The sequence below is a fragment of the Mastigoproctus giganteus genome, chromosome 8, assembly GCF_048544385.1.
Source record: "Mastigoproctus giganteus isolate SK-2022 chromosome 8, ASM4854438v1, whole genome shotgun sequence".
Classification (NCBI taxonomy): Eukaryota; Metazoa; Arthropoda; class Arachnida; order Uropygi; family Thelyphonidae; genus Mastigoproctus; species Mastigoproctus giganteus.
The window spans coordinates 187,857,945-187,930,033 of record NC_143582.1 but is presented as its reverse complement, the minus strand read 5'-3'; the positions used below and the strand labels follow the sequence as shown (position 1 = coordinate 187,930,033).

At 38.7% G+C, this 72,089-nt stretch overlaps 1 protein-coding gene across 1 annotated transcript; it reads left to right on the top strand.

The window, feature by feature from the left end:
- The first annotated feature begins 31,580 nt into the window (after nucleotides 1-31,580).
- On the top strand, nucleotides 31,581-42,023 carry LOC150082076 (putative glutamate receptor). Its single transcript, XM_090380422.1, has 9 exons — nucleotides 31,581-31,594; nucleotides 35,871-35,927; nucleotides 36,208-36,298; nucleotides 36,384-36,542; nucleotides 37,735-37,882; nucleotides 38,735-38,952; nucleotides 39,501-39,790; nucleotides 41,267-41,485; nucleotides 41,918-42,023. Exons 1-9 carry the CDS (start codon nucleotides 31,581-31,583, stop codon nucleotides 42,021-42,023), a joined length of 1,302 nt encoding a protein of 433 aa, XP_090236548.1.
- Nucleotides 42,024-72,089: the final 30,066 nt, after the last annotated feature.

The following is a 72,089-nucleotide window of genomic DNA, read 5'->3' as shown; positions in this document are numbered from 1 at the left end:
TGTTCAGCGCCCCCCGACGCTGAACAATTTCCTTTGTGAGCGTCTCTCGACGCTCACAAAAGAAATTCTCTTACGAACCCACCAACCCAAAAGGACTTTTCTACATTAGACACAAGAGCTCCAAGCAATTCTTTAGTTTCAAGAATCTCTGTGCCTCCACGCATCCTCTAACTTCAGAATATGACCCAAATCTCCTGCCCAGCGAGGGACACTGCTCATTGCCTTGAAGTTCCCATAGACCAAAGAAGATTTAATTGCTGACGCTGGACCCTTGCCCAGGGTGGGATCCACACACTTGCTGGCACCTCTTCTCTTCGAGGTATGAGACAATACCTGCTTTACCTCTTAGAGTAGGAACTCACATAAATACTCCTCCGGGAGTGGGACTGGCATTTGGCTTGTCAAATGCAGGGTCATGCCATTAGGCAACCTGACTTTGTAGTACACCTGACCTCACAATCTTTTCTCCTTTTCCTGAGGTAGGTGGAAGCCCACCCTACCTCGCACTCTTTCTTCTGCTTTCTTTCTTTCTTGTCTGCGCGGATAGCACAGTGGTATCGTCACAGTCCTCCCCACACTGGGTGGAAAAGGCCCGGGTTCGAATCCCGTCGATGACGCGAGGAATTTTAATGGGCTTTTTTCACTCCTTGGCTGAGTTAGTCGGTCTCAGGCGTAGATAACAAGGTTTTCTCTCCCCAGAAACTGGGGTTTTTTGTCCAGCAAAACAGGCAAATCGACCATAGAACACATGCAATTTACAGACACAAATACGTGTTAATGTATTCAATTACGGGCAGCCCTAAAATAATAATTTGTATATCTGTATTTGTACTTTCTTTCTTCTCTTCAGTCTCTCACCCCTTCTCCTATTTCAAAAAAAATTTTTTTTTTTTTTTTGGGCTGTTCCTGGGAAGCTCAGGCTTACCCTGGGGTTAGCTAGCCAGAGTTCTCCTCCTACTTACCTGGTCCGGCTCCCACTTGCAGTGACGGTAACTAGTGGTAACAAGAGATCCAAATGTGGAGTTGTGCGAAAGCACCGGTGCCGCTTGTCAAAAAACACTATGTCACTACAGGAAAATCCATATAAAGCTACTGCAAACTATACTCAGAAAGTTTTTGAAATAAGAAGAAACCTGCAAAGGCAAGCTCTACAGCCTCCCCCACAGCCAAACAATAACCACTAGTTAAAGCTGCTCATGTTTCTCTCCATGCCCAGATGATGACAATTTAATCTGACAGTTTGCATGGAATTGACTCCAGGACTTGACTATTTAGTGGACTGGTGACTGGGAATCCCTCCCGGGCTGCCCTGCCATGGTGCAGACCCTGGGGGTACTGGGGTTGCCCATAACTAAATAATCAGATTATAGGAGCTGGAATAGTACAGGCAGCTGGGGCTGCACCTCAGCTGACAAACAATAGTAAGTTCAAGTTCCTGGGTGTGTGATGCTTGAGAAAAAGAATTGAATGTGTGAACTGGATGTTAGAAATTGAGAGAATGACTGGGTGGCAGTTGAATGAATCAGTATGATTGGACTGTGTGATGAATGAATGTGGCAGGGTGTAAACCCTGTGGGTAACAGTAGTTTTGGTCAAAGAGAATGACAGAGTTATGGTGAATAAGATTGACTGAGAGTTGTGGTGAAAATGAGCAACTCAAGGTATGGAAAATAAAAATGGCTAATGTATGACTGAATGTGGATATCTCTTTGGATGGTATGAAAGAATACGCACTTAGTATTAACATATTTAATATTATATAAATAAGTTATATATGCTTAATTTAATATGTTCTCATGCTTCTCCGATTAGTCTTACTTTTAGCATTATATTATATATACTAACATACAATTGTATACCACCCGGTGTGTGAGAAATTCAGCCAGGGCTGTACCTCAGCTGAAAAATAACAGTAAGCTGAAGTGCCTGGAGGGTGTTCAATATTTTGAGAAAGAAATAAATGTGCGAACCGAAGGGGAAGTGAATGACTGAAGCTGAAGTGAATGTGAGTTCCGTCTGTAACGTGCATATAAATACACATTTTTATGTTTATAATAATACTTATATTTTGAGTTTTAATCTTTAGGTTAAATTTTATTTAATCAAGCTTAAATTAAGTTAATTAACTTACCTTATTTTATTTTACAGTTCATAACCATTGCTGTCCCTTATGATGTGTGAAAGATGATGGATAAATGAGACAAAAAAATCTATATAAAAAATTTAAACAGAAAATGCAAGAAAAAAATCAAAAAACTTAATGAAAGCAGAGTGAATGAGTGTTTTATAAATTGCATGTCTCTCCCAGCCCCTCACTGGGCAAATTGATGGACATGGGGGCCTTTAAGGCCCCCAGTTCATCTAAGCAAACACCAAGCTGTAACTCTCCTCAGCCGGCATGGTGTGGGATGCTGACACTGGCCATTTGATTTAGGTCCCTGGCCAGAATGGGCTGGCCAGGGACCTAACACAAGCGCTCCAACTTAGGGACCCTTCGCTATGTCTCATCATTCCTACCAACTGGGGTGGTTGTTCTCCTCTCCCAATCCCCCCCATTCGCCTGGTGTTTCATCCCCCTAACTTTCAACTCCCACCCCTGGATCAGGATGGGCATCTCGATCTAGGGGCCCACTCTATCCTCCCTTTCAACCAGGTGAGCGCCTTCACTACTGCCCCCCCCTCTATCTTTCTACCACTTTATCTCCCCACTACTCTTTCCCAAATTGAATGTTTTTTTTTTTTTGGATCCTCCCTGCCTGCAGCCTTGACTACCTCAGGGTGTACCCTGCCAGAGCTTACACTCCCTACTGCGCGGTCCGCCTCCTCGTGGCGCTGGACAGCAAACTAGAGGTTTTTGTGTCAAAACACAGGCCCCTAGGCTGAGGCCGAATGAACAACATAGCCCTCATTAACACTACACGAAATACCATTGCTGCAGATAGCCGGGCCCAGCTAGAGGAAAAGGCCAATCAGGCAATGCTGATATTGCAAAACTGGACCAGAACCCACTGCCTGACGATATCAACAACAAAGACGTCCTCCGTCCTGCTAAAAGGCAAGCTTGATATACGTAGACCGCCAAAAATAAAGGTGGGACCTACCACAATAAAATTAGTGACCCAGTTAAAATATTTAGGAGTTATACTGGATGGTAATCTTACCTTTAAACACCATCTAACTTATATCAGAGCCAAAATCAAAAGATACTCTGGATTGGTGGCTAGGATCGTCAGGCGGGACTGGGGGTTAAACCAACGCACCCTGTCATTGTTTTATAAAACAACCTTCCTACCGATCATCACTTACGCCTCAGCAATATGGTTTTCCAAAACAGGAACTGTAGTAAACCGACGCATCCTTGATGCAACGCAAAGAACAATCCTACTGACAGTTACACGTGCTTGTAGGACAACCAGTACCCACGCGCTGCAGGTCTTGGCCGGAGCTCTTCCCCTTGACTTAGAGATCATGCGTAGGGGAATAAACTACCACATAGAGAAAGGAATACCTTGTACATACCATGGCTATACTGTGTACGTTAATGCACCACAAAAAAATGAAAAGACAAGGCTGCAAAAACACCTGATGCAAGTTTGGCAGGAGCGTTGGGCCAACTCAAATAAGGGAAATATCACCAGGAAATTCATTCCGAACATCGACAGTATGTACCCCAGTCCCCCAACTTGGTTTCAACCTGGCTTATATACCACCTATTTGTTGACTGGTCACGGGGCCTTTAAAGCCAAGCTGGCAGCGCTGGGGATTGAGGTGGATCCGAGATGTGCCTGTGGGGAGCTTGAGTGCTGGGAGCACATTATGTATGATTGCACCCATTATGAGGACCTCAGGTGCAGACTGATCACTGCAATACACTACCTCCCCAAGAACTTGGAATCACATCTATTGGACTCACTTGAGGAATACAGGGAGCTAAAGGAATATGCCCAAAAACTATTTGGTAGGCGTAAAACACTGATAGCCATCTACAGAAGAAGATAAAAAAAAAAAAAAAAGAGACACAGAACACGCGTGGAGAGGACTCAAGGAGAACCTCGCTCAGGAACCTGCTTACTACTAATCATCTAAAACCAGCGATCGCAAGATTAACCCCATGGAGCTGCGGATCTTCCCATGATGAAGAGAACCACAGCCATAGCTAACAGACCAACAATGGACCTGACCAGTGTTCATAGCTGAGGAAAAATATGGCTATCAATGACAGAGAAGACCAACGAAGATAAAGAAACTCCAAGTTGCTGCCTCAACGGAGCCATATTGGCTCTATGCTCTGCACTCTCTTGTGCAGTGCAATTCTTTTACTCCCACTCCCGGCAGGGGAGAGAGGTGACGGCTTGCTGTCGCCTCTCTTCCCTGCCACACCATTTCTTCCCTCTGGTGGGGCATGGGCATGCCTCACTGAAAAATTGGGGGTCACCTACCCTATCGACCCTCTTCTTCCTATTTCACCACCCAGCCTTCACTCTCCCCTCCCAGCACTTTTTCTTGCACAGCGTATAGCCCTACACGTCCAAATTTAAAATACACCAAAAAATTTCGCCCAACCTTTTAGGCACTTTAGAAACAGGCTTTCAGCGTCAAACCCCATATTAGTGCTTTAATGTAAGTGATTTAAAATCAACCGCGGTCGTTCCAATTTTATTTTAGGTCCTAGCCACTAAAATCCCAGGAAAGTAAGTGGCAGGACCTGCCAGAGTACAATTGACTCAATGGTAACACCCGGCTAGCCTCCACGTGGCGAGGTATGGGCAACGTCTGGTCCCATTAGGGGCCTGGTGGCCAATAAGCCGGATAAACAATGGGCACAACATATAACACTACTCATGACCCACACACTTCTAAATCTCTGGCTTTGACAGGGTACTGTCACCGATACATAGAACATTCGCGGAGATGGGAGAAATCCCAGGAGCCGCTAGACCCTCAATACCTCATACCTCATACACGAAACACATAAATCTGACCTTTACAGTGTATATATTCATCACAGAGTTAAACGCGGAGTTGGGGGAACCCCACAGCCGTATTACAAATAACACTGTACACTGTGTCCATACACCGCACCCCCCCCTTCCAAAATATCTCAGAAGTGTTCAATCGGATTGAGGTCGGGTGATTTTGGAGGCCAATCGAGATGGGTGATATCCTCATTGTGTTCCTCGAACCACTCATGAACAGTGCGGGCCCGATGAGACTGCTGATTATCGTCTTGGAAGTTTCTTTTTCTGTCAGGGAATAAAATGCAATATGGCATGGTGCACATGGTCTTCAAAGAGCTTCCCGTTTACCTCACCAGTCACCAGGAAGGGGATCACTTGGATGCTGGGCAGGCTCTTTAGGTGATCGCCTTCCTGGTGGTAAAATAGCCAGAAACAACTAAACACAACAACATACACTTCGCAAACATAACACTACAGACATTTCTCGACTTTTACAAAGATCTGTAATCATCATAGTGTACCAATGTGGAGTTCAACCGACGTTCATGTGCCGTCATACATAAGATATTATACATGTCTACACGTCTCGTGATAGATATACTTGTGCAAAACTTGATGCAAAACATGCTCTTTCAGAGGACACTCAGGGATTTCTATGTAGTGTTAGGTTGCTCATGAATTAGTTTAAACATAATGGTATCAAAATTCGCTTTATTTACTTCTATGGTTCGTATACACAAAAATTTTCATTGGGCTGATCTTAAAAAACATCAGTATGACCTCTTTTCTTTTTTATTAAATAAGGCAGTCCCAGTCAGCCTTCCTGATGACCCAACCGTCTATCGCAATAGAGTACTGGTATTTTCTAGCATAGCATACACTACACTAGTTGATTATCATTCCTGGCACATGGAGAAGGCCAGGGATCATCTACCCAGCGTATAGATTATACAAAAACAGCATAAATCGTTGCCATCGTTCTGATAACATAATACACAGCATCAATACAATAACTCCAATTTGAAGGGTATGTCAGTTCATTAGTTCATATATCAATGAAACAGCTATTTCACACTAAAGCTGATTATGAGTCTTCTGGTCTTGATTAGAGGATAAGTCTTTCTCATGAGCAAATATTTAACTTCTTCACCTCAGCACAGAAAGTCGACTTTGACTTCACTACATACAGCAATGGTGAAGCTGTAATCAAGAAGAGCACTGCTCAGAAAATGGAACGCAATCCATATACAAGTCCATGCAGTAATGGAATAAAAAAAAATAAGAAAACTTTTTAAACTATTATATTAGAGTCACCTGGAAAGCTACTTTTAACTACCAATGCGTATTGTGTCTGTAAATTTCGTGTGTTCTCTGGTCGATTTGCCTGCTTTGCTGGATGGAAAATGTTTCTTCCAGGATAAAAACCTTGCTATCTACGCCTGAGACCGACTAACTCACCCACGGAGTGAAAAAAGTCCATAAAAGTTCTTCGCGCAGACATGTAATAATGGAATATAAAAATTTAACCATAGACTGATCTTATGGTATCCATATCTTCTGTTCCTTCCTCTCTTTCCTGTTTTTTTTTTTTTTCATAACCAGAACCATGGTGTTTTTTTTTTCTCTTCCTCTGAAATGGGTCCCCCCAGCAGATCCTGGTCCACCTTCTGGAAACAACAGGTGGATCAGAGTCTCTTTTGAGACAGTACGTGGTCTACTGGGACTGCCCCACCTACCAACGGTGTGGACGAGTACCCAGCATCATCTCTCCAGGTGACTGATACCTCTAGGTAGCCAAGTGGCTAGAACACAACAGAACATGCACACTATTCACACAAACTTACACCACTCGCACTTCTGGCCATTTTACAGTGATTCTGTTCTTCACATAGACACGAGGTGGATTTCAACAGACGTTCCAGATGCCGCCCTTTGCATATACACATATCCATACCAACAGACCCCCACCAGTGCAACTTTGGTACATACCAGGGGAGCGTATAGACCAAATGAGCCCTCGTGGATAGGACAATTGGTAGAATCGCCGTCCTTCCCCATACCGAGTGGAAAAGACTTGAGTTCCGTCGATGACGGAAGGAATTTTTATGGGTGTTTTTTTTTTTTTTACAACATGGCTGAGTTAGTTGGTCTAAGGGAGAGTAGCCTGGTTTTTTTCCCGGAAATTCGAGTTTTTCGTCCAGCAAAACAAAAAATCTACCTCAGAACAAATCCAATTTATAAACAGTATACACGGAGCAACATGGCCTAAGTAGCCGATACTCCTAAAATCCAATTACAACAAAAACAACAACGTACCAGGGGTACTAGTTCTTGCCAACAAAACATGCCCCATATTAAGCAAACACTGCCACGTGCCAGGATAGGTACCATGCACGATGGGTCCATCTACTCGTGTTGCTTCGCCACACACGAAGGCCTCCGTCGGCGTATTTCACCAGATATTTGGACTCATCCGACCAGCACACTCTTTTCCAATCCTCCAGCATGTTGTTGACATCTCGGCGGCGAGGAGAGGGTGTCTCTTGGGTCGTCTGTTGTGTAACCCCATATGACTAAGTGTGTGGAGCATTGTCATTTGTGATATTGTTCTTTCGTTCCTCATATTAAATTGCGATGTCAACTGTTGCACAGTGACCTGCCGTTGAGCCATTACAACGCGCTGCACCCTTAGCTTACCACGAACATCTATCTCGTATAATCCTCTACAGTTCGGTCAGCGGGAGGTAGTTTGTCCCGTTAGGCATCACTCTTTATGCACCTTAACCACAGGGGGCCGTGAGCAACCTTAAAGACATGCCGTTTCAGATATGGGTCCATCTAGTAATAAATCCCCGACGCGCAAGCTCCCACAGTTATGCTCTTTTGAAACTACATGATATATTTACTACGTTGCATAACTTTTGCTTTATCATTTTGACTTGCACGAGACGTAAATTCTACAGCTCTAGCGAGCTTATGAAACCTTCCAATCATAATCGTGAAAATCAATTTTTTTCTTTTCTGTTTTTCTCAATGGAGAAAAAAAAAAAAACAAGAAAAAAATAGAAATTCATTGACAAATTGTGACACTGTTCGAAGCCAATGAGGAAAAACAATTTAATCTTTCAAAGTTAAAATCTGATAGGCCTGCTTTAATTAATGCGATACGTTGGGAAAAGCTTTCTACAACCTAATTTCCTATGATCAGAAATACAGGGTTATCCATTTATCGAGCAAATCACTACTCAGGGGTGTGTTCCGAGGTAACTATGGAGCTTAATGGTGTCAACGGATATGGTGTGAGATATTTTTAAACAAATATAGAATGAAGGTTCATTGTGACACCAATAACCCGATATGATCTTGCTGTACCAGGAGTTCGACGATGATCTCAAATTTTGTTTTTTATTTTTTTAATTATGATCAGATTAGAGTACCATCAGTTTTTCTTAGAACAACGTGTGTTTTTTAGAACATTACCTTGCCTTCAAATTCTCCATTATTCTAGGTGAACCGAAGCTAATCATCGCGAACTACACTTGCCCCGCTGCTTTCATCTAAGATATCGCATCAATCACTCTAAAAATTCATATCTACCAGCAAATGAGCATGTCCAGCACACTGTTCAAAAAAAGAAAGAAAATATTGCAGAAGAAAAGAATAAAGCAACCAAGAATTGATATCACTGTAGAATAGGATTACTAACCAAAGAATTTTAATGCATCTGGAACAAGAAGGATAATGACCCGTTATCAATATTCAACAGTTGAGACTTTGAAAGGGGGAAAGAGACTTTACCATACTTATAATGGCTGTCACTCACTACTCGATTTGAAAAGCTCGAATTCCAATCCTGTTAGACCGAAATTTATAAACACTTCAAAAAGCAATTCGAATGTCACGAAAGACAAGTTCTTCGGAGATTGCAGAGATATGGAACAATGTGCCATGTTACCTGTGTGTCATATCTTTTCTAAGTTTTGCATATAAAAAAAAACCTCTTAGAAAGTTTGGCAGGAAACTGCCAAGAAAATAAGATTTTTTGTGAGTGCTTTGTATAAAAAATTGGCAACTTTGTAACAATGGATAAGGAGAAAAGAGTAAGATGCTATAGGAATTCGTTACCTCCAGTAAAACGGACAATAGTCCTGGAATAATTTCTCGTCTATATTTTACCTTCTTCGAATATGACAATGGATCTTACAGCCAGACACACGGAATTGAGTAGTATCAAAGGACTGTGTACTTCTGTGTTTACTAGATAATAATCTTGTCAACCAAGTTTATTTATTGATTGTCACTTGAGAGAGGGGATGGTCTCGATGTGAATGTCGGAAATACAATAATTTTTGGAGTATCGACCTTTATTATGGAGATGTCATTTATCACAATAAAACTTCGGTGGTTTGTACATCTAAGATATTGAAGAAGGATCAGGTGACTTAAATAATATAGTATGACTATATTGTTTCCCCAATAGTACTTTGTGTATCGAATATAAAATTTAAAAAGAAAGCGAATCGCAATATTATATGCTGGAACTCTGAAGCTATTCATCATCTACTCAAAAATCAATCAATATTTAAAATATTGAATGATTCTAAGTAGTTTTCACATAAGTACAGGTATGTAACGTAAGTTGGTATAACAATTGGGAAACAAAACTTCAAGATGGGGAATTGAGCTCTCAAATGGACGGAAAATGGACAGTTTAACAACAATAATTCTCGAAAACTAGCAGATGTTGAAAAGAGCCCTTTTTGATATAAGTAACTTTTACTGTTCCAATGGCCTTTTATTAAAACAAGAGTTTTAAAAGTCTTTTAAGTTATTGGAAAACTGCTTTAAAAATCAGTAAGTTGTTTACAAGGCCACATAATTGACACTAAGTGACTAAAGGCTATGAAGCATCAGGGTAATTTTGTCTCAAAATTGCGTACGTTCTTTGAGCGGTTTTTCTGGATGAAAAACCGCTCAAAGAACAGTCTCCCGAAACTGATTAACTCGCCTCTCTGCGTTTTCTACACAGTGTGAAAGGACATCGTTCGTGTACAACGAAACCTAAAAAATGTTGATCCCAATTTAAAAACGTTTCGAACATGACAGAGTTGCGATCCAGCTAAGTTTTTTGTGCAGAAAATTATTCCTTAGCGTGAATGTTAAGCTTTCATAAATCACCAGCTGACGTGTATAAATGAATACCTCGATATATATATATATATGTATATGTACGTCAATAAGGAAGGGAATGAACACCTCAATAAGGAAGAGTAGCGAGTGTGGGCAGGAAAATAAGATGATTTTTGAATGGAGGCAAAAAATAATGAATGGTTGCAGTAAAAAGAAACAGATGGAAGGAAAGAACTATTAATGGATATGAAGGAGGAAGATAGATTAGCTGGAGAGAAAGAAAGAGTGAGAGAAGGTCACTTGTCCATGTATTTACCATAAGTAACTGAATATAATACGAGTAATGTTAACTATTTTTCAATTGTGCCCGAATTTCTTAGTACAAGAGTGTGACATGTCATGTATCGCAGACACATCCTTATAAGTGTGTAAAAACCATAATTTTAATTTAAATGCATCATTAAGTCAATCAATCATTGTATAAGACTTGCTGTTAAGTGCAGGTTTATGATTGATAATAATAGCTTTTATTTTGCTTGGCGTACACTTTATCTCGATTTTGATGGTTTCGATGTTCTAACTGAAAATTATAAAATCTTAATTTTTTTCATCTACGCCATCTCATCCTGACACTGTTTTGTGCCTGCGCGAGTAGCACAGTGGTATCGTCACCGTCCTCCTCACAGCAGGTGGAAAAAAGCCAGGGTTCGAATCCCGTCGATCGATGATGCGAAGAACTTTTATGGGCTTTTTTTCACTCTGTGGCTGAGCTATTCGGTTTCAGTCGTAGACAGCAAGGTTTTCCCCCAGAAAATAGGTTTTTCGTCCAGCAAAACAGGCAAATCGACCAGAGAACACATGCAATTTGCAGACACAATACACATGGGTTTATGAATTAACTGTCCTTAATGTTATAGTTTGGGTTTGGTTTTGACACTGTGCATATGCTCAACTGTAGAGTTGTTTGTATGTCTGCGTGTGCGAATACGTGTTATGATCAAAACCTGTCAAACACTAGCGTGTTTTGTTCGTGGTTTATATTTTAGACAGACCAGCTGTTTTGATAATATATGAAACGTTTGTTAATCTGCATATGGACGTTTTTTTCATTTGGAAGAAACTGAGGAACTTTCTCGCCTCGAAAACGTTCATGTATTTTATGTGATTAAACTTTGGTTGCCAATGCTTTTAACTATTTTATAAATCAGCTTCTTAAATGCACTCTAATGATCCACATAGTAACCCGAGCGTTGTAGTAAACAATGTCGAAAGAGATACCATGATTTCCGTGTTGGGTGGTCGCTGATACCATTTTCTTGATGGTAAGATGATGCTCGCTTCCTGCAAAGAATTTTGCTCCAGGCAATTTCCATAATAGCTTTTATAACATGACTTGTCCTTGTCGTACTTGAATCTTTACAGTACACGTGAAAACTCATCCCTGTTCCACTCGTGACTCAACCCCATAGGTAACAAGTGGTCTGATTAGGGAACTGTGCACGTATATTAATGTGATGATATTCCTTCTAGAAGGATATTTTCTATTTACGCAATTACTCGATTGTTTTATTTAAAAATTATTTATTGGGCTTGCTCGTTTATAATTTTGCTTCTTTCTAATACGCTCTTCTTTCAAAAAAAATAAATAATAATAACAATCCAAGAAACATGGAGTAGAGAAATTTCGTATTACATCCTATTCATGTTTACGTTTTGTAAAGTTTGTTTTTAAATCTTGTTCATGGAACTTAACGTATTGTATTAATTCATTTTAATGATTTCCTTTTTTCTGGGGCTAAGGAATCCTTTTGCAAACTAAAATTTTCCATAGAATTTCAATATCATTAAAAACAATAATACATATGTGAAGAAGTTAAATTAAAAATACGTCGAAGATTTGCAAAATCTCTGATATTGCAAATAATAATAATTTTAGGGTTCCGCAGTACACTTAAAAATCACTGGTATACATTACAGTTGACATTCCCAACCGGTGTGCTACAAAACCTTTACTCATTCACTCCCATAGGGGGTCTGAATTTGTTTCCTTTTTTTTTTTTTTTTTTTTTTGCTTTGTAATATTGGTTTCACAGAATAAATTTAGCGTCATCAGCGAGCCTCCTCGTGTTGCAGTAGAAGAATTATGAAATTGTGCCAACAGCAGCGCAGAAATGATATCCTTTTTGATTTTGTTTTCCAGCTGGATTTGCAATGGACAAGTTTGTGGTAAAGCAGGAAATTAGATGAATAGAACGCTAATAGAAGTCCAGAATCTGAAGGAGTTTGTTATTACGCTGCAGGGCTTTAATTTAGTTTCCGTCTAATTTTAAGGAGTACGAGAAAGTGGTTGGTTACACTCTAAGGTTCTTTCACAGATCGCTTCAACAATGGATCAAATCGTAGTCCTGTGAAAATGGAAACTTATCTCGGGATATCCCACGTTATCTTGAGACACAACATTAAAAATGAAATTTCTTGATTTTTTTAATGTGTTTTGGCTATCTGTGGAAAAAGAATATCCTGCAATATCTGAAAGAGCTCTGGATACTTCGCTGTCCTTCTCAACTTCCAACCAATGCGAGACCGTTTTCATTCAAAAAATTGAAACCAAAAAGTCATGCAAAATTGGAAGTTATGGAAGGAGATCTCCTTGTCTGTCACTACTGTCAGGTCCAGGATTTAATGCTGGACTGAGGTAGTCTGAGGGCCTTGTAGAACACTTGCTCCAGGCTCCGTGACCTTGAGTCCTGAAGCGATATGCCGCTACATTCCAGTAAATTCAGCTTTGCGAGGATTGAATGATTCTGTGATGCACTTCAGTAACAAGTCCCATTAAAATTGTTTAATATTTGCATCATATTCTTGTAAAATTAAATTAAATAAAAACGACCAAATAAGATTATTTTATATTTATGGAGATACTGCTTAACTTAATTCAAAAATTTCGACAGATACGGGGAGGCAGGATTAGATTGCTGACCTGAGAGCTGCTCAAAGTAACTTTCAAAGGATCAAAACAAAATGTTCTTCAGGGCTTGAGCACATCATTTATATATAAATGATGCTCAAGCCCACATTTATATGCATCATTTATATACAAATGATGCATATAAATGTTTTTCTCCTAAATAAATTTTACCTATAATATATACTTTTAAAATCCAGTCATGCAAAATTCAACGAAGGTTTGTTTGTAATACACAAAGTGATAATTAATAGTGATATGTTACGGAAAATATTTCCATAGCAAAGTTTTAAACAACAAACTTTGATGAACAGTAAATGAAGAACAAAAAAGGAAAAGATAAACGCTCATTTTCAACTCTTCCATATCAGAAGTAATTATAAGTATATGTAGAGGCTTTGCACACTTTTATTCTGTTTGTAGGTCTTCTTGAACTAAAGGAATTGTTTCTAGAAATTATTATATTAGCTAAACTAACTTTAAATTAAACTTAAAGATGCAAAAGTTTAGTTTCGCATCTTTTCGGTAATTTTGTGTTAAATGTTGATTTTATTTTATTTTAATCATGTTTCATTAGTTCGTGGATAACGAATACAAAGATAGATAGATTTAGAAATGGATCTTTTACATTATCTTGACCCGAATCTCGCCTTTGCGTATCACATTTTAGCATTTCAGCATCTGTTAAATAGGGTTAAGCCTAAATGAAGTCACGACATTCTAACAGTTACCATGGCAGCCTTTCAGCAAGCAAACAAATTGCAGAGTGTAGCAGATATCCAGTTAGATCGTCTTCTAGTAGCTACGTCACTAGCAGTGGCTACCACAAACTGTTTCGTTAAGGGTTTTCGATGTTTTAGAGATGCAGGTTGGTATCACGAACTTGAACAGGTATTACTGAAGTCAGAAAATAATACCCCGAGATCAATTTGCTTTTTACTGCTGGTAAGGCGATAAAATGAAACAACAGATGATGTTGGCCAACGTTGGAACTCACAAATTAAGCGAGAATTTCTTTATTTTGATTTTAATTGGTGCATTCTATCCCTGGAATTTTTCAGAAACTGCAAAAAGTAAGTATTGTTTTTATTAGAGTGTTTACAATTTAATGAAAGAAAGAAAGAATTGAGGATTTGTTAGATAAGGTGCATGGCAGACATTGTTTCCACATTAGACCTCCTCGATATTCAATTTCTATTTCACTACACATTTTAAAAAAATGAATTTAAATTCATTATTCAGAGGAACCGAGATTTAGCATCATCAAAATATGTATTATTTCTATAAGTACTATTTCTTAAGTGAGCAAAATTTTAAAGTAAGATGAAGAGTTCCAGCTTTGTGTTCGACAAAGTGGAAATGGTCACAGTTGTGTTCGTGTATAGTGATGGTATGCACCCTCTTCAGGGGTAGGCAGTTAACGCAGGTTAAGGCGTTTTGTTATATGCTGCACTGTATGGTGTAAGCGGGTGCAGTAACGGCAAGTTTGGGAGTGTAAGGGTACTGAGTTAGTAGAATAGAGTGCTATTTAACCAGTATGTTTCATCATGACGGACGCTAATGATGCCCTCTTGGGTATCATAGTGGATATAATCTCCATTCTCCACACATCAAGTAGAAAAGGGCCTGGGTTCGAATCCCATCAAAGACGCGAAGAATTTTACGGTTTTTTGTGAAAGTGTCTGAATTTTCTAGAGATGCTTTCGTCCCGCATCGAATTAAAAATTGCTGATGATAATGATTAGTATTAGCCATAAAGTAGATAAGAAAACACAAATTATGCATTCTCTCCTCACGTAACTACCCAGTTGACTTTTGAATTTCTTCAAACTGTCACCCTCAACTACCCGCGGAAGTAACTAGTTCCAGTATCACTTCCAAAAGTAGCTTCGGGACCTCCCAAAGTTTTTGTTACAAGATTTCATCCCGAGACGGAGTCTAGTGTCATCCAAACTAAAATTCGGAACAACTTCCTTGGAATTTCTGTAAATGTCCGAAAACTCAAAACGAGGCATCCAACATACTCCTCTTTCATAATATTATGCGCCCAATCTGATACGCAAGCCCTATTTTCTCTTCATATTTGGCAGAAGGCTCAAAAGTGAAAGAATATTGGAAGTACACCTTTCGTGAGAAAAGCGTTGACTTCAAATAGCCGTCACTGACTTGTCACTCAAGCATGCATACACTCATGCAAAATTGTTTCTTCCAAAACGTGTCAAGCTTAAGTAATAAGCTGCGCCAGTTACAATCCTTCAAGATCTTCACTATATATGGTTAGAACATTTCTAACTGCAGGAACTCCATGAGAGGTAGTGGCGTCATGATCTTTTATCTCTCCGACAACCGGCAATATTATCTACAGCTGAACTGATAGCTTTGAAGCATTATGTGCCACGTTCACGCAAATTGATTCCTCTGTCCAGATTTGCATTGTATGCCTTCCTCCTGGTCATAGAGAATATCAGAAAACAGTACCCCAAACTTGGTTTTGTCTTCACCTGAGGCATTCCATTCCCACATTTGTTTCTTGCGATTTTAACAAGCCCCAACCAAAAGATCATGGAGCGAAATCTATCATTATGCAACACTACTATTCCCCCCAAAAAGGGAACCAACGCCACCTACCGGAAGGCAACAGATATTTGACCTCCTATACCACAACTGTTCCAACCTCCAATTCCACAAACAACTAAATTCTCCTCTGACCACAGCCTTCTCAGTTGTGAATTCCATATTCCCTCTACAAACCATATTTTCAAAAATAAAGAAACCAATTTTGTTTTCTCAACTAAATTTATAGATAGAGATCTGATTCTTCAGCAACTCACAATAGTTGACTGGTACATTGTTTTCACTCAGTATTGAGCAAGTTATTTCTGCAATTACAAATGAGTAATTACAAATGAATTTTTTGCAGTGCCTTCAACAGCAATTCAAAAATTGCTGTTGAAGGCACTGCAAAAAAATTCGACTCTCATAAAAGACAAATTATTGCTTCAACCAAGAAGTGAAATTTGCTTTCGTCCAGACGCATAAATCATTCCGGAGATGACAAAAATCCTAAACACTCTCAGACTCCACTACCTTCAAAAAAAGACAGCGCTATCTTCCTCAAGAAGAAAAGAAGAGCATATTGTGCATCTATCGCTGATAGCCTCAGACAAGGCAAAATGGTTCAACATCATCAGTGGCATAGTTTTAGTATGGACGAACATATATTATTTCTTACATGGGCTTAAACAACTTTTAACCAATCATCTGAAGTCCAAAGTGCTTACGAATTTCCTGGAGCCTCCACACACATGGCCAGCACTGACTTCCATTGAAATCACTAGAGAGAAACTGATCACTGTAATTAATAAAATGCCCTCCAAGTCGGTTGTTGGGCCTGACCAATTTCCCTCCTTCATCATAAAAATCTGCAGTCCCTTTATAATTGATCTGTTGCTTCATATTTACAAAGAAATCCTCAGCACCAGCATGCTTCCAACAATGTGAAAGCAATACAATGCAAAGCCAGTTCAGAAGAAGGAGAACCCTACTCTATCAAAGACAGAGTTACTGTCCGGCTATTCTTAATATTCTGCAGAACTATTTCAAGATCCAGGGAAAACTTCTAATCTTGGCAGCCATCTTTCAGAAAAGGTACCTTTCAGTTGCCCATCATCAGTTTTTCCGTGAACACACCGCTGCAAGAGGAGTTCCACAAGGTGGGTTCTCTCCATCCTGTTGTTTGCTGTCGCACTTCAGCCTTTCCTTTCTAGTCATCCTGATATGCTATCGTATTCGGATAGGATGACCACGGCTCTTTATCTCTTTTGATGACCCAAATGAAGCCCACGTGAAAATTAGACAGGCAACTCAATTATTAGTCGTCTTACAAATCTATTTAAACTGAATTGGCCTGCAGATTAACCACAGAAAATCATCTGGAATGACATTTACGAAGGGAAAACTGAAGAATGATATAACTATTCACATCAATAACATTAAAATTCAAAAGGTTAAATCCTATAAACACCTTGGCCTTGTTTGGGATGAGAATCTCACATTTCTCCAGCACTTTATAAAGCCAAAATACTAGAAGCACTATGGAATATCAAATAGGTACTTACCTAATTAACAACGAAAAAATTATCATACGATTATTCAACGGTGCATTAACCAACTTTTCATATATGCATCCATAATCTGGTCAACTGCTCCATCTAGTCATCTGTCGAAGTTCCTCAACATTGAATATTGGATTCGGAGATAGCCAAATAGAGTTACTCGGAACCCATCAACTATTTCGAAGTCAGTGATGATTGCTAACCTGTAAGGCACATCCCTTGGAAACAACTTTTTGCTGCTAGAATCATCACTACCTTGTTACAGCTCATAACGAGGGGGATTGACACCCCTGACATCTCCAGAGCTCTGACAAACCCTCAAGCAGAAGGAAGGAAACACTGCACCCGTAACACCCAGTGGCACTTTAAGCTCAATAATCTCAACTGCCTCGAACATTTCTTCTCAGCCAATGCAGTTCCTTTGTGCAACGTGCTCTGCTTGGATGTCAACGAGTTATGCAACTCTAAGAAATACAGAACTGAAGTCTTGTTACTAATATTCCAACTCATCCAGTTCTAATGACAGTCTACCACTGAGATGGATTTTATCTAATGATAAATGCAATACTGTATATCATTGTTGTTGTTATTAGATTTTAGGAGCATTGGAAACTAAGGCCTTGTTGTTCCGTGTATATTGTCTGTAAATTGCGTGTGTTCTGAAGTAGATTTTCTGTTTGCTGAACGAAAATCCGGAGTTTCCGGGAGAAAAAGCCATGCTATCCTCGCCTGAGACCGACTTACTCAGCCACATTGTGGAAAAGACCATTAAAAATTCCGGCGGTCACCAACGGGATGTAATACCATTGTATGTGCTTTAATGTGTATAATGTATGTATTTAATCTATACACTTTAATTAAATAATTCCATATATTATTGTTAGCCAAAATAACTATGGAACCTGTAACCCTCCTAGTGCATTCGTTGTACAGAGGTTGAAACTGAATAAATAAATAAATAATCATAATCAACAACTCGGTGTTTAAAAGATCTAATCTAAAGCTCTTTCCCTGTAATTTGAATTTCTGGCTCTTGGTTCTGGAATTTTTATAACAGTAAAAACATCGCCTTCATTCATTTTTACTAACCCTTCTCAGAGCCTTATAAACCTCGATGAGGGCACCTCTGAGGTGCCTTGTTGCCAAACTCTGAAGTTCACATAATAGAAATTTTCCTCGCACGGTCGACCTGTCGCCAATCTCACCATGCGAGTTGCCCATCTTTGGGCCCTTTCAAGAACCTCAGTGTCTTTTTTTTTTTCAGATAAGGTCTCCATAAGTGGACACATTATTTCAAATGAGGTCTTACAATTGCCTTATACAATACGATTATGACCCACCCCCTTCCCTAGATATTAGATCTCTTATTTATTTCGATGGATATGATTTGAACTGTTCTATTCATCCTAAACTATGCATTTTTTTGTTATTTTAATAAAGTAAACGTAGTGATAAATTTAATAAAATCACTTAAATGTTTTATGACAGTATCAAATTATTTAATATCATTCATTTATCGTGATTTCGTAGAATTTAGGCCTAAAAACGTTCGAATATTTGCTATTACTTTCCTAATGCACCCTGCTGACCTATTTTCTATTATTCAGAAAGTAGACAGCAAAGGTAACATAAAATTCATCACGAAAATTACACTGTCATCTAACGTCTTTCTTTGACCCTAATAACAAGTTTCCTGGTACTAATACTTTATCCAAGAAACGTAAAACGATCTTTTCTTTTATTTTTTAAACTTTAGTATTCATTACTCCTTTACTGAGAGGTGTACAGCAACTGCACACTAATTTACTGCGTTTCTGACTTTCTAAACTATATAATTTTATTATGATTTGAACATACTTGCTTTATCTATTACAGAGTGAATTAGAGATTTTTTTTAAAGATGTCTTCCATATGAACGCTAACAAAAATACACATTTTTCTACAACTACACTTGCTTCAGGTGTTAATTTGCATAAAAAGTAAATGAATTGTATCTCATAAAACTTAGGGACAAAATTCGACTGCAACAAAAGGCTTACACGCCCTCTTATACTAATTCTTATAACAAATAACCGAATGGAAGTAGTCTGATGAGATCGGATATGCGCGGTTGTCAATACACCACAGTGTTGCTACCATGCTTGCTGCCACAACCGTTGCCGAATACCTCTCTCCAGCATATCCCACACATTCTCAAGAAGACTGAAATCAGGTGAATGTGGGGGCTAGGGAAATTAGTGGAAATCTGTCTCATGTTCTCCGAACCATTCTTGCACGATCCCAGCAGGATGCGCTGTTGCATTGTCAATCGAAGTGACCATCACCTTCGGGATAAAATTGTAACATTGCAGGGGGCAGTAGATGATCTAGTACAAAATTGAAGTACTCCTTGGATGATATTTAACCTTTCATCAGTATCAACGGATCCAATTCGTGCCAAAAAACCGTTCCCCATGCCATAATACCACTTCCAGATGCTTGTGTTGTCTTAACAAGGTAAGCAGGGACCATCGCTTCTTGAGGTTTTCGCCACAATCTCTGGATACCATCAGTGCATATTAAAGTGTATCATGATTGGTCTGACCCCACGACTTTCTTCCATAGTTCCTCTATCCAATCACGACGTTCTTGACATACCTGCCAAGCGGTATTTTCTGCTTTTCTCTGAACCAAGTGGCTTCCAAATAGGCAGTCGCCTGCCTATTTGGAAGCCAATATTTTCCTGACGGTCCTCCTTAAAGTACGACGACGGTTTCGCACTTGAAGTACTGTTTTCTTGCACATTTACGCCTTTGAGATGTGGAACAACTGCTTGCTTCCAGTCATTAAGAACCTCTGAGATTATTAAAAACGTCTATTGAGAAACCAGTTATGTCTTTAGTTTTTTGAATTGTGACTCTTGCTAAACATGAACCCACGATAAGACCTTTTTCAAAGTCTGATAGATCACGCGCGTTTTCCCCATTCTGTCTTCAGATTACTGCAGTCGAACAGCCTCTGCAGTCTTTATACTCAATGACGCAACACGTTATCACCCCAAGTCACAGTTTTCTTTACATATATTTGCATTACTTTTGTCTGTGACTGTCTTAATACACTGGTGTGCAAAATTTAAGGACCAGTCAGGTTTTCACCTATAGCTTCTCAGAGGAATGGCCTGGATATGGGAAAAGCATACCAAAGGAACCTCGTGAGATACAGAAATGATGAAGGAAACAACACCGACAACAACGGAAACAAAACGGTACAGAGGGACTTTATTCAAAAATTGCAACATAGCACTGGCTGCCATGATACAGATGCATCATAGGCCAAAGATAGAACAAGAAGAAGAGGCAGTCCTCAGTAGGAGATATGGCCACCTCTAATGTCGATGCAGGCTTTGCACCGCCTGTCTATACTTAAAACAATATTGTTGATAAGTTCTTGCAGTAACATCGTCTATTCCTCTGTCAGCGCCATCTTCAGCTGGTGAACATTTTCTGGTGAGTGTGTACGTGCCGCTAAGCATCTCCCCAGAGCGTCCCATATGTGTTCGATGGGATTTAGATAGAAAGAATGGGCAGGCCAATCCATACGAACAATGTCCTCACTTTCCAAAAGCATATCAACAGCTGCAGTGCGATGGGGGTGTGGTGTTATCGTCCATAAACAAGAACTAGGGGCCAATGGCACCTCGGAACAGACGCACATGGGGGAAGAATTACTTCAGTAGCGTGCACCAGTTATAGTGCCACCTTCCAGTATCTGGAGTTGTGTACATCCGTCCAAGATAACGTCAGCCCAAACGAGAACACCTCGACAGCCATATCGATCCCTTTCACTGCAAAAGGTTTGGGGGTGATACCGTGTGCCAACCTCTCGCCAGATTAGCTGACGTCCAGAATCGCTGCTGAGTCTGAATCTACTCTCGTCAGTAAAGAGTACCTTAAGTAAAGATTTTGTGGTTATAACCTTTAGAAATAGTGTTGGTTTTTAAATTTTGCACACTAGTGTACAAGGGTTCGTATTTTTTGGCCAGCGTGTTTACCAGTATGTAGTACATGGATTTGTATATCACAAATTACTGCACGCACTGTATATTTACACAGACAATCTACAGGCGCAAATTTAGTCACTCAATAACGTGCTTTTGAAAACCATTTAAGAAAATGAAACCAAATATGAGTTTGTCAGTTGTTAGTTTTTTCTCATCTTGTGCGTTACACAGATGCTGAAGTACAAGAAAGCGCAAACAGAATTTTCATTAGAAAGCGCAAACAGAATCGCTTAATATTCACCGGACGACATTGCACGACTTTGTTGTAATTAGGTAGAATTTGTTTGCATTTTTTGCCTTTCAAGTCACGTTTCTGCGATTTGTATGGTCTGCCCTTACTGCATAATAACCCTTAGCTGCGGTTGCGCCGTAAAACTTCCAACAACAACAACAACAACATTGGTGTATTCTTTAAGGTTCATATAGAATGTGCAGGCCATGTTTTCCTAACAAACTGAGTTCGCAAAATATATCATATTTCGGTTTTCACGTAATTTAGTCTGCCTGTTCATATTAGCTGGATTGCTGATTGAGAAGCTTAGGAGCCAGGAGTTTTCTAGATCTTTTTCAGGAGTTTTCTAGATTCTGATGTTTCCTAGTGGTCAACACACTTTTTTAACCAAGTTGTAAAACCTTTAGGTCGACAATCTGGTTTAAACAGTTGAGCCAAAACCACATTACGTAACCGAGATTTGGTCTCTTCGCATGAATCTTGTACCAAGGAAGAACGTCATCTATAAGCCACTAGTTGATCGAACAAACATATTTTTACCACAGCTCACATTAAAGCTAATTCTAAGAAGAATTTCATAACAGCTATGGACAGGAATGGAAATGGCTTTCAATATCTAACGCCGTCGTGGGTAGCACAGTTGGTATAATCACCGTTCTCCACACACCGGGTGAAAAGACCTGAATCCCATCAGAGGAATTTTTATGGGCCATTTTCACAACATGGCTGAGTTTGTCAGTCTCAAGTGAGGGTAAATAGCATGGTTTTTCTCCCTGAAACTCATCTTTATCATCCAACAAAACAGCAAATCGACCACAGAATACGTGAAATTTACAGACATATTATATAGTGTGCAATATGGCCTAAGTTGAGTTGCTAATGCGCTTAAAAACCCTACAACAACAATATATCTAAAGTTTCCACGCATTAGTGATGCCATAATCAAAGAAGCTTTATATTCATTGGTCCGCGGATTAGAGAGTTACCGAAAGATAAACCTTTTGAAAGAGTATTAAATCCTTTGGAACTGGAAGATTTAAAATCCTTCATGAAAGTTTGCGAAAATGTTTGGACAATAACACAGTAGATAATTATAAAATCTTGATTGACAGTTTATTAAAAGCTTACCAAATTACCTCGATTGCAGTATGAATCTAAAAATACGTCTCCCATTCTCATTTTGACTTTTAACCGAGGTAACTTTGAACACTTTAGTGATGAACGCAGTGAACGCTTTCATCAAGATTTTGCCACCATGGAAAAACGTTACTAAGGAATGTGAAAGTCCAGTATCCTGGAAGACTATTGCTGGATGTTGAGCAGAGGGACTCTTGAGCATTACAAAACAAAAAGCAAACAAAAATGACACTATATTTTTATGCAGTTTATTGTAATATTTATTGAAATTTTCAGTAAGCTTACCCTGTATACTGCTCTGAATCTGTGGGCAATATCTCACTTCAAATTTGAATTAGGGCCCATCAAAAAATCAAAGAGATATTCAACACATTTCAGGAGGAGCAAAACCAAAAGTTTAAAATTTGTTGGAAAATATAAATTTTCAGTATTATGGATTGCATATTAAACGCCTCTTTAATTTTAATCTCGTGTTACCACATCCTAGAGCCTCAATATTCTATATATGAGATGTGTCAATAATGGGCTGGTGCTGTTGCGGTCAAGTTCGATGATTCTGAAAATAAACGGAAGTGGTATATTTTAGTTCAAACCTCCTTCAACAGATGGTGGTACAGATATTTCCCAGTAGGCCGATAGGTTGCAAGTAACAACAGTTTCATTAGCAGCGTTGACATTCCGTGTCACGATTTTGTAATGGAGCAAGAAACGAATATCAAATCGTTTGACTCTCACAGTGTTGGCTGAGTTAGATGTGAAAAAGGAGATGATCCGTCAAATTCTGCGTGAAGATTTAGGGTAAAAGAAGGTCTGTGTTAAATTTGTGCCACACAGCCTGACGGATGAACAGAAGCAACGTGTCATTATGCGAAGACTTCATCCAGACTCTTAAGGCAATTCTAATTTCCTCGACTATGTTGTTACCGGAGATGAATGTTGGGTATTTCAATACGACCCAGAGAAGCGCATTTCCAGGGCGAGGCTGCAAGTTCAAGAAAAAGGTAACTTGTTCGTGTCTTCCCAACTGGACTTGGTATTGTACAATGCCATGTACCCTACTCTTTCAATCTAGAATCAGCGGACTTCTTCCTCTTTCCCAAGGTGAAAACTGTTCTCAAAGAGAAGAAATTTCAAGATGTTCAGGACATTAAAAAAGGAACCGCCGAACTGAACATCACCTCTTTTGACGCCTTCGCTGACTATTTTCAGAAACTTTTATAACCAGTGTAGGAAGTGCATATAATCAGGTTGTGATCACTTTGAATAAAAATAAAACCATTTTTGAGCTCCTTCACTTTGTGTTCTTTTTATTGCACTACCAGTCAGAGAACTTTATTGCCACACCTTGCACGAACACATCTCAAATTATATAATGAAAATCACTATGATAACAAGTGTTTTTAACGATTTTATAAGCACCCCTTTCATTAAATTGAGAGATATCGCTGACGCGTTTAATCACTGTGGCATAAATAAACTTAAAAAAGACTTCTGCATTCAATTAGAGTCTGGGTCAAAAATGGAAAGTTCTGCCTATTATTCTCCTCACACTACTGTTACGTGTTAAGAGCCAAAACCACTAAGGCTATGAGGCCTCAGTATTATTGCGTGTATACTGAGGTCGATTTTTTTGGACGAAAAACTCGAAGTTTCCGGTAGAAAACACCATGCAACCTTTGCGTGAGACCGACTAACTTAGCAATGCTCAATCTACTCTTGTACTGATTGTGTTTTGTGACAAGTAGCGTGGTCATACTGACAGAGATACGTACCCTTTCCGAATAATTGCTACACTTGAGGTAAGGCAGAGCTGTTCAGAATGTCACAATAGATAGCTGTGCTTCTATTTTATGGTACAGAAGGAGGGAAGTGATATTATAAAGATCCCCCTTGCCCCAAATTCCTATACACTTAAACCAACACATAACATGCAATTCATAACAAGACCTTTGTTTTGATTTTGCTTTGTTACGGTTTTGTGGGTAAGGAATTTCAAATAAATGGGCGTCCAAAATCAAAATGGATCAGTGTACAGTGATTCAATTTTTAACCACCGAAAGGAAAGTATTAAAAAGAATTTCATAATAGAATATTTGGTGTGTTATGCTGGAGGTTGATACTCAAAACCCGCTGTTGTAGAGTGGCCGAGAAAGTTCGATAAGTGGGAGTATGGAGTGGACGTATCCTTAGTCTCCAACAGTAAAAAATGTCCATCCCGTACTTCTACAAGAAATTTTAAATTTTCTTCTACCACAGCGGTATTTTCTTGTTAGGCTTTACAGAACACAGTCTACATTAAGAAAGATTAGTCTACATTTTTGGGCAAGAAAGTATAACTAAGTTTTCTGTTTATCTAAGAATGTATATGAATGCAAGATTTACTATCAATCTCTCAACCGCCATTTTAATTCGCGTGCTGCATTAGCAGATGTGATAAATGGGTTGTTTGTATATAGTTGGTATGTAATCTGGAGACTCAATGACAATCAACAAAGATCTTTTCAGAACTACATAGGGCAAACTCCTTTGTGAATACACAATAAACAAACAGAAATGAAGAATTAGAAAACAGATACTCTTCCGTTTCTGAAAATCCATTTCTCCTTGGTATAAATAAAAGATATTTCAAGCATCACGGGAGAACAAAGATCACCTTTTCAATGGACTAATCTATTATGATTAAAAATAACACTGTTATTTCTAGAAGCATTCAGACAGGCGAGGTGATTCCCTGTCGTCATAATTGTTCTACTCTTTTATTTGTCTAGTCTAGTCTAGAGATGAGGTACAAAGAAGTCGTGTGACCAGTGCCAGCTGTGCCCATATTTCCAAGAGGTGTCGATACACACGGAACTGCATAAAACAACACTTAGACATGGCCTTATGAAAATGAGCTACGAAGTGTGACTAAAGTATGGTAAACGGGTAATTAGCAAGAATATCAAGAGGAGGTGGAGGAGGAGGGAAAGCATCGTTGGCTCTTTGGCCTCTATAGAGCACTTATGTAGCAAAGTCCTCTCCGGTCGTGAAGGAGTTTTTTTGGTTCTGGATTTCAGTGGTAAATGTTTTTTGTATGAAATTCCAGCAAAAGAAGAAATAAACATTGGCTTTACCATGTCTCTCCGTCCGTCCACTTGTAATGATTTGGCCCCTAGAAGATTTATTTTCATGAAATTGTATATATGTGTGTGCCAATTAGAAAGATTTCTCGAGCCATCCCAAATTTCACTAAAATTGGACCAACAGAAATTCGGAAACTGATATTTTTCCCCATCCTCACATAATAACTCGACCCCCCAGTGAATGGATTTTCATGAAATTTTATATTTAAATCGGACTAATAGAAATTCTGGCAATTATGGTTTATTTTTTTTTCATACATATCACATAGGCTATCCACATACCTCATATTGTGCTATAGCTGAAGCACTGCATATTGTGTTTTTGCAATATGCTGGCTGGAGGAATCAATGGACAATGTGGCGTATGAGCAGAAACGAAATGTTCTCAGTTGGCTCATAAAAAACTCCTTATGATTACTTTTTTTTATTATAAATCATGAATTATTATTATTTTCTAATGTGTCTGAAAGACAAAAGAAGGACATATCGGACCATATAATGATAATATTTGCAGTGAAATAACTTCGGTTCCAATACAACGCAGTTTCTCTGATGCATTAAGAGGAGTTTATGTAGAAGTAAATTGCCCAAGACAACTCAGCGATCTTTGATCGCTAGTAACAGTCGCGTGCTGTCAAAAAAAAAAAAAAAAAAAGTTAAACTTGCCACTTTTGGGTCTGAAGTAGTTTTTAAAAAGTGAACTGGGAATTAAGGTATGCAAACAATTCATTAAAAATTATTGTGTCTTAATTTTTTCACAGGAATTTAATATGGTTGTTGGTTTGTTATTTTCGACGAGCAAAGTGGAAAATTTTTGTAGATAAAGCTAAATGACTATGATAACCTAAATCGACACCGAAAGACATGAACCTTATTCTAAACTTAAAGTTATTATAATAATAGAATTACAGTGTTGAATTTTTATTCAATTAGCGTTAATTTATTCAATTAACGTTGAAGTCCTGACTTCCCAATTGATAATTGGATTAAGGTCACGACTGTTAGCGGCTACATTAGGCAAATAATATTACTCTTCCGCAAGTAATCTCTGACCTACAAGAAGCCATATTTGATTTAAATTTCTGGAAATGACAACCGAATGATTATTTAATAAAAGCATTAAAAGCACTTATCTTTATCTTGCACGGTGGCAAGGTGCAGAGTCGTCCTGAAATGTAATTATTCTCATCACAGAATTGATCCCTGATTTTTGGCAGCAAATGGGTCTCCAAAACCTGAATGCAAAACCATCAGCATTCACATTTCCATTCACAAAGTGAAGTCGTCCAACTCCTTCGCTAGAAATATACCCCCACACCATTTGGCTACTAGGGATACTGTTTCATGGAGTCATTGTGGATGAAATTCCTTACTTTTTCATCGCCTAACGTATGGTGAACCATCCAAGCCATTGGAGGCTAAACTTTGATTTGTCTGAAAAGAGTACATTGTTCCATTGATCTATGACCAATTTATGTTCTTTAGCCCATGATAAACAAGCCTGGCATGCTTCATTTTTTTTTTTTTTTTTTTTTGTCAAAGGAGGTTTTTTCCTTCGACCGTATGCTTTCAGACCCATGCTACACTGCTGTCATGGGTAGTACAGTTGGTAGGATCGCCGTCCATCCCACACTTGGAAAAGACGTGATTCGAGTCCCGTAGATAACGAACGAATTTTTATGGACTTGTTTCACGACGTGGCTGAGTTAGTCACTTTCAGGAGAGAGTAGCATGGTTTTTTCTCCCAGAAACTCGGGTTTTTCGTCCAGCAAACAGAAAATTGACCTCAAAACACACGCAATTTACAGACAATATACAAGACGCAATATGACCTTAGTCGCTGATGTTCCTAAAACCCTACTATTACTACCATAGTACACAATCTTTTGCGAACGGTTCTTGAACACACAAATGGCTCTGAACTTTCTTCTCATTCATTTTCCAATTCAGTTACGTAGCGTTAGGGTATTTAAGGCATATTCTATACAAATAAAGATCCTGACAAGGTGTAGAAGCTTTTTTTAATGATGCTGCCAACTTTCCGTGAGACACTGTTGGTTTCGTGTAATTTCCTAATTAAACGGGAAATTACAGAATGATGGCATTTTATTTTTGATGCAATTACTCTTAGGGAAAATCACTTTTAAAAAGAGCAATTGCTATGCTTTTTTATGAGGCATTAATTGAACGTGCTTATCCATCATACGCAAAAGTAAAACTAAGCGAAAATGTTGCGAAAACGTTGCTATGACTCAAACTCTGCAAAGGTGGATGACGCAATCACAAACGTTCAGTAAGCTTACAACATCTATTATAGAATATATAAAAGAGTATTTTTCCAATACACAGTAGATTACCCTGTAATCTACTGTGTATTGGAAAATATCCCAAATTTCACTAAAATTGGACCAACAGAAATTCGGAAACTGATATTTTTCCCCATCCTCACATAATAACTCGACCCCCCAGTGAATGGATTTTCATGAAATTTTATAAAAATTGTTATTGTTATAAACTGTAGTACGAATAGTGGTTTTCTGGTACAAACAACATGGATTAAGAAACACTGGAATTCAAAAATACCTTCCAGTCACTCTCTGTTTAGTAGTAGCTTGTTTGTATGGAAGTTCTTTGACGAGTCAGTGAAAGTAATATACCATGACAAATCCCCCATTAAGACAGAAGCAGATGCACCATAGTAAGGGCCAAGAGTGCTTAAGCTGGCCCTCTTAAAGATTTCACGGTGAAACGCTATTAGAGGTGGGCGACGTCACCAGGTGTGCGCGCGTGAGGTCACGGGAGGAGCTGTGACGCTTCTCAGTTGACCTGAACTTCCGCTTCTCTTTCTGGATTGTTCTGGTATGTTCGAGGTTCACGGAAGTTGGGGCACACAGAGTAAAGAAGACCCGCCCACGGAAGAGGAGAGGAGACAAATGAGAACACAGGAAAAACGATGTGCAGATCTCCTATTGGCCAGGAAGAAAATAGAGGGAATTTTGAGAGGGAGATTCTGAAAAGGTTTTCGTGGCATTCTGGAAAAGTTTTCGAGAGATTCGGAAGAAGTTTTCGGAGCGGTCTGGAGGATGATTTGAATGAGTTGGAGAACGATACAAAGCAGAGCGGTAGTCTAATTTGGGTGATAGCTGCAGCCCTGAGGTAGATGGAAGCAGTGATAGAAATTCTGCGTATCCCGACAGCCCGTAGGAATGTTCACCTGTAAACATGGAAGCCGTAGTGAGGAAGAAGGAAGAATCACACCCTGAGAATTATATAGGCAAATTCAGTCGAATGAGTGGTCGAACCATTGACCTACTCGAAAACCCCTCTGTCCACGGAAGAAGAAATGCTGACCGGTAAAGAGTATGCGACACTGATTGATTCCAGCCGTACAGTATCCGGTAGGGAAACACCGTAATCACCGAGATCCCCAAATGAGCGCCCCCGCATTCCAGTACCTGAATGACCGATATGAAAGGAAGCCGAGCAGAGAGGGAAGTTCCAGGCCTAACACGTAAGTGCTAGAGAGTTTACCGACATAGGTGTGCTTAATTTATTAAGGAGAGGACTTTAGAATAAATAGATATTTATAGTTAAGGAGGGAGGTTTAAGTAATGAATATACGAATAAAAGTGTAAGGTATTTAAGACGGACGCAGCCTATAATTTGAAGTGAAGCTCCTCATATAAATGCTTGCTGGAAGGAGAGGGTATAATAGATAACTGAGAATTGTTTAAAGTTGGGAAAGGTTTTCATAATATGTATGAAATTAAAGGTTGAAATTTAAATTTATTATGAGTTGATTTGTGGAGAGTATTTCTGATTTGAGTAGGGGCTAATTAATAAGTGATATATAAAGGTATAGAGGATTAACTGTTCTGAAAGGTAATGTTTAATTGAATTGATTGATATTTCCTGGTGACCTGAATGCAAAAAGGGTGTCTAATTGAATAAAAAATGCAATTTTTTTACAAATTGAGACACGAACTCTGAAGGTTTTTGTGAGCCAGTTCATTGGCTGGTAGTTGTTAGTTTATTATACAGACTGTTCAGAAGAAGAGTGGGAAGAATCGATGTAAAGTGTATGACACGACCTATTGAAGTCCCTGTAAAGAACATGAAGAGACACCATGTCATAATGAATAATAATGTGTATTAGAATAGGATATCAGATGATGAAACAATTGAGTTTGAACAAGATAATTACACATATAAAGGTTAATGAATTAACAAGTCACCAGCCAAATATAGTTTGACCAAATACTATTGCTAATTTCTGTATGATATGTTAATAAACATTGTTTTATTTTACATTCATGTGTTGGAGTCTGTCATTCCGAAACTCAGCCAATCCTGTGGAGAAATACTTAAAATAATTAAGGTCCCCTACGAGTCAGGTAATCTTCTGAGAACAAACAAGTCAGATGCTAAGTGGGAGGATTGGACTACGGGGATATACATATAAAAAAGGGGATAAATTATAATAATTAAAATATAAAGAAAATTAGGGCAACCAAGAAAAACAAGAATACCCACACCCCCCACAATAAACAAGAACGACCCCCACAACCCTCTCCAAACTCATTTTGGGTAGACTGGATGCTCGTAATATCGATGGCCTTATCATCCTGCCCACGAAGAACAACAGAATAACTAACCGGCAAACATCTTTGATCAGACCTGCCCGCAACCAAATCAGTTCGCTCAGCCATATGTTCCCAGCAAACACGATTGGACTCCTCACGACCTGAATATCAACTCTGAGATGATTTGCGTCGACAAAGCCTACAGATCAAAAGTTTTAGTGATACCTACACAGTCCTGCAATTTTAGATCTTTCATATCACCATCGCTTTACGTGGCTACTGTGTTGGAGGATGATATGCGCTCCTTCTTTTGTACCTGATAGCCTGCAGCATCTTCCCAGCATCTGCGTTCCTTCTCCTGTTCCTGAGAACCTGCAGCATCTTTCCGGCATCCCTGCACTCTTCTTGCACAGACGCTGAACGTATTTAAAGTAATAGGTCGGAGCCAATCTGTCTTAACTTTTGTAATTAATTATTGACTTGATCTCTGTATATTTTATTTTACCCAATATTGATATTTTATTCATTTTTATAATTCTGTTACTCTCCTAGAATTTGATTGCTGTCAAGGGGTAGATGTAACTTTTCTTTACCTGATTAAATAAATAAAATTATTTTTGTGCTATTTTTAAGTATTTATTTAGATAATTTTATACTTTTTTAAGGTATTTCAATTTTTGTCCACCACTGTAAATTAGTAAAGTCACACTTAACTAGGTCCATTTGTGACTACCTCCGACACCTGTCTTTCCACCAGTTCTTTATCCAGCTGATCCAATGAGAAATCAACTGGAAAAGGCGAATCAATGAAGCATGAACAATTGAACAATGAAGGTTTCTTACTCGATAAGATCCTTCATTAGTAGTCCCAAAAAAACGTTCCCGTCTTCTATACAGTATAATAGCCATTCATGCGGAACTGTATCAAAAGCTTTATTAACTAGGTTAACTTGTTGGTAAATTTATAATTAACTAGGTTATTGAGGTTACGGACTCCCTGTTCTAAGCTGTTAAGGATACCTCTTCACGAACTCCCTGTTCTAAGCTGTTAAGGATACCATTCCTGCGGATATTGTCCGTTATCACATCCTTCTCACAAACGTCATGATCATACCCACTAGAAGTAAAACAGTTGTCTATAAAAGCCCATCTTGTTTCACACCTGTTTTGTTGGATGGGGAGACATTTTCCAGTCCAATGAATCTTCCCGGAAACTAATGATGATCTCATTAACAATTCCAAGGAGAATTTGTTTAGAGATTTTTGAATAGGACATTCTTCTTGAGGTATAAGCAACTTATGGATGACATCGAGTCCCCATAGTGAGAAATATTGCATTCTTTTACAGCATGAGGGAGGCATCAATTGTCATTATTTTCATAGGGGTTAACGCATGCTCAGTTACGTTTCATTCATTAATTCATTCGTTTATTCATTTATATCGTCCTCTTAAAAGTGTAAAGTAAAAGTTTTATGCAGTAAAACAGTAAAGTATCCACATGCACTTTACACTTTTATTTGCCAACTTACCCACTGAATTCTTTTCCCTATTAGTTACAAGTCGGCCAGAACTAATCCTGCCAATACTTCCAATAGAGATTAGTTCCTACGGACATTAAACAATGTCAACAGCACATGTCTTTGAACTGCTACCAACTGCCTTTTTACATGGCCTTAGTGGTCCATGTAAAAAGGCAGTATATGCTCAGTGAAGGTTCTGGGAGGAAGACTGTGGTTAGCAATCGTCCTTCCCAGACCATCATAGGCTTGCTCTGTTAGATTGAGGTTTGGGGATTTGGCTCGTCATTCTTCGTACTGTACTATACTCTAAAAGTTCATTAGGAGAGTAATGTGAGGACATGCATTATCGTCCATTAAAAGTCTCGAACAGGTCTTCAAGAGAAGTTTAAGTTTTGAAACTGGTTCCAATCTTTGCTTATAACGCTGAGTCACATTCAGCCACCTGATCACTTCGGCTCGACTTTTTTCTGCCTACATTATCCTTATTGCTCTCCACCTCAAAGAATCATTCAAACCGTGTATCTGTGCCATTTTTATAATGATGCTATCTCGATATGAATAGTGCGAACTATAAATACAAAACACAGTGGTTCAGAAAACAGTTGTTTTAGCTAATGGGCCGTTATGTACCATATTTTTAATGGTAAGAAAAGATAACCTCTGTGAATCTATATTTCTAAATTTTTCGATTCTTCACTTTAGATATAGGTAAATGAAGTTCTTCATTATTTATGTACTATTTGGAATGAATGTATTACATTACGATTTTTATATAGTTTTTTATCATTTATATAATATTAAAATTTTAACTACGCAACGTTTTATGTTTCTTTATTAGTTGGCAACGTGTGTCCTGACCTGTTACAAAAATCGTTCCACAGAAAAAAGTACGAGCAAGAGAGAAATAGAGGAAGCCATTTTGTTATCGTAGCTGCAGAAGTAAAGTCACCAATATTTTTCTTTAAACTTTGTCTAAGCTTGATTTTAATTAATACTTTTAAGAAATAATTTAAATTAAAGTTTTAAACTTTTAATTTATTAAATTATTACAAACCTAGTTTTGTTTATGTTTACCAAATATCAAGGAATAATAATATATATGAAGGTTTGTTTGTAGTATTTTTGACATTCGCCAAGCTACAAATATGTATTGTAGGTAATGCAGCTAAATAGAATGATGAGCGAAGTATTGCGTGCAAATATCTGAAAAAGTGGCCACAAATTACAGTAAACAGGGAGTTACCAATATTAAGTGTACCACAGCATTGAGCTGTTTACCAGGAAAATTGAATATCGAAAAGAAAAAGCTTCGCGTTTGTTCAGAATAATATTTCACTGCCACAGAGTTAGTGATATTGCTGCCATCTGGTGGAGGAATCGTGTACCATATGATGAATGATAATAAGAGGCTATTTGGCTTCAACGTCAGTAGTTTACTGCGCTAAGTTATTTGTGAATACTTAATATATATTAAGTAAATAATATATATTATTTTTTCTCAGGAAAGAATAAGTCAGACTGCCATATTTTGTATACTAATCAACTACTGTTAAATATCATTATTGCTAATGGAACCGTTCACAAATAATGTACGATTTAAATATCTAAAGACAATGGTGTTTAGGGCTATTGTTCAACCAACGTTGACTCCGTTATATGAATATATCAATAAAAGTTATTTCAGTTAAAAAAAAAAAAAGGTAATTAAATGGTGTCCGAATTGAATAATAATAAAGTATTGATTAAGAGAGAGCGCTACTTGTCTTTTTTTTTTTTTTTTTTTTTACGATAAATGGAATTTAAAGTTCGTTAATGATGCAATAATCTTGTAAAACGTAGAATATAATATAATAAAATGTACTTCATAATGAAAAAGAATATATTTCAGACAAATGGTATTGAATCAAAGTTTTAGTATTTTGTAATTAATACAGGTCGGGAGCAATTATAATGGATTAACAAGTAGAGTTCATTTACATAGTTTCTTTAATGTTCTGACATGAGAAAGATAGCCAAAACAATAAGCTTTGCGATTGAAGAGAGAGAGAGAGAGAGAGAGTGACACGCATATTGTAGCCATGCCTAATCAGACCAAATTCTAAATTCTCGCTCTTTCCCAATGTACAGCTGTTTTCAAATATATTCAGGACAATTAGGTGTTGCTAGGCGTGAGAAAAGAAAAATAAAAAAAGAAATTCTGTTAATATATATACACTCGTGAGCCAAAACATTATGATGGACACCATACAGTGGACGCTCTTGCGGAGATAGGCCCACGGAGTAGGCAACCTGTTCATGTGCCTATGTTGACCGGCCGTTATCGACACCTTGGAGTGGGCACGGAAGCACAGTTCCTGGACATTGGATGACACTGGAAAAGTGTCGTCCTGTCTGATGAATCAAGGTTCTAGCTCCATGAGCTGATGGATGTGTGCGTATTTGACGACGAGCAGGTGAACAGTTACAACAGACTGCACGTTTGGACGAAAACAGTCTGGCGGCGGTGGTATCATAGTCTGGGGGACGTTTTCATGAACTTCACTGCATCCCCTCATCCCCGTTGAACACATCCTCACTGCCAGACTCTACCTCGGCATTGTTTGTATCCAGATTACACTGGGCTCTTTCAACAAGACAACGCCCCGTTCAAGGCCCAATTGTGCAGGAGCTGATCCATCCAAGCCGATGACCAAATCGGAGTACCCCACTGACTGGGAGGAAAGTAAAATCAGTTATTATTGTGTAAAATATAAAGAAACAAACAAACAAAAAAAAAAGCAGTCTCCAGATTTTTTAATACCCAAAGTAGCGACATGGGAAAATCTCGTTCTGATGACAATCAAGGAGCAGCAGGCCCTGAACCTGTGGCTAGTTCTCAACAAATAAGGAAAAGAAAGACGTTGGTAGCAGCATCAAGTAGAATAAAAGTAAATTCGTTCCATGTTTTCTTTTTTTGTTAACATCAGTAGATAAAATGCCATTCCATGATATTGTGTCCTTTCAGCAGCTGGAAAACATTATGTTGTACTGTAACTACGGCTACAAAGTACACAGATCTAGATGAGCAGCATGTATATGTGTTGTAAATAAAGATTGCATGTTTTTAGCTTATCGATGAATTTTAGGACTGATAGAGCTCAAACGAAAGTGTCTTTCTGTATTACACGATACAGTAAAATGAAGGTGCTACATTTATTATAAAGTACACCATATTGTAGATTATAGAATTGTTTGTAGCATAGAGCGAAAGGAAAGGAGTTATTTACACAAAACAGAAAGACTATAAAAAATTATAATTAATAGATTTCTGGAGAGAGATAGAGAGAGAAAGGAATTTCAGTTTTGTTCATATCCAAGTACGTCCCAGTTTATCCATTTGTATTAAACCGGATTATTTCATTTGCGCGTATGTATCATTAATTGTTTTTTTTTTTTTTATCATAAGGTGTTGAGGTGACTAATTTTTATAGTTCTATTGATCAGAAAAGGACGAATAGTCTTAATGCTGCTAGCAGCCAAAAACTTTGCTTTCTTAAGGAGTCGTAAAACTAATTACAGCGCCAAATGTTTAATTTGCCATTTATTTAAAAGGGGATGATGGCAGAGTAACCTTATGGCGATATAACTGAATCGCCAACTGCTCTTTCATTCTTCGAAATAAATGTGTTTTAAAGTAGTGCAAACTAGGGCAACTCGTTGTGAAGTTTTTTCTGTTGTGTGCGTTAAAACAGTTTCATTACCTGAGCAGTTTGAATCCAATTCGTCGCAAAAAGAAAAGTATGGGAAGATGGAACAGTCCTCATAACTTCATATAATTTCAATAAGGATAAATAGCAAATTTCCAGATTATAATTCTCACTCAACCTAAGAGACACTATACTTATGATCTTGATATGATTCTGTGATACGTACCACTCATGGTCTTTCCTATATTTCTGCTTCATTTTAGATTGCTTAATTACAAATACCGAAAAACATCTTCAGGCAGAAAGGAAACAGTACTAATAAGCTACTTTACTTGCAGTGGAAGCCTTACGTAAGCGTGGTTGAACAAAACGGATGCATGAGTTTAGCTGGTCCAATGGGTGATCTTCTAAATTACCTTTCTTCCGAAATGCAGTTCACGTAAGTTGAAGGATAAATGTTATTGTAATTCTGTAAAATTTACGAAATTACGAATAAAAAAAGAAAATGTATGAAATGAAATGTATTATTTTATGTTAAGCTTTCTGAAATTTTAGTGAACAGTCTGAAATGATACTTGAATGTCATTTTTATGTCGTTAGCCAATGGAAATCTATTAATAAATATAATGTTATCAATCTGGCTTGCAAATAATCAATCAGCTTTACAATTTTATCGATAATCAAAGAGATTTTAATTATTTATTTTTCATTAATTACAGATATCATCTGATTCCTGCACCAGAACAGAAGTGGGGAGTGAAGCTTAAAAATGGATCTTGGAACGGAATGATTGGAGTAATCCACAGGGAGGTGCGTACTGCCTCTGATATTCATTCTCAATAAAATTGACATTGCAGTTTTCTAGATAACCGTATTTCCCCATCTGTACTTTCAGGAAGCTGATATCGCTATTGGACCATTTACAGCCAGCTATGATAGACTTAGGGTAACAACGTTTTCTGTTGCCCTTTTCCGAGAATACCTGACCATCCTGACCGGAAAGCCGCCTAGAAGAAGCAAAATGTACACTTTGTTTAAGGCTCTTTCGGTGAAGGTATCTGTCTCTTTAATTCATTCATTTTTCTTTTAGTTCTATATTTTTATCTAAGTTAACGATCTTTGTTTTGTCTCTTTGTTAATTTGGTGTAATGGTTTTCATCAAAGTAATATCTGTGCACGTTTTTAGGTGTGTTTTAGGTGTGTTAGCATATACGCATAATGCGCCTATTCTTCTCACTTGACAATTTTTGATATTCACTAGAAATCTGTGTATATAAATTCCTTTATATTCGTTTCCGGTTGAAGACTTAATTTAAATTTTTGTAACCATGGATTTGGATTTGTCTAAAAGAACAAACATTTTAAGCTACGGGTATTGTATAAGGTTTGTAATCTCCCATTTCAGGGAGGATCTGGATCTTCTGGAAAAGGTGCAGCGAAATAGAGTTATTGATATAAAGAATCATTTATAGAAAGATATATTGAAACCCACAGTATATATTGAAACCCCCAAGTTCAGTAAACACTGGAACCCACAGGTTGTGGGTTAGGAAAATTAATTCAGTATAGTCTTCCTCTGTGGAATTACATGTTATTCCACATGTAATGAAAACTTAATAAACAAGTTAGTTAATGCACACAGTGAGTTACATTTCAGGCACGTAGCAATGCCCTGGAATTGCGTTACTTTCGACATGTAACTTTAGCTGTATTACAAATTTGAAACTGATTTCGTATACCGTGTGGAAGTACGTATCGACCAACATCTTCACAACTGTTTTCACTAGAGATCACCTGCTATTTAACGAGAGATCAGTTAAACCTGGAAAAGGAAGTTACAGTAGGCTCATCAAAAGATGAGACTGCTATGATAGATGGCTAATTGACCATTCGGCGAGGACATCTGCTTTGAAATAGTACAAACGAGGAAACTCGTCGCAAAGGCAAGTAGGTCATATCTGCTTTGAAATTATTGCAATACCAACTCGTTGCAAAGGCAACTTTGATCTGCTGCGAGAATTAACACCATTGTATTATTTATGTTCATCAGATGTTATTCCTGTTAGATTACCATCAGGATTGCAATTTCTCAATCAGTGACATCACGACAAGTTAACGACAGAGAAATACAATCTTTAGAAAATTTTGAAATGCGATTCTTGTTTCAACTACTGAATATTATTTCTTTGTGATTTCACTGTTATTTGAGTTATTGCTGCCTGAATATATATATATATTTTTTGTAGGTATGGATATGCCTTGGATTGACAGTGATCATTTGTGCTTCCCTTGCTACTGCGATTTCAATTCTCCTTTCTGATAGTTATAAGCAAGGATTCCTGAGATGTCTTATTCATCACATCCTTAACTATTATGGCTGCTTGTGGCTCCACGGTATGTATGGATAAACTGTGAACTGAACTGTGGCGAAATTTAATATTTTATGCTGGATACACATATACACGTAGGATGTTAAACAGCAATTTATCGAAAACTTCGTTATAGATAGTATTAAAAACAAAATTTCTGTTTTGTTGGGTTGAGAAAAGGTTCAAACATACGTGTTATTTAGCCATAGGACATTAGTAATAATGATCTATGTTCGGACTTATTTTGTCTTCCGTGATCCTTTGAGCAAGACTGTGGTGGCATCACGGCTATGACGTCACATCCCGTGATGCCACCGATCACATGACCAGCATTCCTCGGTGCACTTCAGTAAATCTTTGCTGTTAAGGCCACTGGTGGTATTTATATATACTCTTACAATTAAAAATTGTATCGTGCAGAAACATACTTTCACTAAACATTTTTATAATTTCATGTAATTAATATTTAAATTAGTTTAAAGTTATTTCTCAGAAAATTAAGATTTTTCCTGTTCATTGAAGAATTATTTTAAACCTTTATCTGTAAATTGAAATACAGCATATGGATTCAGTTCAACTCCAAGTTCTAAAAATTTCGATGGCACCATCCATTAGCAGAAAATCTTAGAATAAACAATTGGCGCCCCTGGTGGAGAATAGGTGTTATGGCGAGTCACGTGTTCGGTCCACCTAGGAAAGCGAGTCATTATGGCGTAATATAATCCATAATCTTGCTTTCTTGCATCACATGCCTCCATCACTACTACTATTACTACATCTGGTTTATATTCGCGCAAAGGACCATGAGAGACAAAATCGGTTAACATACACCTTAGATTACTGTAATTTTGGTATAACGTGTTTTATTCTCTTTCAGGTGTAACCCAGCCTCCTCGTAGCGAATCTGGTAGAATACTTCTGGTATTTTTCTTAATGGGAGTGACAATTACTATGTGGAGTTTCAACAGTAACTTGGAGTCTGTCTTGGCAACATATGAGATCACTGACACTGTTGACACTCTTGCCGATCTCTTAAAATATAAAAAGTTAATTCCGGTGATTGAAAGTGGATCTTCGACGGTTCCTTTATTTCAGGTAAGCAATTCTATACTCGTTCCCAATTGCAAATTGGTGTTAAGAATGGTCCAACTCTGATTTCAGCATTTATTTATTTATTCAATGGAATATAACTCCTAAGCAATGTATAATTGAATCAGAAGGAATAAAACAGGATTAACACTGCATTAAATTTAATTTTCATCAAAATTAAAAACTTAAATTAAATTTTTTTTTTCAGAATTCAGTAGGGAAATAGGACGATAATTTGATAAGGGAGTTACATATGCTGATTGAACCATTCAGGATGGTACGTAGCACTAGTAAAATACTGATTAAAAATCTGTACGAAATAAGGAACCAACACTGAAATTGATTTTTTTCCCAAAAAATCTAAGGTTACTAGATTAAGTCATTGTGTCCTATTTCTAAACATTCATTTGACTTCGCTGGAGGTGGTCATGCCCTGTCAAAATCAAAATAATAATTAGCATTTATCATATCATATATGTGCGTGTAATTATCTTAATTTTCTAGTGATTAGATTTCAACTTAATAAAGTGACATTTTATTGTCAATACTTTCAGGAAAGTGAAAATGTAATTTACCAAAGTGTGTGGAAGAGGATAGAAGCGCACAACGACTCCATGGTATCGTCTTCAAGTCTGTTAAAGGACCCTCTTCTGGATAAAGTGGAACAAGGTACCCATGCAATCCTCGCCAATTCCGTGTCTGTTCGCTACGCGCTTGCGAGGAGATATACCCGAAAGAACTCATGCCAATATTACGTTAGTAATCAGGGTTTCTACTCCAAATCTTTAGTGATGGTGTTCCGGAAGGAAATCGCCCTAGAAACCAAGGAAGCTCTCAACAACAGGTCAGGGACCGAAAATGAGGAGTTAACATCGCATTAAAATTAAGAAATTTTAAATATTAAAAGATGTTTCATTTTTTGTTTGTATTGTGATTGCCACATCATCTACTTATTTCAGGTGGAAGCACGTCAATTTTACATCACCGAAAAATGTAGAAGTTTTCTTTTATAATGACGATATTCCCTGAAGTTAAATGCCTCAAGAATATAAATTGCAATGTATTATTGTTGTAAAGATATCCATACATAAATTTTCAGTTTTTGTTGTGTACTAAAATGAATTAACAACCCAATTAAATTTATCTAATCAATTATTCAGTAAAATATAATCATCAATAGAATTATGTTTCTGATTATTGGTTGAAATGGGTAGTTTCAGATAATGAATTTAATTTTAAATAGGATGGCCGATGAACCACAGATTTCGCAGTTCCCTGTATATTGTTCCAGCAGATATGGACTGATCTCGGCCCATATCTGTTTGAAATATCAAGATGCATATTAAAATTTGACCATAAAGTGCCACTGTTTCATTTCAATACATTTAATGGCCACTTCATTAGGCACACCGCCTGTGAACGAGTAGGTTTCCTATTAGCTCTGGGAACAGATTGAATTCACTCTCGTGGTCCTGGAACCATTCCCGTATAATTCTGGCTTTCTGACGTGGCACATTATCTTTTTCAAAAAACCCCATTCGCGGCTGGATACACTACAGCCACTAAGCGATGCACCTAGTCGGAAACAATATCTAGATAACTTGTGACATCCAAATGTTGCTCCACTGGTATCAACGGGCCCAGCGTGCACCACGAAAACACTCCCCGCCATTACACAGCCAGCCTGCATTGTTGACGCCAAGCAGGATGGGTTCACGAACTCATCTGTTTTCACCATAATCTGCTCCTTCCAAACAGGAGGATCTGGAATTTGTCACGTCAGGATTCGTGAGATCCGCGACAAGGTACAACAAGTTGTACCTTCTGAAATGCGTCTTTGTTTACCACTGTTGTACTGGATTGTTTTTTGACTGACTGTACCCTTTCTATTACCTTGCAGAAGTCTTACTGTCCTACGTTCGTCTTTCTTACTAATGAGCTGTTTCTGTCCACAGGATTGCCATTGGCAAGGGCCAAATTCCGTGTGCAACGTTTACAGTCATTTAAATCATGCGCTGAACTGCACATATGCAACATCGCTACGTATCTGTCTACCTTCTTTATGTTGCATGACACAAATATGAGGATTTTATTATTGAAGGAGCACTCCATTTTACGACAAGGTAGATGTACCTAATAAAGTGGCCGCTTAGTGTATATTTCATTTACAATATGTCAATGCAAATGAAGAAAGGTTTTTAATATTTTGTCTATGTAGTTTACAACCATACTGCCTCATTTAATTTGACGATTTTAACCAATAGTTCATTTTTATTTATTTATTTAAATAATTATGTTATGCTTTATAATTTCTTTGCAGAATTATTTCTTTTGTGGAAGCAGGAGTAATGGAGCTGGAAATTAAGAAAGAATTGCAGAATTACATTCACTGCATGTACATAGATCCAGGAGGAATTCATCCATTGAATGTAGAAGACATTACAGGAATCATAGCGCTCTGGGGATTTGTCATTATAATTGGAGCAGTCGTACTTTGCCTCGAAGTGACAATTTACAAGTGTTATCTTTATAAATCCAGGTATCAAGTTTATTTACTATCTGCAGCTCCTGGCCCGGATTAGCACTGTAAGATTAGCCTTTTCAAGCTGTTTTAAAATTTATATATTCTTAAAATAATTAAATACTATTTTAAATTAAATATCCTTAAAAATAAATAATGACAAGAGTTGTTACATTTCTAATTATTTATTGAATACTGGCTATTGCACATTTTAAAGAAGGTTGTGTAGGATTGAGACTCGATACACATTTTTTACGTGCAGTAATAAAAATGTACGCTGAATATTTTGCTGTATAATTCCATTATTTGATCATAGGTGGAGCCACAAGGTTAACTAATACATCGAATAATTTTTTTAAGATAAATTTCACAGTTTATTAGGCTTAAATCACCTTTCTTTATTAGCTTTTAAAAAGAGTTTTTAATTAAACTTTTTATTTTTATATGCAGGCTTCGAAGACAAAGGATTCTGTTGCAAAGACATTACAGAAAGATAAAGAGAAAAGAAATCTGTGCCAAGAGACCTGTTCGAATGTCCCAACTTACAGAACCTTAAGAAAATTTTAAAATAACACCCAACCTACAACTTAAATGAAGATCAATAAGAAACACTTAAATCACAGAGTACTGTCGAGCTCTGATATTTCTTCCATTGAACTGAAAACTAATTAGCAATAAATCAAAGTATTAGGCACGCTCAATTGTGGTTGCCAATTTTGACACTGACAATTCAAATAAAATCAGTTTAAGCTGAATACGCAATAATTGATATTAATGTATATATTGATGTAAATAAATAAATATTTATTCATTTCTTTATAGCTCGCTACCTTTTTGAGTATTTTGATTTACTTTTTTATACTGTTTAAGCAGTTTTCTTTATAAACCCCTCTGACACCCATTGTTTTTCACCAATACCCATGAATCGTTACGTTTACCTCTTCCATCTGCGGCTCCTTTCTTCGTTCTGTTTTTATAACCCACGCAGTTACCGCTTACGCACAAACCATCTGTCCTTATAACGGGAAACGTTGTACTGCTAGCGGCTGGGATAGTTCGATAGTAAAAGTACAGTCGCCAAAGGGATTTCAATGATGGAACTTTCAGGTACTGTAAAGATAGCTGCTTTCAAATTACTCAATTATTAATATAAAATCTTACAGTTTTCCTAGAGTGTTGTTTGATGACACTGTGAGGGTTTCTAAATTATCTTAACACTAATTAAATCACGTAAACAGAGTGCCGCGGCACACCAGTTAAAGTTGACCGAGGTTCAAAACCCAATTGAGCTAATCTTTAACGATTGTATTCATTGTCAAAATTATTAAAATTTTTATTATACTCGAATCAGAGATAAATCCGAGTTGCTAAGTTCAAGTTTTACAGTATGAATGAAGTTTGTGTAATCTATGAAAGGATCAGGTTGTAAGTTGTTGAGCAACTTACAACTGGATCCTGCACAACCTGTATTCTGTGGTATTAACGCTTATAAGCAAATTTAAATTTGATCAGAGTTTTCCTGTTGAATAGATGAGATAAGGAAAATCTTTGGAGGTAAATTGCGGTAATATTTCCTGTGGAAAAGTTTTGCGCCATCTGATTTTACAAGCAATCTTAAATGGACTTTTTTTAATATTCATCGCCTCTTGCACAAATGTGTTGCTGTTTTGAGTCCATACAGCCGTATATTCGAGAATCGTCAAGACTTTTGCGAAAAATCTTGTAAAGGCAGCATTATTGAACGTATAAGTGAATCTCTTGGTGAATCCAGTTACCTTATACGCGTTCTTAAAAGTTTCTAAAACATGAGGCATAAAAGTTGGATGAAAACAGCACCCCTAATCCTTGTGATGAGATTCGCTTGTAATGAATTGATTATTTATATTGTAAAGATGAAAGAGCTTTTTCTTTCTAGGGTCCGCATAGGTCAACACAATACATACATTTTGAAACCTTGGGAGCCAGGTCATTGTCGCATGCTCATCGTGGTAATTTGTTAAGTGCCTGGTTGAGTAGGGCCCGCTGTACGCCGGAGGAAACAGCAACGCATAGTTTAATATTATCTGCGTCAGACAACAGTTTAATAGGCGATGTCTCAAAATGTGTGGCTATATCATTGATATATACACTGTGCTGCCACTTTATTAGGTACACCTACCTAGTAGCGTGTTGAGCCTTCAAAGCAGCCTGAACTCGTCTAGACATGGATTGAACAAGATGCTGAAAACGTTGTGCAGGAATGGAGTACCATGCAGACATGAGTGTGTCACGCAATTCCTTGAGATTCGACAGAGGTGTAGGCCTGCAGCGAACAGCCCTTTCCAGCTCATCCCAATGATGTTAAATAGGATTTAGATCCGCGGACTGAGCGCACCACTGCAGCAAAGAAAAGTCATTGTCATGTTCCTGGAACCATCCCATAGTGATTCGGGATTTATGCACCGGCGCATTATCTTTCTGGAAGTAACCATCTGACTGAGAATAAACTGACAACATGAACGGATGCATTTGGTCAGCAACGATGTTTAGGTGCGATGTGGCATTCAGACGTGACTCTATGGGTATCAATGGACCCAACGTGTGCCAAGAAAACATTCCCCACACCATACCACTGCCCCCACCATCTTGCACAGTAATTATCAGACATGACGGGTCCATGGACTCATGTTGTTTTTCGCCAAATTCTGAGCCTTCCATCAACATGATGCACCAGGAACTTCGACTCGTCAAACCAAGCAACTGTTTTCCAATTCTCGATAGTCCAGCGCTGGTGTTGCTGTGCCCACAGGAGGCGTGCTTCCTTGTTCTTCATTACAAAGGTACACGATGTGGCCGTCGGCTATTGTAGCCCATTTGCGATAAAGTGCGACTAGTGGTCCGTTGCAATATTTTGTTCTGCGCACCAATGTTGTATTCTGACGTGATGTGCGACATTGTGGCCCGCCTGTTTGCTTGCACAATTCTAGCCATCCTCCTCTCACCTCTCTCATCAACAAGCGATTTTCTTCCACAGGAGTGATGTTTTCATTGAGAGGATGTTTTCTGTTCGTTGCACCATTCTCGATGCGCTCTTGAAACTGTGGTGCGTGAAAAGTTCAGGAGAACTGCCGTTTCAGAGATGCTTTGTCCAGCACGTCTTGCACCTACTACCATGCCACGTTCGAAGTCTGTTAGATCACTACTTTTCCCTATTCTTGCTACGGTTTGTACGCTTAACTGATACTGGAAAGGTGCTGATACTGCTGCATTTATAGCCACAACTGTGGTCACGTGACTTGCAACGTTGTAGGACAAACCATTTGTGTGCACAGCAGGCGTGTACCTAATAAAATGGCAGCGTAATGTATATTAAATAGTAATGAGCCAAGAGCGGAGCTCTGTGAAACAATCTTCGTTAAAGAAAAGACGTTAGAAACAGAGTTGTTGAGAGGAAGTTGATATTGTGATCATGAATATAGCTTTTAGGCCAACTAAGCAGCGGTTCACATATTCCACAGACTTTGGTACTGTGAGGGCGTGTTTATGATTAACTCATCTGAACATTGAGAGAATTCTAATCGTGTGGGAGTTATCGAGTTGGCTGTGTATTTCGTACCTTTAGATTAAGTGGTAGGCCATCCCTCTAGAAAGCCTATCTGCACTTAGTTTTATACCTACGTATGTTTTATACCTGGAAACAAAATTATAATCAATGAGACACTTGTGTCTCCAAGAAAAGTTCTCCTACCACTTCATATAAAAGTAGAACTCATAACATAGTTTGTTAAAGCCCTAGATTAAGGGGAACAGTGTTTGCAGTACCTTTTTAGTCAATAAAAAGGCTTATTTCAATATGCATTATACTAATTAGATGCTGCTCAGATTTAACTTTGAATTCATAATCCTACACAGTACATTAATCTTGCTGCCCATATATGAGGAGGACCATAGTTCTTGAGTTTCCATATATCTGCTGTTCATCCTACCAAGTGTGGTTTTTTTGCTTTGAACAGCAGAAACAGCAACAACCACTTGACCGCTATGGGCATTTGAATATTTAACTAACTCCAGTCCATATTTTTCCTTTTGGTGCTGCCCTGATCAGGTTATTTATGCACATACAAATTTTCTTATGAATTCTCAATAAGCCCAAGTTGAATTAGCGTTTGTTAAATATGGATTTGCATCGTTGTGTTTCTGTACGCATTAGACTCTGTAGTTGGCACGATACATTTCAATAATTTACCTGCACATCACGGTTAAACAGTGAACACGAATCACTACACATTTCCCAGTATAAAAAGTATATAAATACTTCTTTCGGTGACTTCTTCTACAGATATTTTCACTCAGCCCAGTAGCATATGTTTATGGAACAGGATTCATCGCAGGTAAGCAGAAATATCTCTTCTCTATGAGTTGCCATCGCATTGTTTTTAGGATTTGGATAAGATGAAAGGAGTTTATCGCAAAAGCTGTTCAGTTAAGGAGGTCGTTAGGTCCCACGGGTATACGATGCACATCCAGGTATACTAAATAGGTGGCATGTGAGTGTATCAAACTGCTAGTAATTTGTTGGGAGGGAGAAGCAGTATTTGATTTCTGTGGTAGACAAGATCATGGTGTTAGGGACAGACACAATAAACGACTGCCTCGATCACAGAATCACAGCATCTTTTCATGAAGGAAGACGTTGCCTGACAAATCTGATTATTTACTATGGAATTAGAGAAAAGAGCCTTAGTTGAATAAAGGGGGAAGGCAGAGGACACGTGGCCAAAAACCAATATTCTTCACAGTGAACCAGGGGAGTAAGTGGGGGTCCTCGGGGATATTGGGCTCCCCTCTTCTTCCTAATCTTCTTAATAACATTGATGAAGACGTGCAGGGGATACTGTCGTGTTTTCTGATTATTTGAAGGGCAGAAGGGTGGTTATCGACTAGAATCACGCTACGTGACTTTGGCCGATTACAAATATTCTCTAAATTGGAAATAACTTTTAAGGCTACTAAATGGAGAACAGAAATCCTGTGGTAACTTACAGATTACGGGGAGAGGTGTTAAATGTGATTCAGGTAAAATACTTAAGGATTAAGATACACTGCCCTACCATTAATATTCGGACACCCCCCCTCCATGGATGGGAAAACAGGTCCTATGCATGCAACACGTCACAGAACTTGCTATAAATATGCACACTGGGCTTCGAACAGACAATTGCAAAATTGGGCATGAAAGATGACACGTTCAACAGAATTACCTCAAAAGTTAAACAGAATTGATCACCTCAACAAATGCTAGACGCCGATTAACATGGTGTAAGGAGCGCGAATCCTGGACTGTATTGCAGTGGAAAACAGTCCTATGGATAGACGAGTCGAGGTTCGCACTCTACCAGTCTGATGGTCGTTCGTGGGTGTGGGGAATGCTAGGGGAACAGTTCCTTCCTGATTGTATCCTCCCAACAATGAAGTTTGGTGGAGGCAGTGTCATGGTATGGGGCTCCTTTTATGATTTGGCTTGGTCCCATTAGTCATTATCGACAAAACCATGAATGATGTGCAATACCACAATACCGGGACATCGTGGATAATTATGCACTTCCAATGGTAATACTTCGGGAAAGTCCCATACCTGTATCAGCAAGACAACGCGCCATTCCATATTGCTCAGGTCGTAACAGAGTGGTTTGAGGACATGGGTGTGGAAAAGTTGAATTGGCCAGCCAAGAATACTGATCTGAACCCTATCGAGCATATTTGGGATGTATTGGATCGTCGGGTACGTGCACGTCGAGATCGCCCAAAGTACAAGGCCGAACTGATGACTGCGTTAAAGGCTGAATGGAGGAACGTATCACCTGACGTTTATAAAAAGCTGGTTGAGAGAATGCCGCGAAGATTGAAGGCCGTCATAAAAGCAAAATGTTTGAGCACAAAATATTAAATGGCACAATAAAAGCTCTTTTTTTGCCTAAAGGCAAAAAAAGAGCTTTTATTGTGCCATTTAATATTTTGGCGAGCAGGAAGACGTATGGTGTCTTGTCAGTGATTTATCGAACCTTTGCAAGTAGTGAAATAGAGGTCAGAGAAACAGAAACGGATGATGATGGCGAGACTGCACTTGGAACACTGTATTCGGGTCTGGAAAAAAGACGAACTTTTAGAGAGGTTTCACGAAAGCGTTACCAGATTGATGAGAAAACAGAAATCGGTGATCCTATGAACGACCTTGAAAGCGTGGATTGCAAAGCTTGGCAATTAAACATCTTGGAGGGGAAGGGCATCTAATTGATCTGTATAAAATCCTGTGCGGGATCTCACTGGTTTATTCTCACATATATAAAATCTCAGGGACTAATAAACGGCCAGATCTCATGAACTTGACCTTCAACAACATGTTCTGTATCACTGAAATAAATTACTTGCGAAAGTAGCCGAGGAGGAGGGTTTGGTAAAGTTCGAAGCGGAATTGAATGGTCACATTTTGGCATTGGGAAAATTATAAGTGATTGGGGATTTTTTTTTGGAAGATGCAGAAAAAATCTGCTTCTTTGCATCATTTAGCCATTCAAAAAATTGATAAATACTCGTATAATATAGAGCTGCGTACCGTCAATGTTTATGTTAATCAGAAATCAATAGTAGTCCGACTAGGGCGGAGAAAACAGACACTTGAACAAACACATCAACATACTAGTTCAAAACAAGACCAGCTTCGTTTGTTCTTTATTTCGGTTTTGGGTATAACTTCCTTGTTTATTATTGCATCGCATAATAACAGACGCATAAGGGTTAGAAAACCCGACAGTAGTGCATCTGGTAAAATTTGAATTGTTCATCAGGAATGGGTTAAATCGGTGTGTGTGTGTGGTGGGTGCCCATACAACCTATAGGACATCATATTCTCCGTATTTCAGCGACATTTTCCTACATATATCTCGATATATTGATACAGATGGTATAAGTCCTCTACCGTGAAGAGTTTCTTTTTGATAAAACTCACGTTACCTTTGTTTCAAAATCTAGAGTGACTACATGTGAAGATTTGTGTATGGTTTAATCTTAGACCAAGCCGATTTACATTAACTAAATTAAAAACAAAAGCACTCTGACCCTTCTTAATTTTTAGGGATAATAAACTTAAAAGGAAACAGGGAGCTAAAAGCAAAATCAATAAGTGGATTCCTAATGAAAAAGCCATAATTTTGTAGAAGAAAACTCCCATTTCAAAATTTAGTTATAATTCGGCTATAGCCGAGTCGATATGCTATAATGACTACAGTTTGTTTGTTGTGGGGTTTTAGGCGTTTCAGACCATATTGCGCAGAACATGTCTGTAAACTGCGTGTGTTCTGTGGTTGATTAGCTGCTTGCTGGACGAAAAACTCGAGTTTCCGGGAGAAAAAGTTAAGCTGCCTTTGCCTGAATCTAACTTAGCTACATTGTGAAAAAGACCCGTAAAAATTTCTCGCGTCATTGATGGGATTCGAACTCAAGTCTCTTCTACCCGTTGGGAAGGGGACGGTGATTATACCAACTGTGGCACGCGAAGGAATTAGTACAGTGTAGCATGTAGCGTGGCACGCGAACGTATATACGCGTTTTATATTTTAATGGGATAGGATAAACTAATATTTGTCTTAGAGTAATGTAATAATTTGTTGCGCAATGTTTGGCATTAGAGCAGTGTGGGGGGGTGGAAGACAAGTGTTTCTGATTAGCAGCAAGTCTCAGTGTCGGTTGATTTGGTTATCTGCTCGCGAAGCAGGTCAATTTTAAATAAATAAATCTTTATTTGTCGTACCAAATTTAAAATATAGGTTTACATTGGTAAGTGACAAATTCCCTTCACGGCAGAAAATGCCAGGGGATTACCATAAAATGTGAATAAAAGAATGTCTAAAATATACAAGAAAGGGCAACAAATATACACGAAAATATGGCATATAAATTGCATTACTCTTCACTACATTTCTGTCTAGAGTCCTGGCAATTGTAATACAAAAGGTCATCTTGACATCACATCCACTGATCAAGTTGTGAGAGATATACATTGTTCAATTGCGTACACAAAGTTCTTGACAGAAATTCACACAACTGCTAGGCAACAGTAGCCTCAGCGAGCCACACTGCGGTTTGTTTTCTATATTTTAGATCTTCTGTGAGCCTTAGTAGGTCAATTCCTATACGTGTTAGGCACTGAATTGATTCTAACCCACTGGCTGGTATAAACCTGTCGGCCATCTTCAGTCTGTTGGTCTTCATTCTCAAGGATTTTGTACCTCTTAATGCAGATGGCGGGATGTGCCACTCACAAAGCTGCCAGAAGCATGGTGATGATATCGTGCCAGTCATCATTTTGATTGCGGTTATTAATCGTTTCCAGGCAATGATGTCTGGTAAACGCTGCAGTTTAAGCTGTTCAGAGAGCTGCGTGGTCCTTAACTGTTGAGGGAGATGGTGCTTATGGTTTGCCCACTTCAGCAGCCAGAATTCACTCGCATATATATTCTCCTAATGTCGGTAGGGGTGGCCGACGCCCACAATTCTGCGCCATACAAAATGACCGAATACACTGTGGTTCTTAAAAATCGTGCGGTTGTTGCAGTCTGTTTCACGTGCAAGAGGTGCTGTTTTGTTGCCCAACGTAAGTAGTTCATTTTCTTTATAATCAGGTCAATATGAGACTTGAACGTAAGTTTCGTATCAAATGTTACTCCGAGATCTCTATGCGTCTCAACAACTGGGATAGGTTTGCCATTAAGTTTCGGGTGTACGAGCGTAGGCGATTTTTTGAGCGAGTACACCATAATTACAGTCTTCTGCGGATTTAGGGCCAAGCCAAATTTGTCTAAGTACACGAATAAGTTCAGAAGCTTATAATTAATCTGTTCACACAATGCACTGTTGGTCATGGACGGTTGGATGGGTGTTAGGATCTTAATATCGTCTGCATAAGTGCATACATCATCCCTACCTTTGCAGAACGGGATCATCATGGCGGTAAAGAGGAGTCCAGATAAAACTCCACCCTGTGGAACTCCTGCATGGAGTTGGCGTTGGAGGATCTAACTATCTGTGCGGTAATAAATGGACCGACAAGTAAGTAGGGCCTGTAGGAACTTCAGCAAATTTCCTTTTATTTGGAAGGCGTGTTGGAGCAGATGAAGTAAGGCATGTACATCCAGGTTATCGAAGGCTGCTTTTATATCGGCATAAATTATTGCAATTTCCTTTCTGGCTTGGAAAGCATTTAGTATCGTGGCCTGAACTGTGAGGAGGTTAGTTATTGTTGATCTTGCAGTCATTGAATAATGAATTTGTTGAGGCTGCCCAGCCAGTATCTGATTCGACAACTTTGGCAAAAGAGCTTTCTCTAGTACTTTTAACAGGGTAGATGCAGTAGATATTGGCCTGTAGTGCTCCACAAGGTTAGGCTTTGTAATTTTCGGCATTGGAATTACAGCGTACTTATTCCAGTTCTCAGGGAAAACCCGGCAAGCAAGGATAGAGCTAAAAATTGCTTGGAGTGGTTCAATTAGGTAAGGGCCGAGACACTTTACCATGAAGTGGGGGACTCCATCAACTCCAGCTGTCTTAGTTGCCCTGAGGGAGTTAATACTCTGTATTAGTGCTTCTTTAGTGATAATAACAGACTCCATCTCATTGTCAACTAATTGATCCCACTCAAACTCCCTGACTTGAGACTCATGATATATGCTGGAGAAACTGCTGATGTGGTCCATCCACGCTTCTTTGTCAAGCCCCTTATTTTTGTCACTTTTATGTGTGCAACGAGGTAGCTTTCCCCTGTCAAGTGTGTCTTTGATGTAGCGGTTGATTGCTCTAGATTTTTCCCTATTAAATATTGCTCTGGCCCTCGAGTAGTTAATTCTATTTTGTGGGTCATTAGACAGTTTCCATTTTCTGTGCAGACTTTGCTTTAGTTTAAACAATGCAGTTAGGCTAGAGTTCCACCAGGTTTTAGATTTTGATGACCTCCTTACTACTTTGGAAGCCGCAAATTCTGTAATAGAGTTGATCCAACTGGTTAAGAGAGTTGTTGCAAATAAGGCATCACATTTGAGTAGACATTCCCACGGGATACAGCTGGCAGCAAATAGGCATTTGTTTGCGTCCAGAAAGGCTGGCGAAGTGACAAGCTGGCTCTTAATTTTTTCCTTGACATTGAAGTCCACATACGGTAGCATTATGAGCATTGCAATTGGGCTATGATCGGATGGAAAGAACGTTTCGGGGGGTACATCAACTATACATTTACCAGAAGACAGAATTAGGTCAAGTCTATTTTCACCTCTTGTAGGTTGATCATTGATAAGAGAGATGGAGCATGGCTGTAGTTTATTTACCATGGTGTCCAGTAGGTTATTGAGCTGTGGTGGAAGGTTGAAATCTCCACATACTATATGGGTGGCTGACACATGTAATTTGTTGAGAAGCCAGTCTACTACATTATTTATCATTTCTAGACTAGGGACAGGTGGAATGTAAACGACTGCTATATCTAAGAGTGCTGTGTGGACTTTTAAAGTGACAAGTAATGCCTCATAAAGCTCTGAATCCGAGTAGGCGACTGAGATTATTTGAAGTGCTGTGTCACGTACAAACAGGGCTACTCCTCCACCCCTCGCTACAGATCTGGATTTGAAGTAGGCATTGTATCCAGCAGCGTCAGCAGCGACTAGAGACTCTTGATGTGGCTGGAGCCAGGTCTCGGTAAGACAGATAACATCAGCAGACCGTGACAAGAGCATTTGTTCCAATGTATCCAACTTGTTTCGTATGCTCCTAACATTCTGATAAAAAATCTTCCCTATGGATAATGGTTTTATCTGTGTCCTTGTAGGTCTTCTACGGGGTATAGTCTTACTTTGTATCATGCGTCGGGTAGTGACTATTGTAGAAATTCGATTGACATCTGACTGGCGATCCGGTAGAGGTTGAGTATCCAGTGTAACTGACGGGGTACATATATTCTGCGATGGCCTGGTTTCCTTCCTTTGGCGTCATACTTGTGAGTTTGTGGTTGGCCTACTGGGATATACATAGCGAGGTAGTTTTAATCTCGGCTGGCCGTTGTGATAAAAAGGTCTGATGAGAGCTCCCACTGGCCAGAAGGAAGTGGCGGCAACATTATTAATATCTTTTTCATCACACTCAATTTTGAAGGACGCATATGTGGCTGCCCTCTTCAGTAGAGTGACTCTTACAGTTATATTCATGAGTCGTAGGCATTCAGACACAATTTGGCGTGGAGTAGTCTGAGGGTCGACTCGGGAAACAAAGATGGCTTTAGATTGTTGGATGGGTCTTGTGATCATGGGTTTTATTCGAGAGGAGAATGATGCACCTGACAATCTACCGCAATTGTTATTGGTAGGGTATTGTGTACCAGCTGCCAAGATGGAGTTTTTTCGGCTGTACCCGCTACGACTAGATGAGTAGGAGGGGACGGGAGATCTTTGAACAACTTTTCTATTGAAGAAAATTTCATTTCTGTTCCCATATGATTTGTTATTCAGTCTGTTCGTCATAAGGCTACTGAGACAGTGTATAGCATTCTGGATTGGCGGGTAATCCGGCAGACTGGTATATGAAGTATTAGGTTCTTGATACGGCCACTCAGTAACGTCTTCATTAAGGCAATTTTCCACTGGATTATTTGTTGTGGATCTGTCGATGCATTTTCCCATATGAGTTAAGTGGTCTCTCTGAAACTCAGTTGGTTGGTTTGTGTCGAGATATCTGGCCTTAGGACCTACCGCATTAGGGTTATTTAATGTGGGAAAAATGATATTATTCACACAGCAGTCACTCGATGCAGGTGTGAGACTTAACTTCTCCGTTCCATGACATGAATTGGTTGTGCTAAGTTTATCATGAGGTACTGATAGATTAGAATGCTGCCAATTCTGAGTTTCAATTTCTAGCGAAGGAATTATACCGTTGATAACACTAGCTTCTGGAACTGATTGAACACAACTCGTCATGTGTTGACGGTTTTGGGTGCCTTTAGTATCATGACCATTACGTGACCTCACCCCTGGTTGATATGTGTGTGAATTGACCCTAGGGATATTCGTCATCGTACCCTGATTGTCGTGATCTTCAGAGAGTTTTAATAATTTGGCTTTGACTAGAGACATTAGTTGAGTGTCTAGAGTGTTGATTATTAGATGCCTTATTTCGTTCGCTATGAGTTCCAGTTTTTGGTCGTCTAGGCGAAGGAATGTAGTATTATCTGGTTGTTGGTACTCCGCTTTTTCTTTTGTTCCTAGGCAAGGTTCCGCAGCTGAGTTTGATATTTCACTCGGGGCGTCTAGACTCACGCTGTTATTTGTTTGGTTGTATTCATTTAAATTTACACTTACAATAGTATTTCCACTGTTAGAAGCAGTATCAGTCAGGGTTTCATTATAATGTTGGCTGACATACACAATACTATCACTAGTATGCCGCCGTCTGCATTGATTTCTGTAGAGTTGTGCTCGGAACGTAAGTGGCTTAATGGAGGAGGTAACATTGCCAATGACATTAGCATCGTAATTCAGTGTAGACACGGCAGATTGGCTGTGTTCGCGTGCTATTTTGTCATTCTCACTATGTCCTGGTGTTTTCTCCGGCATCAAGTCGTCTGTTTTACGTGCTAATAGTACGTCGCCATATATAGAATCTTCGACGCTGGGTGGCACCTGACATGCAGATTCAATTTCATTGACAGCTACGGAGTTCGGTGAGCTGTATAAGACTGCAGGACTGACAAGACTGTTGCCAGCGTTGGTTACCAAAAGAGGCTTCGCTTTATCTATGTTAGTGGAGTTATTAGGTTGCGTTTCCTTTCCTTTCGCCCTTCTATTTGGTGGTACCTTCCTATGTACAGGTGTTTTGCACGCTTGGCACAGGTACGATTTTCGCTTAGAAGCTGACAATTTTGAGAGATTATTTACGCAGCAAGCCCCTAGGCTAAGTGAGCAGCTGACACACTGCACAGTGAGAGACTCAGGCTTTTGACACTGGCTACACGTGGTTTTTCCAGCGCCCATCGCATTCTTCTGGGTAGGGCTTAGCATATTTGAACTCCGACAAATTTTACTGTAGTGAACTTTCAGTATTCTGCTTTCAACTGACTTTTCAGATAAGCCCAGAAGAGTTACTTTCAAGACGATTTGCTACGGTGACTCTCAGCAGATTTAATTACAGCAGATTTTCTGTTGTGATAAAAGTATGCGCGAATAAATGAATGTATATCCATTTGATGAACCTCCTCAATCCAAAAGAATGTCCTTTTGAGCAAATGACGGTGGGTTAAATACCTACACAATGAACTGCTTATCCCAGCACCGACAGTTTGGCAGAACAGAGCACTTTTCCCTTATTCTTAAAAGGACAACTTTTCCGCAGCAGTTATTTACAGAAAATCTATGGATAAAGGATCTGGTCTTACCTTTGACTGATGTACCAGAAGGTCGAAGAGGTAATGTGGTTGTCTGAAGTAAGGATTATTTCTTCTGTAAATTATGTATAGGTTGGTTATACAGTCCTTGCACATTGAATAATTCACTCGAATCCGAAAATGGTATTTTAAGAACAATAAAACATTAATTCTAAATCTGACTATCAGGAGACTAAGTGATTTATTCACTGCAATAAACTAATTAGCTTTTGCGTTTGTCATAAAAAAGGAATAACTCTTGGATCGGAGAAGTCAAGTGTTTACTCCTCGTGATCTTATTCTTCGTCGTCAAGGTAGAAAACTTGAAGCTTTAGCCCTAATTTAAGTAATCAACTCCAGTCCAATTCGTTGGATTGGAACTGATAAAATGCTAAAGATAAAGTACCTTCAATTAAAGTTTATTACGAGAATGGCAATAGTGTTTTTGTAGACTTTAGAGCGTATTGTAGACAAAAAAAGTCTCTTTTGCGGACATTTTCACGACGTGGCTGAGTTAGTCGGTCTCGTGCGATTGTAGCATGGTTTTTTCTCCCGGAAACTCGGGATTTTGTCCAGAAAATCGACCTCAGAACACACGCAATTTACAGACAATATACATGGAGCAACATGGCCTCAGTTGCCAATGTTCCTAATAACAATAACCATCATCATCATAAGTGATTCAAAGACTTGATAAGGTGCAACAAAGCTTTCAGATTTGAAGGAGGTAATTTGAGAGGAGATAGTTAATATTCCATCGTAAATTTTAAAGGCATAATTTTCGAAGAACACCATGCTCAGTATTGATTGCTTGTTAGAGAATAATGGTGGACACTTGGAGATTTTATCGTCAATACATATTGGTGAAATATTTACCTTTTGTATAATTTTTATAAATTAATCCCTTTGAGCCTCAAGTTTTGAATTAAATTTTATTCTTTAAAATAACTGCCACATATACTGATTACAACGGGGGAAAAACGGTGATCGATATGACCTACAGTTTTTGAGCTGCTAATTTTAAAAAGTGGGACTGGACTTTATAATCACTCTGGAACAACACAGATCACGTTCATCCTTACTATGTACATGCTCTGAATTAGGAAATATCGCTCTCACAGTAGCACAGTACAAACAGCTTTGCTATATGCACACACACACACACATCCTTTGCTTCACACCCAGGAGCGTGTATAGACTACTGGCCAAAGCTCCCTCTGGTCCCAGTACATACATTGAGTGACCACTTACCTATTACCGTGTTGGTCCACCGTTCGCACGGATAACAGCCGCTATTCGCGTAGGCATTAACTTCACTAGAGACGTTTGAAGACGTCCGTAGGGACATGCAACCATGCTGCCTGCAAGTCTTTCCACAGTGTTGGTAGAAGATGGCGGTTGCATGAACATATGCTTCACTTCCCGTTCCAAAACATTCCCACATGGTTTTCAATTGCATTGAAGTCAGGAGAATTTGGGAGCCAATCAAGAAGGATTATATCTTCACTGTGGTCCTTGAAACAGTCGTGCACAATCGGGAACGATGTCATGGCGCATTATCGTCTGGGAAGGTGCAACATAGCAAGACGCACGTGGTCTCCTAAGAGCTGTCCCGTAATCTTCACCACTGAAACGTTAGTCCATACGCATCAGCAGTTCCAGTTCTTGCCAGAAAAATATGCTCCATATTAAGCAACCACTGCCACCTGTCTGGACAGTGAGTACCATGCACGATTGGTCCACGGACTCGTCTTGCTTGCAGTTCACATGAAGGCGTCTGTCGGCATTTTGTACCAAGTATTTGACTCATCTCATCCTACCAACACATTCATTTCCAGTCCTCTAGTATCCAACCAGCATGTTGCTGCCACTACAGCATTTTCCGTCGACGATGATCAGCGGTGAGGAGAGGGTGTCTCTTGGGTTGTCTTCTGTGGAATCCCTTACGTTTGAGTGTGCTGTGCATCGTCATTTGGGACATTGTTCTTGTATTCTCAATATTGTATTGAGATGTCATCTGCCGCACAGTGACCTGCCGTTGAGCCCATACAATGCGCTGCAACTCTTCGCTTACCAAGAACATCTACCTCGAGTAGATTTATTAGAAATTAACGAAATTAGATTTATTTCTTTTGTTTATATAGATAAAGAAATAAATCCTTCAGTCTTTCACTGAAATAGCATATCATCCAAAATCCAAATAAGATTCTAAAATACGCGTGCAGTAGGACCCACTTTTAATGGGCACTATTGCACGTGATGGGATGACTTGACAAACAAAAGATGGGATTGGAAAGAAAGTTGTTTATTTAATGCACAAGTTTGTTTTTTTCCAGCTAGGCGCCCGGCTCAGTACTCACGATTTCACGTTCGTTACATCTCCTCATCTGTCATCGCAACCCTTTATCATGCTTTGATATATTGCTTGGATTTCCTCCTAGTCAAAGGCTTTTTTTTTCACTTATCGTTTTCAAGTCTCATCTTGATTGATCCCATAGTTGGAAAAAAATGAATGTGAGAATATCTTAAAAAAAAGGAGACTCGTTTGAACATAAAATTAAAGATTTAAAGGAAAGTATTAATGGCTTCTTCCACAAGAATAATTATTACCGGCTGAATTATGATGTTTCTCATTTTTCATTATGATTTCGTCAATAATAAATCGGAAAAAACATTTGCAGAATTTCTTTTAAAAAAGACGTTGGCATAAAGATATTGGTGCCAAGACATCAAATAAGCTTCTCTACATCAGCCACAAAAGGAATACATTTTTAAAAAAATCCAATAAAACAAGTTGAAAGTAAGTTGAAAGCGTGTCCAGTAGCCGTTGCAAATCGGTAGTTGTGAATCTCTACTCCTAAGAGTTCCTTCCACCTCATTACACAAGTTCTTAATTTCATCAAGTGAGGCCAACTGCAGCAGCTGAATTTACTCGCATGCTCCTCGAACCAGTTATGGATTATTCTGGTCTCGTAACATAGCACAGACGGATTCATTGCAACCATCAAGAGATGAACCAGGTTAGAAAGAACGTCCAGATAATCTGTGGCATACAAATATTGCTCATAAAGGGAGGACCCAGCGTGCACCACGAAAACACTTTCCACACCATCACAACGCCGCCACCATAAACCAGCATTTTTGCCATATTCCGCTCTCACCAACAGCGTGAAACAGTAGGAACAGTGATTCATCAGACCAGAAAATTTTATTCAATCCTTCGCTATCTGGTGCTGGTGTCCCAGATCGTACCTTCTTTTTTATAGTGGCACTGCTTCTGTCTCCCCGTGGAGGGTCAAAATCTGAAAGGTAAAATAATTCATCAGGACTAAGAGACGCAACCATGGACTTGACAAGCCAAGCTTCATCTGGATCACACCAAATGTCACTGACAGCAAGATGATCTCAATTCACATACTTCCAAGAGAAAAAATAAAGACATGAAACAGACCCCTTCTCCACTATGTGATTTTACACTCTTTAACAGACCAATCTCTCAATAAACTCTCTTAATTTGTCAGTGGGGTTAAAATCAGAGTCCAGGGTTGACAAATGAACCTTTCACACGCCCTCTTCAAACCAGTCATTAAAGACTGTGCAGTATGACAGGATGCATTGATGGTCCGGCTCTTTTCTGTTTCCTACTGAAACAGAAAAAGAGCAACGATCAATGATTCATTGATCGTTGCTCTTGTCTGCTTTAGATAGTGATACTACCTCAGAAAACTAACAAGTCTGACGTCACACTCTGTAAAAATAGCTTTTTCACCCATCCATCAAAACCAAACACGGCTATCAGATGAAAACCATGTACTGCGATTCGTCACTCAACAACATCCAATATTCCGAAGACCAGTCACCATGGGTTGGGCACTAGGCAAATGGATGCTAGCATTTCTTGCTGAAACTACCGTTTCAGCAAGAAATATCCGAACAAAAATATCCAAAAATATTTGCATTTGAATATGTAGTTGGGTTTCATGTGTGTTTCTTAGCCTTTGACCATCAGTATTATCTGTACAAGTAATATATTTGCGTATGTGATTTTCTTTCATTAAATAGGAAATTTTGTAAGAAATAACCACCTGAAGAGGAGGATCCTTTAGGTGAGGCCAATAAGAATGGCAAAAGTACACTTCGTGATATTTATTCTCTGGAATTTCCCTTTTTTCATCAGTAACGAAGAATTTAAAATAGGTAAGAGACCTTAGTGAATAAATGAAAATTTACAACTGGACTATTCCAGCAGAAAGATTCTTTTCAACGTTAAAGATAAAATTCTAATTTTCAAGTTTAAATGGGACACATGAGAGCACTATATTAACGCAATATTTTAAGAATTTCCCTGTCTTTACAAAGACACCTGTATGTATATCTTTTATTTATGTTTCAATAGTCGGGACTATCATATTATATTACAATCCAGAGGAGGGAGGGACACCAAGTGACACTCAATACAGGAGAAAACAAATGGATCAGACAGAGTTGTAACGCCCAGAACTTTTTTAACGTTCGATTATTTTTATTAGCAGCCTGTGTTTCTTTCACTTCTGAATTTCATGTGTTTTTCTTATTCTTGTTTGTGTCTTCCAGCCTCTCGTAACACATGCTTCTATGATCGATCCAAAACCATTAGAAATTCTGAAGCAACACGAAATAGGAAACACGTAACTATAGCATCAGGCGAGGTAAGTTATAGATTTTATCAAATAAGCAGCCAGATGTTGCTTGAGTCAGGAATCTGTCTTTCAGGATTCTGGACATGACAGCAAGAACTCAGTTTTTTCTTGTTTAATCCAATAGTGGAAACCGTTCACTACACTGGGCAAAGTGGATGGGTGCTACGTGGCCGGTGGTCCTATGGGAAATTTAGTGGACTTCATGGCCGGAAAAATGAATTTTACGTAAGTATATCTTTATAAAAACTTAAAAGGAATAACTTTCTTTTCTTGGGAACTACAGGGAAAGCTATAGAGTTCCCTGTTGTACCATTTAAAGTGAATTATTGATAGCTACGTACTTTCACTCTACCAAACTGAGTGGATTTATGAATTTTAATGTCTTCATCGATTGAAAAAGGACCATGCATTTTCTGGTCGAAACTTTCAACCGGTTATTCTATGATATTAATATATTCTATTGTTTTGACATTTAATTCGAAGGTATGTATTATAGAAAACAGAACGATTTGTGTTTGCAAATGGATATATTAATATACAAAACGATTTGTTGATGAAACTGCTGCTGAAACCCAACTGTTTCAACTCAATAGAGCGCTACTTATGAGGAAAATATGAATATGTGGTCCATTTATAATGAGACCAAGTCAAACTGTTTAAAAATGACTTTGATGGATAGCTCTTGCTTCTTGATCAATAGGTTTATTGTAGTAACCTCAACCAATAATTATGGAGACGAATTGTATTCCTTATGAGTATCCATGATTTGATTTTACGATTTTATTTCATGCATTTCATATTCCAGTAGGCCTTTCGCAAGGTTTTAGCGATGGATAAGTTTTTCAGTTTTGTTTTTCATCTTTGGTCAGGTATAACATCATCACAACCGAAGATGGATCATGGCGTAGACTCATGGACAGGATCGCCAGTAACGTAAGTTGAATTATTTCCTTTGTTAAAAAGCAATTTCCTTATTTCATGCTTTATTTCGATGATTATATATAATTTAAATAAATTGTAAATAATAATGGCCCCAAGGCAGATCCTTAGGGTACGCCTTTTTCATATTTGTTGGTAGATAGAGAATAAATTATTTAGTTTTATACTTATAAAACAACTAAAAATATATTTATTACCACCCTTTAAATCCCATGAGTTTTTGGAATGAAATTTCATGATTAAATGAAACAAAATCTTTTGAAGTATCCGAATCGAGAGCATTTCATGGAAGAGTAGATCTTCCATGAATATCGTTGATTTATCGACTTTTTTTTTCATAAATTGGAACTGAAAAATCGCTGGAGAAGTGGAACTCTCGAGAGATGATAAATTTGATGATAGATGATGAGAGATGATAAGAATTGGCAATCGAGAGATGATAAATTTTGATCTTTCTTCAACGCCTTTGTTTGAAATTTCCCAATTCGGAAGAGTATCTCACTTAGGAGAAACAACTCCCTCCTGATTTGCTGATTAATTTGTTACAATAATTGTTGAATTTCATTAGGGATGGATCACTGTATGCGTTTATTTTTTGTTTGGTTTAATCAGCTGTCAGTATGTCCAGAATCAGATTAGATTATTTTGTATTGCTGCTTGAGTTTGAAGATTATTAAACACATTTCCGTAGATGTTCATTAGCATGTTCTTTGTCGGCTTTCTTGGAGCTTTAAAGTGATTATAATACTTTATATTTAATGTTGGTAATATATGGAGATATTATCTAAGAATGAGTTACCAAATTAAATATGTTTTTTTATATTTCTCAGGAGGCAGACATGGGAATTGGACCTTTCACTGGAAACCTAAAGAGATTTCAGATATCTGTCTTCTCAGCTCCTGTATACTCAGATCGCTTAGCAATCCTAGTTAGCAGACCGGAAGATGTTCGTGACATGTATTCTTTTTTGAATGTCCTGACCCTCGAGGTATGGCTTTACGTGTTGGGATCATTGGTGGTCTGTAGCTTCATCAGTTCTGTCATCATTAAAGTGCTTGACCCAGGAAAAGTCTCTTTTCTTTTTCAATTCATAAATGAATTCTTTGATTACTTTGGAACACTCTGTTCGAAAGGCAAGTCACACAATTAATCGAGATTCTTAAATCATTACCAATCAGCTGAATCCTCAGTCCATCAAAAATAATAATAATTAAATGGTGAATGATGCAAAAATTTACATTCCCAAACCAGTCAAAAATGGCTGATTGAGTGAATACCTTTAGTGAGTAATGCCACAAATACGCTTGGTAGCAACCATCCTTGGTTGATAGTTGTTAAACTAAAATAAATTTAACTTAAATCAAGGCTCAAATCCAAAAACGTTCTGCATATCCATTATCAAAATTAGAGTAAAATTACTTTGAATTATTTAATTTTAATACTTTAAATGTGTATCTGTGGTCAATAATTTATAATAGTTGATTTATTCCATTAGGTCTAGAAATAATTCCAAGATTCAGATCGCTAAGGGTATTGCTGATCTGCTGGCTTGGCGGAAGCGTGATTGTAATGTGGAGTTACAACAACAATCTCTTGTCCATGATGACAGTCCGAGTTCCTCCCAAGACGCTGGATAGTTTAGATGAAATGTTCAACTATCCTGATCTTATACCTATCATAGAAATAGGATCATCTGTCAGAACGCTTTTTGAGGTAATTCAGTACTTTAATGAACTAGATAATGTGATATAATTAATACATAATAAATTATCTGTTTTTTTTTTCCTTTGTATGATATTCGAATTTTGATTAATTTTTCCCAAGATTGGGCACCCTTATGTCGATCAGATAGGCACCCTTTTTCCTACTTGTCGATAAGGGTTATGTCCCGTCTGTTGTGCGCGGTATTGTCTTGTCCGTTATTATGGCACGATCCCAGTACAGCTTGTTAGTTTGGAGTCTCTAGTACCGTCTGGATTTCGTACTTGCAATACGGTACACTTCTGTGGTCAACTGGTATTTCCTCGCTAGATTCTGATGTATTATCCTGGCTACCCCTGGTCGTGTCTACGAGTAGACTCCATCTGAGTGATCAACTTGCACTCTGCGGTGATGTGTTGGATCGTTGCTAAGACCAGGTGGCATTGTCGACACGTGTCACCTGTTACTCACATCTCCTTGGCGATGTATTTTCTGTAGTTCCTGGTGTTGATTACCTTGTTTTGGATGGTGAGCATAAATCCTTCAGTTTCGGGGAAGAGCGACCTGCTCGTGAGCATGCACTGGAAGCCATTTTATCTATGTGGTCTTGATAGAGGTCATTGTAGTGTCTACCATGGAGTGTCTTCTTCACCCATCTTTCTACCTTCGTTTGTTCCGTCTAGGCGGGAAGGGGTCTCCCTGCTTAGGTTAAGTGGGGTATGCCACTTGTCTATCTTCTTTATGGCCTGGTAGAGCGGCGTTGTGTTTTTCTGGAATTAATCTTTCAGGTCATTAATAGCTGCCTTCTGTTGTTCGATGAGATCTATCAAGCCCCCTTCCTCTTTCTTTCTAAGCTGTTGTCAGTCTCTCCACGGCTAAATTCGGGTGGTGTTGGCGCTCTTGGTCATCGTTATCCTTGTCTTTCTCATGATATATATATTCCAGCTCGGTGTTAGATCAATCTATAATCCCGAAAGAGTACGTTAGGACTGGGAACTGCATAAGTGTTTATGGGTTTCATTGTGTTCCCTCCATTCAGCTTCTGAGTCTCTCGTGGTATTTTCCGGTCACGCAGACCTTAGCCTCCTTGTGCTCTAACTGCTTAGCCTGCATTATCCCCAGGTATTTGTAGGTCTCTCCTCCTGTCATGGCTTCGGTCTCTTTACCAGTCTGCAGCTGGTAGTTTCGGCCGACTAATTTCCCATGATGAATTCGTTGAGTCTTGCATTTGTCTAGATCAAATTCCATCCTGATATCATTGCTGAATTCTTCAGTGATCCGGAGTAGCTGCTGGAGTTGCTTCTTGGTTACTGCGTAGAACTTGATGTCATCCATGTACTTCAGGTGGGTGAGGGCGAACAGGTTTTTCCTGAAGTTATATCCATACTTGTTGCATAGTGGATAGCGGATTGAGTGCTAGACTGAACCACAGTGGGCTCAGGGTATCCCCCTGAAAGATTCTTTTCCTGATGGCACTCGGTCTGGTTGTGATGTTTTTGATCTTGGTGGTGGTACTCCATTTTGTCATGGTTGCTTCTAGGAAGTTTGTCACCGTCGAAATGACCTTATAGATCTTCAGCGTCTCTCTCTTAGACAGTTATGAGGCACGGAGTCGAAGGTCTTGCGATAATCAATGTAGGCTGTGTACAGGTTGCGTGGCCTTCTTGCAGGCTTGATCTATAACTGTGGCATCAATGGTTAATTGTTCCTTACATCCTTTGTTCATCTGCTTACATACTTCCTGCTGTTAGGCAATGATGTTCTGGCTCTCTACGTAGTTCGATATCTTCTTGGTTACGCAACTAGTCAGGATCTTGTATATGGTTAGGAGACAGGTGATCGCTCTGTATTTAGCCAGGTTTCTTGAATCGTGGTCTTTAGCCTTCAGATATGTGATTTCTTGAATAATAAACTCTGGGATTGTCTTTGGGTGACTTATCATTCGGGTCAATTGCTCTGCCATTTGCTTGCGTGTGTGCAAGTGAGCTTCTTGTACCAGTAGTTGTGTGATGTTATCTGTTTCTGGGGTCCGCCATTTATGAGAATTCGTCATCCACTGTACTTCTTCCTCGTGGAATCTCCTATTCTCTCATCTCTTGTACATCCATAGTTTTCTTCCGTTCTACTTCTATCCAGGGGGCTCGGCTGTTATGTTTTACTTCAGTGCTCCATATGTTGCCCCAGAACTCCTCGATCGTCTTCTGCTCGGACGATCCGTTTCCGTCTTTCCGTCTTTTCTGATGCTGCTGTAGAAGGCTCTTCGGTTTTCGTCGAAGATTCGGTTGTTTATTTTCTTTTGGGAGCTTCCTTTGTATTGACGTAGTCTCTTGCTGAGTGTGAGGAGGATCTGCTTCAGTATGTCTAAGTATTCTCTTATTCTCTGATTTTTGGTCTCGTGTTTGATGAGGACGGTGTCTCTGCGCGAGTAGCACAGTGGTATCGTCACCGTCATCCCCCACACCGGGTGGAAAAGGCTCGGGTTCGAATCCCGTCGATGACGCGAGGAACTTTAATGGGCTTTTTTTCACTCAGTGGCTGAGTTAGTCGGTCTCAGGCGTAGATAGCAAGGTTTTTTTCTCCTTGAAACTGGGGTTTTTCGTCCAGCAAACAGACAAATCGGCTATAGAACATACGCAATTAACAGATATAAGACACAGCCCGGCAGATAAATTTAATTATTCTGGTGGCCTAAATATAATAGTTTGTGGACGGTGTCTCTCTTGAGGATGCTCTTCACTTTTTACATTAATTGTTTACTCCTATTACCCTGTTGATACTGGGTTAGTTGGCCTATTTTGACTCTTGGTTCTATCTTCTACTGAAGTCTTCTTTCCTAAGCTGGCGGTTCTTCATTTGTTTTACTGCTGGTCTCTCGTTTCTCTTCCATTAATCCTAGTGGCTACTACGGCAGAGCAGTATACGGTTGTGTGGATGGCCTCTAGTGTTGCACCGTTGTTGTTGAGGTAATGTGGTATTATTAGCGGATTGAGATGGTCTGTGACTCTCCACAGTATTCTATTGGGTCTCTGCTTCGGTATCGCATGGGTTTTTGTGAGCTTCATTCCCTCGAATTCTGTTAGGGTCTTCTCCAACTCGTCTTATATTCTGGATATCGTGACCTCGTCTCTTTCCATTTCAGCTGCTCTGGGTTGTATTTCTTCTTGCTCTTCCTCTTCTGGTTCCATGTTGTCCATATTCTTTGTAGTTGGTCGTTCGCATCCTGCTTGATTTTTTCCAAGATTTCAGGAGCTATCAGGTTCTTCGTAACAGTGGCCCTTCTCTGGTCCGCTATTCGCTGTTCGGTGACCTGACCATCCCGGAGTATTTCCAACCACTTGGTATGTAGTTTTGGCCTGCACATTATCATCGTCATCATCATCATCAGCCATTTTCAATCCACTGCAGGATGAAGGCCTCTCCAGCAACTTTCCAGTTCCTTCTGTTTTGTGCAATGGCCATCCATTTACTACCCACAAACTCATGAATTTCATCTGTCCATCTCCGCCTTTGTCTTCCAGGTTTTCTTCTAGCTCCTCTTGGGTTATATCCAAGAGGAGCTAGAAGTTCTGTTATTTTCTTAGTCCATCTATCATCATGTCTTCGCGCTATGTGTCCTGCCTAAGATAATTTTAGTTCTTTAGATTTGATAAGAATGTCCTTTACTTGATTTCCATGTGTTTCTCTTCTAATCTAACAGTCTGATTCCTAATATAATTCGTTCCATTCTTCGCAGTGTAGTTCTTAGCTTCTCTTCCATTCCTTTGGTGAGTGCCCAAGTTTCATTTCCATAAGTCATGGTGGGGAGTATACATTGATTCATTATTTTACGTTTCAGATAAATTGGGATATTGCCCTTTAGTATGTGACTATATTTCCTGAATGCTATCCATCCGAGATTTATTCTTCTCTTGACTTCCAGCCATTTATCATTATTACAGCTAATAACTTGTCCCAGATAAGTATATGACTCCACCTTTTCAATTACTGCTCCTTCAATCATTATTTCCCTTTCTGTGGCATACTTGTTCATCATTATTTTTGTTTTAGCCATATTCATATTTAGTCCAAAATCCTTACTAACTCTGCATAGCTGATTAAGGTTTTCCTCTAATGCCTCGGAATCGTGACATATGGCCACAATGTCATCTGCAAATCGTAAATGGTTTAGGTACTCTTCATTCACATTGGCTCCTTTCTGTTCTCCATTCACACTGACTTCTTTCTGTTCTCCATTCACATTGACTCACCATTACTCAGCACATTGTCATATCGGTCTCTAAATTCTTTACTTCGTAGTATGCTCGCATGATGAATGTACAGAGTTGTGAAAATTAAAATATCCCTATGTAGAGGGCTCTGGAGCGAGTTCTAAGGCTCATACTGAAGAGAAACTTGGACAACAGGTACAGTAAAGAATGCGATTATGCGATTAACTTACCATTATGCATAATCGTAAGTTATTGCCACTACTCAGCTCTACTGTACTGTACGTATAAAAGCAAAGCAGTCTCTTCAAAATCATACAGTAGATGTTTGCCTGCACTACAGCAGCAATGTCAACAACGTTGCAGGAAAAGGCGCTGTTAGTGAAGCTGTACTATCAGAACAGCAACAATGCAGCTGCGGCTATCAGACAATTCCGGCGTCAGAAGAGCATAAGGCCCACGTGGACCTATGACTGCTTGTGCCGTCCGCAAAATGATTGAGAAATTTGAAGCGACAGGACATCTTGGTGTTCAACCAGGTAGAGGTCGAAAACGAGTGGACTCATCTCGCGTTGACGATGTGGCTATGGCTGTAGTGGATTTTTTATCAAGTCAATCTCCATGTGGTAGCGCAAGTGTGCCAGCTCTTTCTCGTGAAGGGAACATGCCGTATTCCACTGTAAGGCTAGTAATGAGTCAGGCGTTGCGGTTACTATCCTTCCAAGATGCACATGCTACAGCAGCGAAAGCATGGTGATGCAGATATTCTTTCACGTACGCACTTCAGTTTCTGTCGCGAATGACAGTGGATATCACTTGGCCATGGAACATCCTTTGGAATGATGAAGCCCACTTAAATGGACAAGTGAATACGCACAACTGTCGCATTTGGACAACAGAAAACCCTCGAGTTATCCAAGAGATCCCGTTGATTCTCCAAAAGTGACAGTGTGGATTTCCGGCCACATTCATGATTGGGCCATATTTTTTTTGAACGGGTAACACCGACTGGACCCCGCACCGTCACTGTACAGCGATATTATGAAATGTTGGCAAATTTCGCAATACCAGAGCTGCAACAACGTGGGTGCCTTCGGGATACCATATTCATGCAAGATGGTGCGCCACCCCACATCCACCGTTGTGTCCAAAGATTGCTAAGGCAACACTTTACAGACGAACGGGTCATCAGCCGTTGTTTCCAGACATCTTGTCCACACCGATCACCGGACCTCACCCCATGAGACTTCTGGTTGTGGGATTTTTTTAAGAACCAGATATATCGGGAAGGATGTCAAAACTCTGGCAGGTCTGAAGGACAGCATTAGACGTCACGTGCTGGCTGTTCCAGTTGACATGTTACAATCTGCTGTAGAAAATGCTGTTTTTCGAATGGAAACTGTTGTTGACCAAAATGGAGGACACATTGAACAATTGTAGCGTTGCTCAAGTTGCTCAATTTTTTTTCCAATAAATGGCGAGTGCATTCTTTATTGTACCTGTTGTCCAAATTGCTCTTCAGTACAAGCCATAGAACTCGCTCCAGAGTCCTCTACATAGGGATACTTTAATTTTAACAACCCTGTATTCATTTCAATGCTGCATGTCATGCGTTGGCATCATCTTCCTTCCTGGGTGGTCACTAGCGCAATTGAGCAAGAAGCACCTCCAGTTGGTTGGGCTGGATGGTCTTACCCTTCCCTTGTAGTAACCATACGGGGGACAGCGCCTCTTGCTCCACTGCAGTATGCAGTATGATCATTAGTTCTCTTGAACATCATCATCCAACTATGGAGGTGGACCCGGTTAGCTTTGGCTCACTTCCAATGGTGTTGTTAGTTCTCAGAGCGACACCAGATGGCACCACTATCTGCCTCAGCCGTTACGTCTACGTTGGCGAGGTAGGTCAGCTGAAGCGACTTTCGCGATTTTTTATTATATTTATTGTTATGCCAGTTAACCAAGACGGGATTGGAATTCGAGTCCATCGGGCTGGTAGGCCAGTGTTAATTATCGTTTATTTTTCAGACCAGCACATTGGGTATTTACAAAGAAATGTGGAGGAGAATATCTACTAACGAAAAGACCGAAGTTACAGTGAGTGAACTTGAAGAGGACGACGTACTGGACAAAGTTCAAGAAGGAACGCACGTAATAATCACGGACACGATGACCATTAATTACGGCCTCGCTATGCGATACAGAAACAAAGAAAAGAAGTGCAAATATCACATTGTCAAAAAAACATTTTACCCTAAGTCCCTGGTCATGACTTTCAGTAAGGAAATGCCCGAAGATTTTGTTAAGGCATTCAATCGCAAGTAAGTATATAAAGAATAATTCTCGTTAAACGATTAATAAAATTATCAGTTTGAAAAACAAAAACAGGAACTGTTATTATTAATTACATTTGATCAACTTTACAAAACGTATAGAATTCATAAGTTATAAGAAATTATTATCGATACGCAGAATAAAATGCTTTGCGAATAATTTTTAAGCTAAAAGAGTACTTAGCTTTGTAAATTTCGTAAATAAAACCTTCGGTTAATGAAACAATAAAATCAATAAATACTAGGGGGGTTTGACCCTTGCTTCTTTTGATAAGATAAAATACTAACAGAAGCTTTCGACACACTGTGTGTATGTGTGTCTGTTCCTCATCTATGAATACATAAATACGTTACATATGGAAATCAAGAATGGTACCGCGTGGTCATGCTAGATAAACAAAGCGCGTGCACGGGGCTTATCTAGCATGACCACGCTTAAACAGAAGTTTGTTTTACCACAGTAAACAATGAACAGTAAATTATAAAAGTTTTTTAATATACCTTAATATTTATTCAATTAATTTAATACGAATATTGGGGAGCACCTTTTTAGCAGTTTCCTTCATTTGCAAATTGAATTTGTACTCTCTGCAAATTTTTACTCTATAAAATGGTTGAAATTAGGCTTTTACTGAAAATGAAAGTTTTTTTTTTTTTGGTAATTCGCTTAGTCTTCAGCATGGCCGTCCGTCCTCATGCAAAAAAACTTCCAGGGGAGACAGATAGATAAACATGTACAGTAGAACCCGGATAAGAAGTTTTCCAAGGGAGTGGAGGTTTAGAACTTCTTACGAGGGAAACCTTCTTACAAGAGAAAATAACATAAGGGTATGAAATACACTATACAAATAAAAATGAAAAGATACAATACATAAATTAAAGATCATTTTTAAGTACTATTTCGGAATTTATAAATATTTTAATCTGCTTATGGGAAATATTTTTACATAAATACAATACATAAATTAAAGATCATTTTTAATTTAATTTAATTTTGATCTTTAATTTAATGATCTTTAATTTAATACATAAATTAAAGATCATTTTTAAGTACTATTTCGGAATTTATAAATATTTTAATCTGCTTATGGGAAATATTTTTACATAAATACAATACATAAATTAAAGATCATTTTTAAGTACTATTTCGGAATTTATAAATATTTTAATCTGCTTATGGGAAATATTTTTAAACTGAGGGTTTCTAATTGCTTAACATTCTGTTCATTAAACTCATTACCAAGCTGGAAGAATGAGCTCCTTTGGAGTTTCAACATACCAGACACAGCATGAGTTTGTTAAGGGAAAGTATTGTCTGACAAATTTTATTGGATGTGGCTACAAAGGAACTGGATGCAAAAAAAATGATTTTGATATCATATACTTGGATTTCAGAAAAGCTTTTGATACTTGCACATGGAAGACTACTGTACAAATTGGAGTAGTATGGCATTAAGGGAAAGTTGCTACAATGCAAAAAGGGTGGTTGAATGCGAGAAAACAGAGAGTGGTAATCAATGGACGCTGCTCTTCGTGGACTAATGTTATTAGTGGAGTCCCACTGATAACATTAGTCCACGATTTTTTGGGCTTAATGTTATTTTGTATATTTATCAATGATATTGAAAAAGTATATCAGACTTAATGTCCAAGTATGATGATACAAAGGTTGGCAGGGTTATTGATAACATTAATGGCAGTTTGCTACTGCAACAGGATCTAGAAAAGTAGGGCAGATGAGCTGAGAAGTGGCAACTGAAGTTTAACATTGAAAAATGCAAAGTACTGCATATGGGTAGAAGTAACCCCAGCGAAACGTACCAACTGTGTGATACTACTTAGGGTGGTAGAAAACGAAAAAGACCTGGAAGTAATTGTGCAGCAGATATTAAGTTTTCTGAGCAATGCAGACAGGCTGCTAGGGCAGGACATGTGGTTTTGTCAATGATATATAGGAATTTTGCTAGCAGGGAAAAGGAGGTGATTATCACTTTGTATAAGGCAATGGTCAGGCCACGCCTTGAGTACTGCGTACAGGTCTGGAGGCCTCATTTTAGGAAGGATGTAGATTTGCTTGAGCAATACAGAGAAGGGCAAAAAGATTGGTGAGGGGGAACGATGGGTCCTCTTACCAAGAAAGGCTTAAGTTCTGCAAATTGCACCGGCTGGAGACTAGGCACCTGCGCGGTGATCTGATTGAGGTGTATAAGGCCTTGAATGGGTTGAACAGGCTCAGTTCTGATGGGATTCTTCCTCTTGCTCAGATTAGAAACCCGAGGGGGTATAGATTCAAATTGAGGAAAGACAGTTTTAGAATAGATGTGCGGAAATTTGTTTTTAGCCAGCAGGTGATTAATTCAAGGAGGAATTTGTCAAACGTTTAGAGGGAATGGATGTGTGAAATTGTTTTTTTTTTTTTTTTTTATGCCGATGCTACGTAAGCTCATACGCTTGCTTTCTTGCATCACATGGCTCTACTACTACTACCTTAAAAGATCACAATTACTATAAGACAGAGCAACAGTCCACTAAGTAATTCAGAACTGTTCATATCCAATTATAGATATCGATGAAAACAATTGCAATATGCCACTTCCATTATATCAAAATGTTTATACTAAAAAGGTTTAGTGCTGAAATCCTCTGACTATGGAAAATCGCTAATCGAACAAGTTTGCTACGAACTAAAATGATAATTTTAGTTCTTAGCAAATCACCGAAGTAGGCATCGTTTTTGTTATACTGTATCTCATAGTGTGAATGCCTTCACAAGGAGTTGCCCTGATATTGAACTACCTTCGAAAGTGGATTCTCGAATAGGCAACACTTTACTAGTAGAATAAGGAACATTAGCCTTCTCTAGTGGCGAAGAGTTGCTTATTGGAGTAATGCAATATCAAGGCAACTCGTTGTGAAAGCATTCACAATATGAACGATGCCAATGAATAAAAAACGATGCCATTTCACATACTTCGGTGCTTTACTACGAACTAAAATGATGCCATACACTAACTTGTTCGAGTACCAAAATGTTTAAAACGTATTAAATGGGAAAACGTCATTATAATAATACACTGTATTCTTTATCACGAACTTTTTATGCGGGAAAAATAATACATTGCAATATATAGAGTCGAAATTGGGACTAAACCAAACCTAATACAGGGGATAATTTCTTATCACCGATCATTTCGGATTTTAGCAGAATACCTAAAGTAATTTAATATTAATCTTTCCTAGGATTTCTATGTTGACTGCTACTGGTGTGTTGCAAAAGGATACTGAAAAAACAGTGATAAACTACGAAAGATGTCTCATCAGTGAAAGTC

What these genes read in the sequence shown, in the direction of transcription:
- LOC150082076 (XM_090380422.1), top strand. An exon ending in TTGGAGTAATCCACAGGGAG is followed by an intron (nt 36,299 to 36,383) that starts GTGCGTACTGCC and finishes CTGTACTTTCAG; the next exon opens with GAAGCTGATATCGCTATTGG. An exon ending in TGTTATCTTTATAAATCCAG is followed by an intron (nt 41,486 to 41,917) that starts GTATCAAGTTTA and finishes TTTTATATGCAG; the next exon opens with GCTTCGAAGACAAAGGATTC.